This window comes from Panthera pardus, unplaced genomic scaffold (genome assembly GCF_024362965.1).
Source record: "Panthera pardus isolate Hobbes unplaced genomic scaffold, ASM2436296v1 HiC_scaffold_21, whole genome shotgun sequence".
NCBI lineage: Eukaryota > Metazoa > Chordata > Mammalia > Carnivora > Felidae > Panthera > Panthera pardus.
In genome coordinates, this window is record NW_026526777.1 from 67,823,727 (window position 1) to 67,884,674 (window position 60,948).

The window sequence follows — 60,948 nt, forward strand, 5'->3', positions numbered from 1 at the left end:
AGAGAAACCCCCGAGAGCCTCATTTGAGCAGCTGATTTAGCTGCGTCTAACGGGACAGCGACCCTGTTATATATACGAACGGAACTTCTATTTACAAGGCAGCTTGGGTTTTCTGTTCAACGCAGAAGACCCCTCTCTCTCTCTCTTTTAGAGTAATCTGTACACCCAATGTGGGGCTCGAACTCATGACCCCGGAGTCACATGTTCTTTCGACTGAGCCGGCCAGCAACCCCCACCCCCCACCCCCGGTGAAGTTCTGATCATTGTGTCTCTGTGCTATTGTTTCCATAGCGTTCTGACAGCTCAGGGCCCGGAGCCTGCTTCGGATTCCGGGTCTCCCTCTCTCTCTCTGCCCCTCCCCTGCTCGCGCTCTGTCTCTGTCTCTCAAAAAATGAATAAACTTAAAAAAAAAATTTTTTTTTAATGTCCTAGTGTTTCCCAGACAGAATTATTACCTACTAACGTATCAGTTGCCCCCTTGGCCAAGCAGGTCTGTGTAGTCAGACTGGAAGCAGGACATCCTTTTCGGGATGGGTCCACCCAGCACCTGTTATGATCTCCCAGAACCCAACACTGGCAGCTCACAACCTTGATCAGGATAATATTCCACGCTTACACTTACCTAGGTATTTTTAAAAAAAATTTTTTTATAAATGTTCTTATTTATTTTTGAGAGACAGAGAGACAGAGCACGAGTGGGGGAGGGGCAGAGAGAGAAGGAGACACAGAATCGGAAGCAGGCTCCGGGCTCCGAACCGTCTGCCCAGAGCCCGACGCGGGGCTCGAACTCGAGAACCGTGAGATCGTGGCCTGAGCCGAAGTTGGACGCTCAACCGACTGAGCCACCCAGGCGCAACCCCCCCCCCCCCAGGTATTTTAATGTAGGGTTTAGTTATTCAGTCCAGGAGATCTAATGTCCCCTGCTCTCCAGGGGTGATCAGGCCTTGGCCAACTGATTTAACTGAAATTCCAAAGGAATTATTTGAGGAACCAGAGGACTATTTATTAGTTTACAATGAGAGCTATAATATTTAACATTTAATTGACAAGAAGGTCAGACACATTGTCCACCCCGGCACACTGTCTTCCTGGGAAGAAAATCTACTTGAGGAATTGAATTACGAAAGCCAGCGGGTAGATACGAAACGGGTAGGTCACGTGGCTTCTTTCTCTCAAGCCGGAATCGCCAGATGACCGAGCTCGTGCGGTGGTCAGATGGTCATTTCCTCAGGTCAGAGCACCCGCTCCAACAGAGTCACAGAACGGTTCCCTTCTCCACCTCCTTCCCTGGGCTTTCGACTGTTCTCGTCATTCAAGGTCAGTTTCAGCAAGACCCGGAAGAGGGTAATCACGAATGAGAAGGATCTGGGGGCACCTGGGGGCACCAGCATTCGGAGTAGGTCCCATCCATCTCAGGATATTCTCACCTCCCTTGAGGTGGTTGGTTCTAGAAAGCGCATGTGACCTCATGGAAGCCAGCGAGGCATACAGCTTCTGCGAAATGAGCCTCACTTTCTTCCCGTGGGATGTTCTCTGGCCTGACCCCGAGACTGAATTGGGGCTACCCGGCCTGCACCGGCCTGAAGACGAAGCCAGCCCAGAGGAGGGTCGAGCGACAGAAACAGAGCCAGAGGCTGCGGATGGCGTCCACCCCGACACCCGCCCCACCCGGGGACCCAGGGACCAGAACGTGCGGGACGACAGCGGTCCTCGTGGTTCAAGCGAGTTGAGCCGTGTTTCCTATTCCACACAGCCGCGGGTACGCTGGCCGAAACCTCCTCTCCCTTGAGGAGTATCTGAGAACGCCGGACATTGTTAATCACCAGGGAAGTGCAGATTAAGTCCTCGATTCGATACCACTGGAGCCCCACCAGAGTGGCTCAAATGTAGAGTACAAAGCGTCGATGAAAACACAAAGCCGTTGGAAATCTGCTCCTCGCTCCGAGCGTGAGACAGAACGGCTCCTTTGGAAAGCGGTCGGCCGGCTCCTTATCAAGTGAAACAGCCACGTTTTATGTTTACTCCGAAATTCTACTTCTTGACAATTGCTAAAAAGAAATGGAAGCGTATGGGGGGGGGGAGGGGAGTGTCCCGGCACCACCCCCGGGAAACCACAGCCGGCGTGAACACCAGGCTCGCACAAAGAGAAGGGCTTGGGCCAGCCTTCTCCGGCTGGCCTTCCCCGGGCTGCGTGTCCAAGCGGTGGGGAGTCCTCCCTCCGGGAGGGCGCAGAGCTAGGAGAGAGGGTTGTGCGCTGTGCTCTCCCCCCGCACCCCACCCCAGGCGCCGTCGGATCCCTTTGGCAAGAGCCGAGCCCTGCTAGCTCGTCCTGTCCCATCTGTTAGGCTCAGACACCCGCCACCTACAGACATGCGTTACCTCTGCGGCTCCCCGGGGACCCGGCAGGCGTGCTCCGAACCTGTCCCAGCTGTCCTGTGCCAGCTGCCGCTCCTCTGTCTCCCGCTCTCCAGGAGAAGGCCCCTCCAGCCACCATGGCCCCGGGAGCCCTGTTGCTGCAGCCCGGACGGCCACCACTGGTGTGGCTGAGGCTCTGGACCCGACCCTCTTCTGACCCAGCAGCGGCCCCCCAGGGCACGGGCAGGTTGGCCCCGGCAGGTGGCCGTGGGCCATGACTTCACACTCGCGGGGACGTGGGGGGGCAAAGGTGGGGTTCTGACCGGCTCTCAAATCTCACGGCTGGTGTCCACACGTGGGCAGCGGACACAGCCCCCCACCACCGGCCCTGTCTTCAGCTCCTGCTTGCCCTTCCAGAAGGAAGACTTCCAGAGGCGTGAGACTCTGCCCCTGGGGTACAAAAGTCTCTGACCACCAGCACCACCACCCCCGGCACTCTCGGGCCCAGAGGAAGACGGGGGGCAGAGCTCACCCCCCACCCCCGAGCCCAGAGAGATGCCCCGCCCTGCCGGAGGTAAGCCAACAGCTCCAAAGCGAAGCCTGGATGTCCCTCTACAGGGTAACCTAATTTGAGGCCCGTCCTGGTCCAGCGCTGTCTCCAGTGCCTTCATTAGCGCGCGGGAGTCTGGAGCCCGCAGGCGCCGGCTAATTGAAAATTGATGACAGCCTCCGGGTGAGGGACAGGCAGGTCCTGCTGCAGGCCTGGGGCCTCGGGTCCTCACCCCAAGCTGTGTTCCCGCAGCCCCGCGCGGCTCCCGTGACGGACAACGTGTGTGTCCTTCCCAGCCATTCTAGTCCATTCCGTGGACACAGAAGTATTAGATTCTTTTTTATTTTTTTACTGATTTTAATGTTTATTTATTTTTGAAGGAGAGAGAGAGACAGAGCGTGAGGGGGGTTGGCAGAGAGAGAGGGAGACACAGACTCCGAAGCGGGCTCCAGGCTCCGAGCTGTCCGCACAGAGCCCGACGCGGGGCTCGAACTCACGAACTGCGAGATCGTGATCTGAGTCGAAGTCGGACGATCAACCAACTGAGCCACCCAGGCGCCCCGCGAGAGCTGTCTCTAGAGACTCGTCCCAGTAAGAGCACACGCACCACTGCCACCCTCCTGCTGTCCCTTTGCCCCACAGGGACGCCCACACCACGAGCCTCAGGCTCCACAAGTCTCCATCCGGCAGCACGGAGCCCCAGCCCGGCCACGGCCATGGCTTGGGCCCCCCCGCTGAGAAGCCAAGCCCTCCCCAGCACGACCCATCCTCTGCCCAAAGCCAGGGCCACTATTGGGGAATCATCATTCAGCAGCGCATGAATAAAAGCCTGATAGGGGCTCCCAGGAGCCCTGCCCGCAGAAGTCCCAGTGGTCTGTGTCCTTGGGGCTGGCAGGCCGGGGCCTCGGTCCTCAGGGAGGAAATTTCTGGCTGGGGCCCTAAAGGGCTGCTATGGACAGAGGCATTCTTTTGCCCCACTTGTGGGGGCTGAAAGCTCCCTTCCCACCCTGAGAGGCCTCGCCACCCAGTCGGCCCAACCTCTGGGCTGCCCACCTGCCTGCCTGTGGCCCCCACGGCCCCCTGCGGGTCTTCTGTCCCAGAGAGGGGACTCTTCTCTCGCTGCGGCCCAGCCCCCACACATGCTCTCTCCCTCTGCCTCTCGGTGCCCCCCTCACTGTCCCCTGTTTCAATGCACCCCCCTCACTGTCCCTTGTCTCTCTGCGCTACCCGCAAACCCCCAGTCCTTCTCTCCGGGGGCCAAGAGTCTCTCTGTGTGGCTCTTGGCCGAATGATTGAACGCTTCCATTTATCTGCCCAGGAGAGGTCTCCGGAACCCACAGAGCAGCAGGCCAGCCACAGGGACATGTAACGCAGCCCCCAGAGGGCTCTGGGACGTCCTGCGGGGAAGGAGGCTGGGGGAAGCAGCTCAGGGCTTCTCAGTGTCGCCAATCGCCAGGATCACACGATGCCCCCCAGCCCCACCCCAGGCCAATTAAATAAAGCATCCGAATTTTTGAAAAGCTTCCCTGGTGATCCTGAAGTTCACTCGGAGAAGAGAGCCACGGGCTCAGCGATGGCTGCCGCCAGGGGGCGGGGGCATCGTGGTGGCCCTGGCCACACGCCTCCCCTGCAAGGCCGTGCAAATGTCCAGAGAACCAGAAGACGGGGTGCAGAGCCCGGCCTAGGAGACCGCCTTGCAAAGCTCTTGGTTTCCGGAGCCAGAAGGGGTCCCTGTGGCTCAGATGCTCCAGGGAGTGATGGGGGAGGGGGTGGGAAGCAGCCTCTTGCCTCTGCTTCCTGTCTTCCTAATGAGTCTCCCCCTCCCCACACCCCGGCCATCCCCACCCTTCATTCCTCCCTGTTCACAAAGGCCCAGCTCGGACGGCACCTGCCGTTCCTTCAACAAGCAAACACAAGCACTGCTGTGCGCGGGGCCCTGGTTTCTAGAGCCAGAAGTGGAGACAGGGTTTCTGCCCAAAGGTAACCGCGGGCAGGGGCAGCGGGACGCTGGGAACCAGGGCTCTCGGTGCCAGGGGGGCTCTTAAGTCACCCAGGCTCTGCCCAAGGGGGCTGGAGGTTTCCCGGGACGACAGGACACTGAGCCGAGTTGTAAGGGGCAGCAGGTTCCCTGAATGTTTTCTCGGAGGTTCAGCTCCCTTCCCCGTGAGCACGGCGCACCTCACCTTTTCCACCCCAAGTGTGCCCAACGGATGTGGGTGTGCATCTGCGAGCCGAGGTGAGGCCCCGGGTGCCGGGACTCGGACCTCGCGGGTCCTTACACCGACGTCAGGCCGTCTGCGCGGCCCAGGACGCGCGTGCAGGGTGTGTGTGTGTGTGTGTGTGTGTGTGTGTGTGTGTGTGTGTGTGTGTGTGTATGAGTGACCTCAGGCCGTCTGTGCGGCCCCGGGATGTGCGTGCAGGGTGTGTGTGTCTGTGTGTGTGTGTGTGTGTGTGTGTGTGTGTGTGACGTCAAGCGGTCTGCGCAGCCTGGGACGCGCGTGCTGGAGATGTGTGCGTGGAGGGGACGTGTGTGCGTGACGTCAGCTCGTCTATACGCGCGCCCCCGGGACGCGCGTGCAGGGGACGAGTGCGCGTGTGTTGGACGCCACCTAGTGGTCAGTGGGTCCAACTTCTTTCCAGGCTAAGGCACCAACTCGCCAAGGTGTAGCGAGGCTTCCTTCGGAACACGGCCAGATTTTGTTTTATTTGTTTATAAACTTTATTTATTTTGAGAGGGGAAGAGCAGGGGAGGGGGCAGAGAGAGAGGGAGACACAGAATCCCAAGCAGGCTCCAGGCTCCAAGCTGTCAGCACAGAGCCCTACATGGGACTTGAACTCACAAACCGTAAGATCACGACCGGAGCCGAAGTCAGAGGCTTAAGTGACTGAGCCCCCCCCGGCACCCGTAGAACAAAGCCAGATTTTTGAAGCAAGGATGCTGTGACCCCACGGTAAGGTCAACGGGGCACCGCTGAGTGATGGCCTGCTGCAAAGTGGTGGGCCAGGGGAAGGGGGACGAGGAGGACGCCATGCCCAGCGTCACCTGGCTTCTGGGGCCTGGCCAGGAGCAGTCCCCCTCGTGTGCCCTGGGCCTCAGCTGCCTCATCCGTCACGACCGGCTCTAACCTCCGGGGCCCTATTAAACCCCGCTCCCCTGCCCAACCACAACTGTCCTAGGAATGACGCACCTGGTCCCCCAAGCCGGGCCACTTCCCTCCAAGGGAAACGCTAAGCCAGGAGCACAGGTCCGGGCAAGCCAGGATGAATGGCCGCCCACCTGTAAAGAGACAGCTTTGGAACCGTCAGTGACAGCCACACGCGCCCCACGCTTGTCCCAAGCGTAGGAAGGGTGACAGTCCCTTGTCCAGAGCACCTTACAGTTTTCTCCGGAAGCAGACCTGACAGAAGGATGCTCCTGGTGTCTACTGTGGACAGGAGGGGGGGGGGGGACAGTCACCACAAGGGCTGCTTCCTCAGGCCAGTTGCCTCCGAGGGCAGCTGAAGCTTAATCCTGATGGGAGACCCTGGAGATTCCAGAACAATCCCACCCCGGGGGTCGGGGGGCCGGGGGGGTTTACACATCCTCGGCCAGCATCGGTTTCGACTGCTGGGGGCTCGGAGGGCACAGGCTCCCGCTCAGGTGGGCGAGGCAGTGCTGAAGCTTCGAGAGAGGAGCAGAGTGGGGGGCCCTCCGGCAGGGAGCAGGTCCGGCTGCTGGGATGGGGGGGGCAGGACGTGCACTGAGAGGAGGACACAGGAGGGGGGGCTGCCCCCAGAGTCCGCGGCACTGGGCCTCGGGGAAGGTGTCATTGGACCACGTGGGCAATGTTTCCAGGGAAAAGAAGAAAAGAATGAGAGATGGCCTGGCCTGACGCACAACGAAAGATCGAGAGTTGTAAGCATAAGAGGAGCCCAGGAGGGCACCCCCCCCAAACGCACCACCGGTCATGTGATGGGGGCGGATTCTTCCCCACTGCCCACGGGAGAGACTTCTAATCCCAGGCCCGGCCTTCCTCCCCTCCCTGACTCACCTGTCCCCAGGAGATGGAGGTTCCCAGTCGTCCCTCTGTCCCCATCGCCCCCGGGGTGGTCCCAGACGCACCCCCAGAGTGGGCTTTCTCCTGCGGTCGGGTGTTCGCCACTGACCCAAAGCGCCGTCCTCCACGCTGGCCCGCATCCGTAAGAAAGGGCACGGTTTTCTTTCCTCCGGTTTTATTGCTTCATAGAGAAGGGGAGGCGTTTACAGGGGAACCCCTTGGACACCCAGACAGCAGGCCGAGGCCGAACGAGGGTTCTGTGGTTTCCTGCCTCTCCCCCCACGACCTGCACCTTGCCCCCCCCCCCCGTTGGCAGTCCCTCGAAACGGCCCTCAGTGCTCCTCTGGGTGTCTTTCCCCTACACGCAAAGAGAAATTTGGGAACTGACGGGAAAAGGTCAGCACAGCAGAGGATTTGGAGGTGCCGGCTAGGACAGTCCTGGCCACGGGGAACGCGCCGGCCCGGCCGCCCTGGGTCTCTGATCACAGGTCTGGGCCCTGCTGCGGTGCTCCCGGAGCTGGCTGTGGCCCCCACCCCTCCCAGGGCCCCCCCGTCCCTCTCAGGACCCCCCCCACCTCTGCTCCACCCCTGCCCTCTGTCCAGGGGGAGTCAGCGGCGAACGCAGGATCCCTGCCCACCTTTTGCAGGTGAGCTGCTGAGGCTCCAAACGTGGCCAGTGCACAGGGACGGTGCAGTGCCCCGGTGACCCCGGAGCGCAGGGCAGTCTGTGGCCCCACAGCCTGCGGACTTCGGCCCTGCAGACCCTCTGTCCGAGCCACAGACACAGGACCCTGCTCTCCCTTTGGATTCTCAAAGGGCACCCTACCTTCTTTCCTAAAAGGATAACAACCTTGCCCAGTCGATTCCAAGTTCAGGTTTACTGAACACCAGTTTCCCATGGTAAATTAATCAATTGCCATCCAGATGTTTCTTTGTTGTTAGGTTCATTCATTTTGAGAGAGCACGCAAGTCGGGAGGGGCAGGGAGAGGGGGAGAGAGAGAATCCCGAGCAGGCTCCACGCTGTCATCGCGGGAGCCCGACTCGGGGCTCGAGCCCACGAACCGTGAGATCGTGGCCTGAGCCGAAACCAAGAGTCAGGTGCTTAACCGACCGAGCCGCCCAGGCGCCCCTCACGTATAACCTTTTTCAAGAATCATAATGGTCATGTGCTCATTATCCGACTGAAACAGAATAACACCGATGACTTCGAATCTCCCTGAGATGTATTCCCTTCCGTTCCGCCTGAAATAACTACTATTGAAAACGTGCGTTAATCATTTCCTTGCTTTTCTTTAATGTATTACGACATACGTGAGGAACTTTAAGCAACACGTTGTTTAGTTTTTCCTCACTTTGAATTTTACATAAATGGATCTAGGCTCAATTAATTTTTCTCTGACTTAATTTTTTCACCGAGTACTGTCTTTGCGATTCATATACGTTAATGCATGGGCTGTAGTTCACTCGTTGACATTGTTGTATAGTATTCCACTGAATGGATATACCACAACACGTTTATCCTACCATTTGTGGGGATTTGGGTTGTTTCCATTTGGGGCTGTTGTGAACGATCCTGGTACAAGCATTTTTTTTTTTAATGTCTGGTCTTCTGACACCAAGGGGCAGGTGTTTCCTTAGTAGGTCGGAGGAGACGAGCAAGTTCAACTCTATCAGGCAATGGGCCGGCCGTGATTTTAGTCTGCTCCGGGATTGGCTCCAAATATGGCGGTTGTCATTTATTTTGCAAACATCTATGGAGTTATTTTCGTGCCAGTCGCTGTCCCAGGTACAGAGCTTCCAGGATGAGCCAGACACTCAGGGCGCCTGGGGGGCTCAGTCAGTTAAACACGTCTGACTCTTGGTTTCAGCTCAGGTCATGATCTCACAGTTCGTGGGTTCAAGCCCCACGTCGGGCTCTGCGCTAATAACGTGGAGCCTGCTTGGGATTCTCTCTCTCTCTCTCTCTCTCTCTCTCTCTCTCTCTCTCTGCCCTTCCCCTGCTTGTGCTATTTCTGTCTCTCTCAAAATAAAAAAAAATAAACTTAAAAAAAAAATGAGCCAGATAATGGCTCTGTCCTCGAGAGTTCACAGGTTAGATGGGAGAGTGCATGAGTTTATACTAGGTTCTGATCAGCTTGGAGAGAAGGATGCTTTGGTTGTGTCCCCAGACATAGTCCCTGGCTCTGGAGGGGGACGAGCTGTCCACGCCCTATCGGTGGTACAATCCCGGTAGACCTAGCCCGTCTCAGGCCGACCTGCTTCCTGAGCCTGAATCATCCCAGGCTCGCTCACCGATGCGTCCTTACACCATTGCCCAGTCTCTCAGTTGGAGACTGCCTCTTTCCAGAACAGGAGTCCTCAACTGGTCTAAGTTCACCGTGTTCCTGTCCGGGCAGCACGAGGGAGCAATGGCCAGAACAGCTCAGCCTCTCACCCTGCCGCGCTAGCCGGCTGCCCTTCGGGGAATCACCTCTGCCCCGCTGTGAATCCAGGAGACCAGACGCAGCTCAGAGATGCCTCCCTGTTTGAAGAGTCCCGGGTTTTGCTCCTTGTTGTTATATGCGGGGAATTAAATTTGACTCGATTATTTCTCAATAATTCAAATAAATCACGTCACGATGGGGTTCCGCCGTAATTCAAAACCTCCAGTCTTAGAACATCAGATCATGTGCGCGTATTTCGTTCTAACTAAATTTCCTGCCTTCTGACATTGCAGAGGAAGGAGAACCACCGAATTTTAATGCAATTTTCTTTCTTTTATTTTTTAATATATTTTTTTAAAGTTTTAATGTTTGTTTGTTTTTGAGAGAGAGAGACAGCATGGGAGCAGGGGAGGGGCAGAGAGAGAAGGAGACGCAGAACCCGAAGCAGCCTCCAGGCTCCGCACCGTCAGTGCAGAGCCCCTGGTGGGGCTCGAACTCACAAACCGTGAGATCATGACCTGAGCTGAAGTCGGGCGCTCAACCGACTGAGCCCCCCGGGCACCCTGAGAAGCTGTCTTTTCTAATCCCCTGCTGCAGGTGTCCTCTGGGAGGGGTCTGTTCAGGTGTTGCCCATGACTCAAAAAGTTCTGAGCCCCCTCTTTGTGAGGTGTGGCCTACACAGGGGCCCTGCCCGGTTCTCCTTGACATGAAGACCCCATACTGGGCAGGGGGATGGCGGAGGGGGGGGACCGGGGGAAACAGGCAAGACCCCAACCCCCCGCCCTCCCACCCCCTCCGCCTTCTCTGACTGCTATGGTTCCATAGGAGGTGACAAGGCCCCCGGGACACCAGCGCCCAGGCCACTGGAGAGGGGCTCCCTTCTGACACCACTTGTGGCCTGCGTTTCCAACCAAAGCACCAGGCTTTCCTGGCCGCTCCTGTCCCCCTGCCCTGAGCCCGCAAGGCCCGGTGCCCAGGGCGCCCCTGCAGCTCAAACCACACGTCTTTGTCTCGCATGAGGCAGAGGGGGCGGTCCGCCCAGGGAGGGGGACCCGTGGTCGCGTGTGTGCCCACACTTGCGCCCGGGCACTGCTCTGGCATTAGGGCCACCTGGCAAACAAGAGCCAAGCCTTGGAGCCCCGGCCTGGGGTGCCCGCCTACTGGGGTGGCCCCCAACCTCCCTCCCCATCCCCGGAGGAATGAGGCTGGGTGTTGTTTTTACAGGCTGCACGCAGGAATTACAGATCAGGAGGGAAAACAACAGGACCGTGGATGTTGTGGGTTTTTAGGAAAGGGGCCTCTCCCTCGCGAAGACACCCCCCCCCCCCCACCCCGGCCTCTCCCAGCGCCTCCCTCAGGCCACAGCTTTCTCCTCGGGCCGCCGCGTTAACGAACGGAGCGTGTAGGAAGGAGCACTTGGGACTTGGGAGCAAACGGGGAAATAAAGTCAAACATGTGTATGTCATTAAAAAAAAAAAAAGCAGGGGGCGCCTGGGTGGCTCAGTTGGTTAAGCGTCCGACTTCGGCTCAGGTCACGATCTCGCAGTCCGTGAGTTCGAGCCCGCGTCGGGCTCTGGGCTGATGGCTCAGAGCCTGGAGCCTGCTTCCGGTTCTGTGTCTCCCTCTATCTCTGCCCCTCCCCCATTCATGCTCTGTCTTTCTCTGTCTCAAAAATAAATAAAAATAAAAAATAAATAAAAAATAAACATTAATAAAAATTTTTAAAAAAGCAGGAAGCTTAGTATAAAGTACAACATGGGGGGATTTTTTTTAATGATAGTAGGGGAAATTCACAGAGGAAGAAATTGACATAGCTCATGCCATAAGAAGAGATACTTGGTCTCCTCGGCAATCAGACACTACATAAATAAAAATAACATTACAAACGGACAATACTAGGGTCGTGGGATCGAGCCCCACCTCGGGCTCTGAGCCGAGCTTGGAGCCCACTTGAGATTCTCTCTCTCCCTCTCTCTCTGCCCCTCCCCCCCCAATAATAATGATGATGATAATAGTAAATAAAAACCAAGGAAATTACCGGGAGATAGACTGAGTACATGTTGTTTCAAATACCTCATGTCATTTAAAATACTCATGTCAGTTAAAATACCAAGTCCCTGTGAAGTCAGAGAAGAAATGCAGTTTTTTAAGTTTATTTATTTTGAGAGAGAGAGAGAGAGAGAAGAAATCCCAAGCAGGCTCTGAGCTGTCAGCACAGAGACTGACACGCAGGGCAGCTGAGGTCGGCAACCCACACTCACCGCTGGGGAGGGCACACCGCCCGCCCTGAGGGGCCACCCGGGCTGCACCAGGGGGCAGGGTAGACAAGCAGGGGCCGGGGGGTGGGGGGGCAGGCTCCGTAGTGATAAGGTAGGGTGACGATGGGTTTGTTGAGTGATTTTTCAGGCTGGCAGGAAGGTGACACCGAGACTGAGGTCCAGGGGGCTGGGGTGCAGCGGGGCCAGCTGGTGGGGGACCCAGGCGGGGGAGGGGGGCCTTTCCTGCTGGGTCGGGGGTGGTCCCGGGAACTCACAGTTAGACCCTGTGAGGCCCCAAGATGTCCAGACAGCACCTGGGATCACAGCCCTTCCGATACTCCATACTCGGGGGACCAATACCCCAGAGAGTCTCCAAGGGCACACAGCAGGCAGGGCGGGCTGTGCGTGCAAAGCCCCACAAAACGCTTGGGAAGAAGTTCACCACGGAGGCGGGAGAGGGTTAGGGGAGCTGCACGCCCAGACACCACGGGGCGGGGGGTGTCTCCCGGGCCACAGTCAAGGTGACGAGGGCACATCCAGCGTGGGGGGCCCGGGAGCGACGGCAGCTCCCACGGGCAGAAGACAATCCACCAGGACCCCCATCACGGGAGCGCACGCCCACCCTTGCTTCCCCACGCACAATCCCCGGCCACCGGCTATGGAAGACAAAACCAGAGACAAATACATACGACCTCAAAGACACACGTGAGCAGACAACCCAGAGCCACCACGTTTGAAGACCACCCACACCGCGAGAGCCACATATGGTCAAACCCAGTGAGGGCTCGGGTTCTGTGTTCAGGTGATCGGGATGCCGCCCTTCCTTCCTCCTCCACACCTTGGTTTTTAAAACGACCCAAGATATGGGGCGCCTGGGTGGCTCGGTCGGTTAAGCGTCCGCCTTTGGCTCAGGTCATGATCTCGCGGTTCGTGAGTTTGAGCCCCATGTCGGGCTCTGTGCTGACAGTTCAGAGCCTGGATGGAGACTGCTTCCAATTCTGTGTCTCCCTCTCTCCCCACCCCTCCCCTGCTTGCGCTCTGTCGCTCTCTGTCTCAAAAATAAACACAAAAAATTTATTGAAATACATAATATTCATCTAGAAACTTGTATGAAGAATAATTATAAAGTGGGAAATAGTGTAAACCCTATCTTTTTTTTTTTTTTAAGTTTTTATTGAAATTCCAGTTAGGGAACAGACACGTTCTATTCACTTCGGCTAAAGTGATTCAACACTTCCCTACATCACCCCGTGCTCATCACGGCAAGTGGCCGCCTTAATCCCCATCATCTGGCCCACCCATCCCCCACCACCTCCCCTCTGGCGACCACCGTCAGTGTGCTCTCTAGAGTTAAGAGTCTGTTTCTTGGTTTGTGAGGACACAGTTATTTTTACCGCAAAGGCCACTTCCTGCTGAGGAAGAGCAACGACCCAAGATGGAAACGCAGCAGACACTGGCAGGTGTCCAGAGACATCTGTTCCGGACTTCTTCCCAGCCACGGGCCAGGCTGTGTCCCCACCCGCCTCGCGCCTGACCTGTCATGTGTCTTGTGCTCACCTGCTCGACAGGAAACCCCTCGGGGACCCCCTTTTCAGTCAAGACGTTGTTTGCACCTTCTTTTATCTTTTGGTCAATCCTGCCAGGTTGTCTGAGTTTTGTTTCAACAACTTTGGGCAGAGAAGAATAAAGTTACGGGTCTTACACTGCCTGGTCTCAAAACTTATTAGAGAGCTACAATAATCAAAACAGTGTGGTCCCAGCAGGAAGGCACACATATCGGCCAATGGAACAGAATAGAGAGTCCAGAAATCAAACCCTTGAGCCGGTGGCCAACGGCTCTTCAACAAGGGCGCCAGGACTATTCGACGGGAAAAGGACAGTCTCTTCGACAAATGGTGCTGGGGAAACTGGACATTCACATGCCAAAGAATGCAGCCGGACTCTTACTTATACCTGTATCTTACCTTTGTATTTTGTGTATACAGAAATTAACTCAAAACACATCAAAGACCTAAAAGTAACAGCAAAGACTATAAAAATTTAGAAGAAAACATAGCGGAATCGCTTCTCGGCCTTTTGGCTAAGATCGAGTGTAGTATTTGTTCTTATCGGTAGAAGAAAACACAGCGGAAAGCTTCCTGACGTTGGATTTGATGGCGACTGATTTCTTGGATATGACCCAAAAGCACAGGGGACAAAAGGAAAAACAGATAAACTGGACGACATCAAAGGTTAAAACTTCTGTGCGTCAAAGGACACAATCCACGGAGCCGGCAACCTACGGAATGGGAGAAAATATGTGCGAATCACACATTTGATAATGGGTTCAGTTAATATCCAGAAGGTAAATACAAAACTCCCACAACCCAACCACAAAGGAAGAAACCAAAGAACCCAACTATAAAACGGGCAAAGGACTTGACTAGACCTTTCTCCAAAGACATCTTGGTGGCCCAAAAGCCCATGAAAAGAGCCTCAACATCACTCATCGTTAGGGAAATGCAAACCAAAACCACAATGGGATACCACCTCACATCCATCAGGAGGACAACCATCAGAAAAAAACGGAGAACAAATGTTGGTAAAGACGTGGCTATAATGGAACCTTTGGGCATTGTGAAAATGGTGCCACTCCTGCGGAAAACGGTGCAGAGAATCATCAAAAATTTCAAAACAGAATCACCATATGATCCGCCTGTGGGTATTTACTCAAAAGAATCGGAAACAGGTCCTCAAATGGCTATTTGTACACCTATGCTCATAGGCCCATTATTCATGACAGCTGAAAGGTGGAAACAATCCATCGATGGATAAACAAAGAAAAGGTGATATATGTATGTACATATATATACATATACGCACACACACAAAACGGAATATCAGTCTTTTTTTTTAAAGCGTATTCGCATATTCTTTTTTTAAGTTTATTTATTTATTTGGGGGGTGGGGAGGAGCAGAGAGAGAGGGAGAGAATCCCAAGCAGGCTCCGCACGGTCAGCTCAGAGCCCCATGTGGGGCTTGAACTCACGAACTGTGAGATCATCAGTCTGGTGAGTTTTGGCAATGGTAAACATCCAAGTTACCGCGACCCAAAACAAGATCTAGAACGTTTCCGTCGCCCGAGAAAGTTGCGACATGCCCCTCCCAAGCCATCCTCCGTCTCCCTGCCTCATTCTAGCCTCTCCCACGGGGATCAGGGATCGTACAGTATGAACGTTTTGCATTTGGTTTCTTTTACTCAACACGGCTTAAGATTTACCCACAGTGTTGCATGTATCTGTAGGTCGTTGCTTTTTATGGCCTCGCGGAGCCCGTGGTGAGCCCACAGTACGGTTTCTCGGTTATCCTGCCGATGGGTAGGTGGCTTGTGTCCAGTGTCGGGCTGCCGTGAAGGAAGTCGCCGTGATTCTTCACGGTCTTTTCACGGAGTACGTCTTCCTGATTCCGGGGCACCTAGGAACGGAAGTCCTGGATCGTGGCGCAGATACGCACACGACTTTGTAGGCAAGCGCCACACGCTTCTCCGGAGGGGTTGCTCCGTTTCGTGATCCCACCGGCAGCGTGGAAAGCTCGATTTACTCCACGTCCTCATGGTCTTCTCCGGCGTAACCGCTCCAGCAGGGGTGAAATAGTAGCCCAGCTACTGGTTTTAACTCGTGTTTCCTGCTGACTCCCGGTGCTGAGCTCCTCCGATGTGCTTACTGGCCGAGCTGTCTGTTCAAGTCTTTCGCTCACTTTTCATTGGGTGGCTCGTTTGTTCGGTATCGATTTGTGGCGGGGTTTTGTAAGGTTTTATCGGTTCAAATTCTTTGTCAGATGCACCTGTTGCAAATACACTCACCCAGTCTACAGCTTGCTTCCTTTTTTTTTTTTTTTTTTTTTTGAGAGAGAGAGAGAGAGAGAGAGAAAGAGATAGCATGGGGAAGGGGCAGAGAGAGAGAATCCCAAGCAGGCTCTGTGCTGTCAGTGCAGAGCCAGATGCGGGGCTCGAACTTGCCCATCGTGAGATCATGACCTGAGCCAAAGTCAAGAGTTGGACACAACTGACTGAGCCACTCAGGTGCCCCACTTCTTTTTTGTTTTTTTGGTTTTTTTTTTAATATATGTTTATATATTTTTGGAAGATCGCAAGCGGGGGAGAGTCAGAGAGCGGGGGACAGAGGATCCAAAGCAAGCTTTGGGCTGACAGGCTGACAGCAGTGAGCCCAAGGCAGGGCACGAACTCACAAACTGTCTCTATTTTAACAACCAAACGATAATCATGTATTACTTGCATAATTACAAGCAATTTTATTTTGCAATTACAATGTTTATGGAAATAGAATAACTTTTTTTCAACCACCAAGTAGAATAGACCTACAAAATCTGAACAATGTGGTCAGAGCATAACTCAGGATCGTGGATGTAACTTTAAAATTTTTTTTTTTAACGTTTATTTATTTTTGAGACAGAGAGACAGAGCATGAACAGGGGAGGGGCAGAGAGAGAGAGGGAGACACAGAATCTGAAATAGGCTCCAGGCTCCGAGCTGTCAGCACAGAGCCCGACGCGGGGCTTGAACTCACGGACCATGAGATCATGACCTGAGCCGAAGTCGGACGCTTAACCGACCGAGCCACCCAGGCGCCCCATGGATGTAACTTTAAATATACACATTGGGGCGCCTGGGTGGCTCAGTCAGGTAAGCATCCGACTTCGGCTCAAGTCGTGATCTCGCGGTTCGTGGGTTCGAGCCCCAGGTCGGGCTCCGTGGTGACAGCTCGGAGCCTGGAGCAAACTAAAGAAATTACTAACGAGCTATTTCCCTTCTTTTTTTTTTTTTTTGTGCCAAGCCTTCAAAAATCCGATGTGCATTTACCCACTCACCATACACGTCCTCTCGGTCCTGTCACCCCGCCGGGCTCTGTAGTGGCCATTCCCATGGCTGCTGCATCGGACAGAGCAGATCCGAGCATTTCACGAAAAGGACGTGTCTGTGTATCACGTGTGAACTATGAACACCCTGTATGAATTACACGCATGCGGATAACATCCCATCCTTCCCAGCACACCAACAAACCAACCGAAGTGTGGTTCATCTGTGTTACGAATTTGCACGCGGCGTTAAAATGAACGACGTGTCCCCTATTTCCAACAGGAAGAGATGCCTCTGGGATATTAAAGCAAATTAGGGTACAGTGTGTCCATCATAGGATCTCAAACTCTGTGTGTGGGGGGTTGGGAAGGAAGAGACTCACAGGACACAGGTCAAACAATACGGTCACAGTGGTGACCTCTCGAATGTAGGAACGGGAAGGATGGACAGGAGGAAAGATTCTCACTCCTTATTCTGTTTATGTGCACATCACTTAATCTTTTCTGCTCGTTTCTGTTGTTTATACTGATCAAAGGAAAATCACGGTAAATTCCTTAAGGTCATCCAGACTCTGTCTCTCGCGCCCCCTCCCCCTGCAAGACAGCAGGTTCCGTGGGCCTGGCTGGGACAGTGGACAGCCAAGCTCGTGGGGACAGGTTCCCGGTCTCCTGCTCAGCCATCCCCCACCCCCCTCCCCACACCACCCCAGGAATCGGGTTCCTTTTGGAGCCAGACAGACAACTGAGAGCCACAGACACCTAAAAAATTCAGATAATTCTTCTCTGAGGGTCACCTAAATATCAGGCACCAAGCCGGCGTAGAGAAAGAAAAGTTGGGTGATACAGTTCCTGCCGAGGGGAGCCAGCTCTGGACACGGTACAGGAGGGGCGCGGAAGACCCCCGTTTTCGCACAGACGGTGGGGAGGACGAGGGAGAGCGAGACCCGGGGGGAGGGGTTCTGTGATCTGCAGAGAAAGGCTGGGCTCAGTGCTCCAGGCTCCATACTGGGTGACCTTGGGCGTGTCCCCCCCCCCCCAGGTCTCCGTTCTCTCCTCTGAAAATGAGAACAGCTCCTGGAAAGGATGGGGCTGAAGGGAAGGAAGAAGGCAGAGCACGGGGCACAGCGACGGAGTCTGTCCTGAGGCCGCCAGGAGAAGCCACCTGTCCGGGGCCAGCGGCAGCCCCCACAGGAAGAAGACTCGGACAGGACTCCAACCCCCCTGCGACTGCAGCCCCCCAGAGCCTGAGTGACAGGCACCTGGTTGAGCCCAGCCAGCCCCCAGAAAGGATTTTTGTTGTCTTTCACCCCATCGTTTTGGATGGTTGATTACAGGATAAGGGATGTAGCTTTAAATACACACTGGAAAGAAATAAAATGTGACAACGCAGAGATGTAAGTAGGGGTGGGGGACAGCAGCGGACAATTACAACAGGGACGTAGGGAGAGGTGGGGGGGGGTGCTGAGGACCCGGTTGTTAATGAGCAGCCCCCGTTGGGCTCCAGCCACGTTCCCGTGTGAGAACACAGGGCCCAATGTTCCCACAGTTCGACATTTTTCAGGTGAAAACAGAAACGCAGGGGTGCCTGGGTGACTCAGTCCATTGAGCGTCCGACTTCAGCTCAGGTCACGATCTCACAGTTTGTGGGTTCGAGCCCCGTGTCGGGCTCTGTGCGGACAGCTCAGAGCCTGGAGCCTGCTTTGGATTCTGTGTCTCCCTCTCTCTCTGCCCCTCCCTTGCTCTCTCTCTTACTCTCTATCTCAAAAATAAACATTAAAAAAAACCACAGAAATCCAGACATTTATGAAAAATATCCACATTTTGAAATGTTAACAAATGGTTTCAAACCATTCTAAACCTGATCGGGACAATACTGCGTGTTTGAATTTGGCCTTCAGGCCACCAGCTGTCGGTCTCTCGTGAGGCAAACTGGAATGACTACTGTCTGCCTGGCACCTTCTTTTCTGGGGGACCCCCCTCGCCCCACCCACATGGCCGTAGTACAGCTCCCGGACCTCTCGGTCACTGTTGGTGGGTCCAGGAGGGGGCCTCTGACCCACGATGGTTTCATCAGGGTTCTTACCTGGGATGTCTTAAGCAAAACTGAGAAGATCCTTCGTCCCCACCGTGGAAGAAAACACAAGAAAGGCAGGTCGGGAAACACTGTAGTGGTGACCTCCGTGTGCCAGAAGTCACTTTCCTACGACAAAGATGTCCCAAACAGAAGCAGAGAGAGTCCGAAGGGCAGCTGAGTCCTGCCCGGGGTTGGGGGCTGATTCTTCTCCTTGTTGGGGAGAAACCCCCATACGTGGGGGAGGAGACCCTACGTAGCCCACAGGAGAATGTCATCCCAGGTGCTCTGTCCAAACTTGCCGGAAGGAGCAAGCCAGGCGCCCCCCAGAGTGTTCTTTTTGTCTGTTTGTTTAATGTCGATTTATATTTGAGAGAGAGAGAGAGAGACAGAGAATGCGCAAGCAGGGGAGGGGCAGAGAGGGAGACACAGAATCCGAAGCGGGCTCCAGGCTCTGAGCTGTCAGCGCAGAGCCCGACGCGGGGCTCGAACTCACAGACCGCGAGATCATGACCTGAGCGGAAGTCGGACGCTTAACCGACCGAGCCACCCAGGCGCCCCCCGGTGGTATTTTCGATAGCCGCCAACCTTACGGGGCATAGCGTTCGGGCTGTGAATCAGCATCGGCCCTCAAGGCAGGTTCTTACTGGTGCAAATTAGCTATACCTGGTATGTTATACCTGACCGCACGGCAGCTTCCAACTTTCTTCTCCTGAAGCTTATAGGAAATAATTGTTGTTCTGTTTACTGATTGGGGGAGGGGGAGTGGCAGCTATTTTGTGGACAGACTGAATGCTTCCAAGTAAATACGATCCGTTATTAGGGTTTTTTAAACCTAGCTTTATGGAGCATTATAGTAAGGAGGAGACAATGTTTATGAAAGCCTTTTGTAAAGAATGAAAATCTATTTAAGCGTGAAGGAATGTTATTATGAAACAGTCTGTGTGGAGGACGTGCCAAGTGAGGGATTCATTCATTCACTCACTCACTCATTCATTCATTCAACAAATATTTGTGAGTGCGTGGCACCATTCAGCAAAATAGGGGCGCCTGGGTGGCTCAGTAGGTTAAGCGTCCGACTTCGGCTCAGGTCATGATCTCATGGTCCATGAGTCCGACGAGGCGCCGGGAAGTGACCCTGCGACACCACCCCCCCTCAGAGCCAGGGGGTGGCAGCGGAGAGGCCAGGAGGCCAGAGCCTCCCCTCTCCCTATGCAGCTGAGAAGGTAGAGAGCGGGAGGCAGCAGGGGCATGGGTAGCGGAACATTAAAAATAGAAGAAACCACTGGAGTCAGAAGTTAGAATTTGGTGACGGGTTGGGTGTGGGACAGAAGAGAAGGGTCAAGGTGTCTGGCGTAAGCAGCGGGAGAACCGGGGCCTCATCCTGAGTGGGCTGCTCACGGGGAGGTTTTGGACATCACTGGAGAAGCACGTTAAGACATCCAAGCCAAAACGCTGAGCAAGCAGTCGGATATGGCTCGCTCTCCTTTGGGCCCCAGGACAGGAATTCCTGACCTTGGAGTGCGCCCAGGAGCCCTACACCGTCCAGCGAAGTCCACAGGCCTCCGACGCAGGGCTAGCGCCCGCAGACACCACTATCGGGCGAGCTATCCCGGAAGTCGCGGGAGAGAAAGCCACACAGACCAAATTAAGACGCTTGAGCTACGGGGTTCCTTGAATCAACTTGAAACGCCTGATTTAACCTTCCTGCAGAAAGAGCCTCAAGACCGGGTAGATCACACACACAGAGTCCAGCAAGGCAGGAGAGCACGCCATCTGAACCTGGGTCATGCAGTGTGGGTATGTTTCTCTTCCCGCTGCATCAGCCAGCCAGGCAGTGGGGTTACGAACCCCGGGGCTGAGAATGCTCAAAGCCCCTCCACGGAGAGCCTGGAGCCCACTCACAGAGACACGGACAAGCGCGGCGGGTCACAAGTAGCCTGCTGAACAGACAAGCGTTTTACCTGCAGTTCTTGGGCAGCGCGGATGGGGCCACAACGGGAGCATGTGAGCACCAAGGGGCGAACCCGGAAGTGGAACGATCACGTCTTTTGATTTGGTTACTCTCTAATTATTTGATTTGTTGCATCACAGATCCCAATTATTCTATTTACCTTCGCCATACCTAAGATTCTTCCCTATGCCTCGCAACCTACCTGCCTGCTCGACGTCAAGTGTCTTAAGCTACTAGCTTGCTTCTTCTCCATGCAGACCACGCTTCATGAGTTTCATCGGTCCTGTTCATTTTTCGCGTCCGCCCTAGCAGAACTGGGTATTCTCAGATACAGCACGTAGGACTACAATGTTTTATTTTTATTATTTATGTTTTTAAGTAGGCTCCACGCCCACGTGGGGCTCGAACTCACGACCCTGAGGTCAAGCGTCCCACGCTCTTCCAATCCAGCCAGCCAGGTGCCCCAGCTACTGTGATGTTTTATATGGCTACAATAAAATGCATAGGATTATAATAAAATAAAATGAAATTAAAATATAAAATAAGATAAAATACAAAGTAAAATAAAATCACAAAATAGGATTGAAACAGAAACGTAAAAACAGTTCTATAGCAGCAGGTCCTCTAATGACGGCAACTTCGAGGGGCGAGGAGCCTACTTGCCAGGTGCGCGAAAACACCTGCGAGGTGAATCCGTGCACCCGATTCGCGATGCGGTGCTGGCGCCGGTCAGGCTTGGGCCCCGGCGCTCGAGGACGGTCCCCAGGGCACTGGGGAGCTCTTACTAGCAGGGAGACCCGGGCAGAGCTCGCGGCGGAAGCAGGCCAGCCCCTCCACCCCGGGGACTGACGGGCTGGAAGGCGGAGCGAGCTCCACGCCCCGCCCCTTGCCCGCAGCCTCCGCCCGCCGGGCAGGCGCAGCCGCCGGCACCGGGGAAACACCACCCCTCCGGCCGGCAGAGGGCGCGCGCGGCGGGGGGGGGGGGGGGGGGGGGGGGGGGGGGGAGGGGGGGAGGGGGGAAGGGGGAGGTGTGCCCCGAAGACGCGTGCGCGGCGGCCCCGCCCCGAGGACGCGTGCGCGGAGAGGCGTGCCCGAGGATACGCGCGCGTTGGCCCCGCCCCGAGGACGCGTGCGCGGGGGGCGTGCCCGTGGCGCGGCGTCAGCAGTCCGGCGGGGAGCGGCGGAGGCGGCGTGGTCGGCGGCGGCTCGGGGCGCTCGGGCGCCTGCGGGGAGCGGGGAGCAGGCGGCGGCGGGTGTAGGTCGCGGCGCGGGGCTCCCGGAGCGGCGGCGGCGGCGCGCGGGGACGATGGCGGCGTCCTCGGACAAGCTCTACCGGGTCGAGTACGCCAAGAGCGGGCGCGCGTCCTGCAAGAAATGCAGCGAGAGCATCCCCAAGGACTCGCTGCGCATGGCCATCATGGTGCAGGTGCGCGCGGCGCTTTGTGCGCGCCGTTGGGGGGGGTCCGGAGGGGGAGGGGGACCCGAGGGGGAGGGGCTGTCCGCAGGGGCCCGCCCGCCCGCGAAAGCCTGCCCCGGGGCGGGGCAGGCGGTGCCCTCCGCTCTGCAGAGCTGGGGGCCGCGGTAGCTCTGCTTCGGGGGCGGGGGGGGGGCGGGGGGGGGGTCCTCGTCTCCCTGCCATCCGCCGGGGGAATGCACGCGTGGGCTTTTGGAGCCGGTCCGGTTCTGACCCACCTCGTGCTGTTAGGTTTTTGTCCTCCGTTGGTGATGGCGACTGGCGTGTAAGGATTCGTTTAATCTGGTTTTCGGTGTCGTTTCAACACTCGCTCACTCTCGGTTTTTTCTTAATTGTGCAAAACTATGCGAGTCCGTGTCCTTTCCGGAAACTGCATTCACTTTTGGCCTCATTCGTGGTTTGAAACCGTATTTCCCCCAAACTTTCCACGTTCACGGGCGCGCTCTCTTCCTGAGGCCTTTCCAGCTGTCTCGTTTGAGTAAGAGTGGCTGCAGGGGTGCCCCTTGCCCCTCGAGGCTTCTGGGCACGTGGGGGATGCCCCCGGGGTGTATGACCTAAGGCCCCTGCCACGGCGTGGTGGGGGGGGGGGGGGGAGCTCCCAAATCCCCCGGCCCCCAGTATGCTGGTTGTCCCTGCCCTCCTCCCCGCCAACATGAACCTTCTGGTAGCTGTGTTCAGTGCTCACGGTCCAGGTAACTTGATTTTCCGTCCCTGCAGGGAGGCAGCAGCGTGTTTTAGGAACAACCAGATAGTCTTCGCTGGGTTTTCAGTACTTAACCAGTTGGAGAAGGGTGGGTACGTCCAGATAGAGGCTGTGTTGTCATCGTACCCTCAGGGCCTGCCGCCCCAGACGTAAGCATTCATCGAACAAGGAGCATCACCGGGTTAGGTCCTAAGGGCAAAGGGAGAGACCACCACCCCACCCCCTGCCTTGGCAGTAACCAGTTTGGTTAAGCGAAAGACGACTGGTAAACAAACCGTGCCGTACTGGGGCGCGTACCACCCCGGAGGGCTGTGCACTAGCATGGAGTGCCTGGGTGGGAGCTTGGTCAGCATTTGTTACGTACAGAAGGGGCAGGAAGTCGAGACTGGAAAAGCAGAGGAGGCCTGCCGTTTGGAAAGCGTTACCTCCCACGGAGGCTCTCTGATCTTAAACCTGAATGTAGGGGCTGCCTGATCTTAAGCTTCCTCCCTTAACGTTGTTAACTACGTGGGAATTAACATTTTACAAACAGTTAAAAGAAGCAGCTCCCTCACAGCAGAAGGGGCTCTTGGGAGATCTGGGGGTTTGAAGAAGAAATTTACATCTCTGGAAGAAATTTACATCTCTAGCAGTTACTAAGGCTAGATAAGATTCCTATTTCCTAATTGTGTATATAAGCAGCAAAGTAAAAGTAAAATCTGTACCTGTGGATTTTTGTCACCAGCAGTAATACTAATATAGATATTTTTATATCACTTTACGTTTGTTGGGGATTTCTCAAAATAACCCGTTATGCTCATCAGTATTCAAAGTTACTGCAGTTGGGAGAGTAGGTGCTAAATCTTGTTATTTAATGCTTTAAAGCTCACTGTATCCCACTGAATTTCGGTGTTTTGATGATTATTTCAGCCTAATCGGTTTCTCTTGTGAGCCCGTGTTTAAATTTCATTCCGAGAAAAGGACGTTGGTAGGCTTCTCTACTCAGCCAGAGAGGACCCTGTCCAATAGGGAAGGACAGACCGAAGACCTTAGGACAGCCAGTGTAAAGCTTGAGCAACGCTGTTGGATACAAAGGAGGGGTCCTGCGTCTGGGGGAGTGGGGGATGGCCCTACGGAGGAACTGATTCCTGGAGCAAATAAAATTTAGCATTCTGGGCCCTTGATGGCAAAAGAAATAATTATTAAACGTAAGTGGTTTTCTGGGACTGTAACTGGGGGTGGAGTTTTAATTCAGAATGGAAAGTCTGGTCTTGTAGGCCGAGCTGGTGGAGGTCAGAAAGAAAGAAGTCATTCTTCTCCCACTTGGATTTCAATACTTTGCTTTTCCATTTGTATGGGAGGATTGTTATCAGATACCCGATACCTTAGGTGGTGGGCCCCGAGACAAGCTCCAGGGATCCACTGGGCCTCTCAGCCTTCGGGGAGGTGGGGGGGGGTGCTTTGGGCAGGGAAAGGGTTGTGCCGGGCTCCTCGTCCTGCGTTGGGCTGGAGCAAACCGCGGGTCCCACACGCTGTGTCGTTCTGTGCTGTGTGCGGGGTGGCAGGCAGCGCTCTGGCCTGCAACGTGCAGATGGAAGCAGAGGGGCCCGGTGAGGACCTTGGTACTCGGGAGGTGCTCAGTGTTTTCTGGGTACACAGATGCTGCCTCTCACGGCCGCCAAGTGGAAGCACCGTCTGGTGACCTTGTTCTGGTTCCCTTCCTGCCGTGTCCTCGTCAGTCCCAAGTTCTAGGGTGAAGCCTTGCTTTGATTAGGGGTCCTTCCTCTCAAGGGAGGATGGGAGCCCCCACAAACCCCCCCTCCCCTCAAGCTAGTGCTGTGAGCACACCCTTGGGCTGCACCTCTAGGTCACTCCACGCTGCGTCGGTGGTTGGGACACGGCCCCCAGACCAAGGTTTAGGGGGCAGGTGTGGGGCCCCACCAGAGCCGGGGAAAAAATGCCACGCGTGTTCCGGTGCGGGGCGAAGGCACTGGGCCACCTGCCTCCTTTGCGTGAATGTGACCCAGCATTGCAGAGGAGGATAGACAAGGGGCACCGGGGCCCGAGGAGCCACGTGGAAGCCACTGCGATGTGCAAGCACGGTGGCCAGACGCTTCTAGGCGTGTCGGCTACTTTGGTGGAGCCTTGAGACCCAGAACACAACACAAGTCCGTTCTCCAGGGCCTTTTGTTGGTTTTGGAGGCCGTCTCTTCCTTAGCAGGAATTCTCCCTGCCCTCCTCGGTCTCCCCTCCGGACGTGAGGTGTTCCTACCTGGTGCAGGACAGGGGCATTGACCTAATACTCACCCTGACCTGTGGGGAGCTGGGGAAAAGCCTTCTGGGGGCCTGAGGAGGTGGGGACCTACCGAGTAGGGCCGTGGGGCATCTGGGCCCAGAGGACAGCGATGTGCTGCACACAAGGCTGCTTACTCAAGAGCCCTTGGCGTGCCCTGGTGAGAACCTTCTGTCTGAGTCTGTGACACTGTGAGGCCACTCCCCCCGGGTGGGGGGTGGGGGGCTGCTTGGGAGAACTTGTCTCTGCTTTTCCAGAATATTTTCCCTGTCCGACAGCTTCATCCAAAAATTTCTACGTGGTATTTATTTTTGATGCTGTTTTATTTTTATTTTTTTCCACCCGCATGGCATTTGGCTTTATCTTCTATAAGAGCAGGTGGTTGGGGCCTCCCTCACTTTGGTCAGAACCGTTTGTGCGTTTTTAGGTAGCTCTTCCTGCCGAGCGAATGGCGTGGCGGAAGGACCTTAGTGTCAGGTTCGAGCGGGGCTGAGGCACTTGCCACCTGTGTGCCACTCCCCCCAAGACATCTGCGAGACGGGGGTGCCGCTTCTACCCAGAGGACGGCCTGTGCACGGCGCCAGGGACCCAGTAAATGCCAGCGTTAGTCCCGCTCTGCCTGGCCCCCGTCCACACCCGCTCCATCAGGCCGGACAGCTCGGGCTCCGGGGCCGGGGGCCTGATGCTGTCGCGTCGCTCTGGGACGCCCGGAGCCCGAAGCATCGGGAAGCCACCACGAGCAGGGAAGCAGCTTCCCCGTGACCGGATCTGCAGTTCCCGCATACTGAAGGCCGGGGGGTGAGGGGCAGGGGCTTCTGTCCCCTGACCCCCCCCCCCCATCCTCCCTCAGAGAAGTCCGTTCATTCCACTCCCCTCACTGCGCCTGCTGCCAGCCTGACACTGTTTCCTGACACATTTTGCCTGCTTTGCACACGATCTGCGACTTGTTCTCATTATTCCAACTGCAGAGGTGCTAGAAGAGCCCTTTCTGGGCCACACGGGCCCTTTGAGTCCAGCCCTGAGTGGGGTGGCAGCTGGCTTCCCCGGCAGGCACGGAGAGGTGGGGTCAGGTCGCAGAGCGGGGTCCCTCCTCCAGAGAGCACAGCCTCAGCACCGAAAGGCAGCAGTCTTCCAGGCGGTTCGGGAGGATCTCCAGAGATGCCGCGTTTCCCACTTTGTGTGTGATGTGGAGAACATGGCACGGCTGGCCTCCTTTTTACGAACGGGAACCTCGGCTGCTGAGGCCTGGGCGTCGGCGGGGTCGGGGTCGGCTGCTGGCTCACCTCTCTCTCTGCTTCTCTCCTAGTCGCCCATGTTCGATGGAAAAGTCCCACACTGGTACCACTTCTCCTGCTTCTGGAAGGTCGGCCACTCCATCCGGCACCCTGACGTAGAGGTGGATGGGTTCTCCGAGCTCAGGTGGGACGACCAGCAGAAAGTCAAGAAGACCGCAGAGGCTGGAGGGGTGACAGGTGCGTACGGACCAGGAAGGCAGCGGGTCTAGTCCCCCAGCCCCAACTCAGGAGCTTCCCCGGGACCTTTTCTGAGAAAGCAAAGAATTGAGCCTTTAGCCGCTCCCCGCCCCACCCCCCCTCCTTTTCAGACATGCGTGTGTGGAGAACATGATGCCAGTGTGTTATTTCAGGGCACTTGGGTGACGTGGGATTGTCCTGTGGCGAGGTATTTGACTTTTCACAATGCTGGAAATGGAGCTTTTCTTTTTGGGGTGTGTGTGTGTGTGTGTGTGTGTGTGTTTAAGATTTTAAGTAATCTGTATATCCGTCATGGGTCCCGAACCCACCCACAACCTCGAGGTCAAGAGTCACACGCTTGGTGACTGAGCCAGCCAGCCTCCCGGGAAAGGTAGCTTTTTGTTTTCTCGTTGCCGTTTTGTTTCTCATCGGCCTTTTTTTTTTAGCGCGGGTTTAGGTTTGCAGCAAAGTTACGCAGGGGTGCAGAGCGTTCCCGTTGACCTCTTGCGCCCGCGTGTTGGCCGCAGCCTCTCCCTCTGTCTCCTCCAGAGCGGTGCTTCCGTTACAACTGGTGACCCTATGTTGACACCTCGCTATCACCCAAAGTCCATGGTCTACATCAAGAGCTCACTCGCTGGTGAGGTGCATTTTATGGGTCTGGACGGTGTACAGTTGGCCCTTAACATGGGTTTGAACCGTGCAGGCCCACTTGTACGTGGATCTTTCTCGATAAATTTAGTATGGTACCATAAACGTTTTTCCTTTTCCATAACGTTTTCCTTTTTTTTTTTTTTTTTTTTTTTTTTTAATTATTTATTTTTGAGAGAGAATTCATGAGCCGGGGAGGGGCAGAGAGAGATGGGGAGAGAGAATCCCAAGCAGGCTCCGCCCTGTCAGCCCCGGGCTCCTCCGTCGCTATGAAATCACGACAGGAGCCGAAATCAAGAGTCGAATCTCAACCGACTGAGCCGCCCAGGCACCCCCTGTATGGTTTTCTTAATAACGTGTTCTCGTGTGTGGTTTACTTTATTGTGAGGACGGTATTTAACATGCACAAATCCGCGGAAGACTAGGTGTTGATCAACTGTCGGTTAGGAGCAGTAGGCTGTTGGTAGTTACCTTTTGGGGAGAATCAAAAGTTACAGGTTTTCAGTGCACGAGGAGGTCCGCGCCCCAACTCCCGCGTTGTTCAAGTGCCAAGTGTTGGAATCGCACCGTATGTAGTCTTTTCAGGTTGGCCTCTTTCACTCTGAAACGTGCATTTCAGGGGTGCCTGGGTGGCTCAGTGGTTAAACGCCTGCCTTTGGCTCAGGTCGTGATCTCACGGTTCGTGGGTTCGATGCCCACCTCGGGCTCTGTGCTGACAGCTGGGAGCCCGGAGCCCGCTTCAGACTCTGTGTCTCCCTCTCTCTCTGCCCCGCCCCTGCTCACGCTTTGTCTCTGTGTCTCAAAAATAAATAAACGTTTTTAAAAAAAGAAAAAAAATGTACGTTTCAGGGGCACCTGGGTGGCCCGGTCGTTAAGCATCAAGCACTTGATTTTGGCTCGTGTGCCCACGTGGGCGCACGCTTTCTCTAAGTAAATAAACATTAAAAAACGCGTTTCAGGTTCTGCCGTGTCTCTTCATGGCTTGATAGCTCATTTCTTCTTAGCACTGGATAATACTCCGTTGTCTGCACGGACCGTGGGTTGTCCGCTCGCCTGCAGAAGGACATCTTGGTTGTTTCCAGGTTTGGGAAACCACAAAACCACTGTAAACGTCCACGTGCAGTTGTCTGTGCGGACGTGTCTTCAGCTCGTTTGGGTAAATAACCAGGGAGCGTGATTCCTGCATCATACAGTGAAAGTCTGTTTACTTTTCTAAGAAGCCAGCAAACCCTCCCGGGGCGGCTGCACCATTCTGCATGCCACCGGCAGCGAGGGGGTGACTCCTCCCCAGTCCTCGAGGGTGTCCCTGCTGTGGGTCAGGCCCATCCTGATGGGCGCAGAGGGGTGTCCTGTTTTAATTTGCGGCCCCCTGGCGCCGTGACGCAGAGCATGTCATCCTGAGCTCCTTGCCGTCTGCAGCTCTGCTCCCGTGAGGACGCTGGATATTTCCCCCTTTGTCATCTGTCCTGTGATCATTGGGTTTTAGAGTTCTTCGTAGATCCAGGAGAGCCGTCATCTATCAGGGGTCTTCTGCAGACCTCTCGTCCTGGCTTGCCTTCTCTCATCCTCTTGGTTGTCCCAGGGCAGAAGTTCCCAGTTTTAGGAAGTCCGGCTAATTAACGGATTCTTTCTTTTCTGGGTCGTGTTACGGTGTTGCATGGGAACGCCATCGCCATGCCAAGGTCAGCTAGATTTCTCTCCCGTGTCCTGTGCTGGGACAGAACAATCCTACCCTGATTCGTGTCTGTTCTCCGGGTACGTCTTTTACACTTAAGTCTGTGGTCCATTTTAGGTTAAGTTTTGTAAAGGGTGCAGAGTGCCTGCATTGATTTTTGTGTGCTGCTGTCCGTTATTCCAGCACCACTCGTTGAAAATTCTTCTTTTGTTTTGTTTTGTGTTTTTTTATTTTGAGGTGGGGGAGGGGAGGGTGCGAGAGGGAGAGAGAGATCCAAGCAGGCTGTCGCCGACGGCGCAGGTGCGGGGCTTGAACTCATGAGCCGCGAGGTGATGACCTGAGCCGAAATCAAGAGCCAGACGCTTCGCCAACTGAGCCACCCAGGCGCCCTGAGGATTGGTTTTTCTCCCGTATGTCACCTTTGCCCCTTTGTCAGACATCAGTCGACGGCGGATGTGTCTCCGATCCGTGTGCTGCTCTGTTTAGCGGTCTGTCCTGCCAGCCCCACGCCGTCTCCATGGCCGTAGCTGGACCCTAAGTCCTGAGGTCAGATGCTGTCTGTCCTCTGACTTTTTCACCTCCAGGATCGTGTGGGCCGTTCCGGGTCTTCGCTTCCGCGTAAACTCGAGTCCGCTTGTTGATACCACAAGCCTAACTGGCTTCAGACGCCTTTGAACCTGAAATCGTTCCCCGTCGCTTGTCGGAAGTCTCCCCCGACTGCGCTCTTCTGTCTCTGCTTTCCTAACCCGGCCCTTCTCCGTTGAACCCGGTCTTGTGACTCTGGGCCTCGGCGGGCGCCGGCCACCTTCCGCCCCCCGCGCCGGTGCTGGGCTCTCCCGTCCTTCCCGCGGCGCGGCCCGTGTGTCTCCAGTTGCCACTGGTCCGCGGGGAGCCGGGAGGCCCGGGACCCGGCTCAGACTCCAGAACGAGAGTAACGGCAAGTTTACGTGATTTGGTAATAGGAGAAGGCACAGTAAGTTTGTTATAAATGTGTTTCGCTTGTGAAGTCATCAGGCCCCACGTTGGGCTCTGCTCTGACAGCACGGAGCCTGCTTGGGATTCTCTCTCAAAATAAACTTAAGAAAAGAAAGACCAAAAAGACGAGCCTACAGTCTGACAAAATATCTTTAAAAAGGAGGTAAGAAAAAGTTTCTGTTCAAATGTCGATTCACGTGTGTTAACGTTATTTCTTCCCTGCAGAAATGGGATTCTCCCCCAAGTGCATCTGTATTAAATGCTTAGTTTGGTGTGTGTGGTGAAACACACGGCACAATATCTACATCTTAGCGACCTGTAAGCGTCCGTTTCGGCAACGTCGGTATTTTCACGCTGTGGTTCGGTCATCACCCCCCGTGGCCTCCAGAACCGATTTATCTTCCCAAACTGGAACTCCGTACCCACCTGCGGCACCTGCCGTGCCCCCCCCCCCCCCCCCAGCCTCTGGTAACCGCGGTTCTTTCCGTCCGAATTTGGCCACTCCGGCGCCTCGCGGGAGTGGAACCACACGCTTGGCGCGTGTCGTCAGAGTCCACGTTGCGGCAGGGCTCAGAACTGCCCGCCTTCTTAAGGCCGTATCCGTACTATGGACGGACCGCGTTTTGTGAATCCGTTCACCCGCCGGTTGACATTTCGGTCGTTTCACCCTTTGGCGGTCATGACTCACGTTGAGGCAAACGTCGGCGTACAAATACCTGTTCCAGACCCCGCTTTCTGTTCTCCCGGGTACGTGCCCAGAAGTGGATTTGCGGGGTCACACGGGAACTCTGTGTTAGATTTTTGTGTAACTGCCATACTGTCTTCCACACGGGCCGCGTGATTCTACATCCTTGCCAGCAGCACACGGGTTTCCAATTCCCTGACACCCTCACCAGCACTTTGTTGTCTGGGGTTTTGTGTCTGTGTGTGTGGTTTTTGTTTCTCCCGATCGTCCTGAGGCATGAAGTGTTATCTCCTGTGGTTTTGATCTGCATTTTCCTAGTGATTAGTGATGACCTACGTTTTATTTATTTAAAAAAAAATTTTTTTAATGTTTATCCTTGAGAGAGCGCGCGCGCAAGTGGGGGAGGGCGGGGGGGGGGTGGTCACAGAGATTTCGAAGCAGGCTCCAGGTTCCGAGCGTCAGCACAGAGCCAGTCACGGGCCTCGAACCCACAAACCGTGAGATCATGACCTGAGCCGAAGTCGGACGCTTAACCGACTGAGCCACCCAGGCGTCCCTAATGACCTACATTTTATAATTCATCATTCATTTTCCATGTTGAGAGTCGTAAGGTTCCATCGTTATTTTGTGAAGGCGTGCGGTATTTGTTTATTGAAGGTTTGCTAAATTTTGTGCACCGTTCAAGACCCTTGACGCGTTGATGTCATGGCACCCTCACAGCAGCCCCGAGTCAGTTTTCATAGACGAGGCAGAGGGGTGAGGTAACCGGGCTAAGGTCATGCCAAGGGTGCAAGAACCAGGTTCAGGTCCAGCCACGGGTTTTCAGCCGTCGCGCTGCATTGCGGATTGAGCCGCTGCGAGTTCTCGTACAGCCGGGGCACCTGTCCGGTTCTTTGATTCTGACAAGTGGGATTCCCGCTGGAAGCAATGACCTGATCTGAGGCCTTGGATGCCCGCATCGCTTAGACATCGCTTAGACACGTGCATTCACGTGCCTGCCTCCACCTCCTCGCCCTCGAGGATTTGCATTGCTTTGTGCTCCTGGTAGGGGTGGGACACCTCATTGTGTTTATCAGCAGTTTCCTTAATTTGGTGTTTGTGTCCTTGCCTCATCTTTTAGGCCATTTTGTCTTTTTTTAAGTGAAACAGAATGTACTAATTCTTTATCAAGATCTTTTTAATACAAAGATTTCCTTTTTTAGTTTATTTATTTTGAGAGAGAGCACGTCACGACTGGGGGAGGGGCAGAGAGGGCAAAGAGAATCCCAAGCAGGCTCTGGGCTATCAGCCCAAAGCCCAGGGTGGGGCTCAAACTCATGAACCGTAGGATCGTGACCTGAGCCAAAACCAAGAGCCAGATGCTTAACTGACTGCGCCCCCCCCCCCCCGCCAGGTGCCCCAATACAAAGATTTTTTTTTAAGTACGCTCTACCCCTGACGTGGGGCTCGAACTCATGACCCTGTGATCGAGCCAGCTGGGTGCTCCTGGACGTTTCTCTTTGAAGCATATTTCTGTGTTTTGCCACATGGAAGCCTTGTCCTGTTTGAAATGTCCTGTAGCCCTGTCTGCTCAGTCTCTGGTTTTGGTCTTATTCTTAACTTATTCACCTGGAATTTTTAAAATAATTTACACGCAGTTCAGGGAGTTTTGACAAATGCGTGCCCTTTGTGACATACACCCCATCGAGGTCGGGAGCATTTCTGTTCCCCCAGAAAGTTCCCCTGTGCCCTCTCTCTTACCCTCCCCACCTGGGTAACCACTGCTCTGATCTCGGTCCCCGCGGATGAAGTTTGTGTGACTTAGGATGTCCGAAGAAGAGGGAGAGAACGTGCTCCCAGAAGCCCCTTCCCCACAGCATGGCACCTGTGAGCCTCCTCAGGTTGGCCGTGTGGTCAGTTCGTGCCCTGGATTGCCGAGGGGTGCTCCCGGGAAGGAGCACCGTCTGTTCCGCATTCTTTTGTTGCCGGCTTTGGGCTGTTGCAGGTACAGCTGCCGTTAACGTTTGTGTCCAGGTGTCTATGTAACACGAGCTTCTCTTTCTCCGGGTGATGACCTGCGAGTGGAGCGGGGGTTCACTCGGTAGGTGTGGGCGACTGTCCTCCCGAGTTGTGTCTCCTCCCCCCCGCCCGAGGGATGTGAGCGTTTTGGCTCGTCCACGGCCTCGCCCACACTTGGCCCCGTCATTCTCTGGGGTCTTAGCCACTGACGGGTGTGTAGTGAGACCTTGTGGTTTTAACTCGCCTTTGTCTTTTTACTGAGTTGTAAGAGTTCTTACAATATTCTAGAGGCAGATCTTTTATTAGACGGAAACAACATGTGAATACCTTTTTCCATTCTGGGGCCTGCCTTTTTGTTTAGTCACTGACGTTTTATGAAGAGCGGTCATTGATTTTCTTCTTTTTTGGTTTGTGCTTTTGCCTCCTGAGACACGTTTGCCTGTTCACGGATCGCGAAGATAACTCCCTTAGGTTTCTTTGGAAATTCTGTAGCTCTGGCGTTCACACTTGGTTTCTTGATCCGTGCGAACCGAACGTTCGTGTCGGGTGTGAGGAAGGGGTGGTTTTGTGTGTGTTCCGTGTGGATACTGTTTTGTGCCCACACCAGCTGTGAAAAGACTTCTTTGTTAAAATCAGCTGACTGCGTGACTGTAGGTCTGTCTGGACTCGGGCCCCTCGGCGGGGTGTCTTCACTCCGCAGCCTCAATTCCTAGTTTCACGGGACGTCGTGAAATCGCAAAGTGAGTCCTGCAGCTTTGTCCTTTTTCTTTTAAATTTTTTTTTTTTTTCAACGTTTTTTATTTATTTTTGGGACAGAGAGAGACAGAGCATGAACGGGGGAGGGTCAGAGAGAGAGGGAGACACAGAATCGGAAACAGGCTCCAGGCTCCGAGCCATCAGCCCAGAGCCTGACGCGGGGCTCGAACTCACGGACCGCGAGATCGTGACCTGGCTGAAGTCGGACGCTTAACCGACTGCGCCACCCAGGCGCCCCTGTCCTTTTTCAATACTGTGCTCACCTCTCCGGGTCCTTTGTAGTTCCTTACAAATTTTGTGGCAAACATCGATTTCTTGCCCGAAGACACTTGCTAGGATTTTGATTAGCATCACCTGGAATCTGGATCAAACTGGATTGACGTACTGATATATTAATAAATTGAGCCAGTCCATAAACGTGAGGTATCTCTCCGTTTACTTGAGTCCTCGTTAATTTCGGCAACCTCCTAACGCTTTCCGTGTAGAAGGTTTAGGTGTCTTGTAAATCCGTGATTAAGCATTTTATGTGTTTAGATGCCACTTAAACAGACGCGTGGCTTACTTTTCTTCTCTAATAGGTTTATGTGTATTTAGAAATGTTTTATATACTGACCTTCGGTTTTGCAAATTTGCTCAATCCACTTAATGGTAGGAGTCATTTTTTTGTATGTTCCCAAGGATATCGTGCACGTGCAATCACGTCACGTACAGGTAGAGATGGCTTTACCGGTACACCTTCTGGCTCTTTCTTTTGCACGAACGCACTCGCTAGAGCCTCTGGTTCAATGCTGCTTAGACGTGGTGGGAGAAGACAGCCCGTCTTGTTCTCGGTCTTAGGAGAGAAACATCCAGTCTTGGAATTCCTCTTATGGAAGAATCTGCCTTGGTCCCGCATCCCTGGCCGTTTATCCCCGAGACTTCTTACTGCGCGATGGCAGCTTGCCCCGCGGACTCCGAAATGCCGCCTTCGCTGTGTTTCTTACGTGTCCTTGTGTCCTTCTGTGTCGAGAGACTCCCTTTAATTCCAGCACGTAATTCTGATAAGCAGAAGTGTAACGGAAACCGGAAGGTGGGCCCGGAATTTAGCACGCCGTGTGGCTTTCCTAATAAGCGCGGAGGAGGCGCTTTGCCGCGGGAGGGAGGGCCCAGAGGCGGCAGAGCCGGGAGGTGAGCCGGCACCAGCCGGAGAGCCCGTCCGGGGAAGGGCTGTGTCTCGTTGCCAGAAAAGCCGCTCTGTTCGCCAGCCGCCGCTGGAAGCAGACGTGGGTGAGGGGGGCCGGTCGTCCCGCCTGAAGCCCGAGGTGGCCCGTGGACGAGGCCCCTCTGAGGCTGACGGGAGCGTGGCTGTGTTCCATCCTTCAGGCAAAGGCCAGGATGCAGGTGGCGGCAAGGCGGAGAAGACGCTGGCCGACTTCGCGGCAGAATACGCCAAGTCCAGCAGAAGCACGTGCAAGGGCTGCTTGGAGAAGATCGAGAAGGTGGGCGCCGGGGCTGGGGCCACCCGGGTTGTGGCGTCGGCGTGGCGTGGGGCTCGAGGAAGTTTCGAGAAAGCGTGGGTTTCGGCGCAAGCTCGGCCCTGGCGGTCAGACGTGCCGCGGAGACCGCACGGGCGTGGGCTCGTGAGCCTGGCCCGCGCGGCCACGTGGCATCCCGGCTCGTGGGTTTACTGCCAGTCCCGCGGGCCCTTCCTGCGTACGGACGCGGTCCGGGGTGGGCGGAATTGCTGGGAGGCGCTGCTGGCCGTGGGGCTGCCGGGTAGCGTCCTGGGTGGCGCTCCGAGGCCTGCTCTGCTTGTGTCTGCTCCGGGCCGGGAGGACCTTCTCGGCGTCAGCGTGTCCTCCGGTGCCCGGGTGGGTGGGCAGGGAGACGGCCGGTGGGAGCCGGCCCCATTTAAGACGGGACTGCTGAGGGGCGCCTGGGCGGCTCCGTCGGGTGAGCGCCTGACTTCGGCTCAGGTCGTGACCTAGCAGTTTGAAAGTTGAGTCCTGCGTCGGGCTCTGTGCTGACAGCTGGAGCCTGGAGCCTGCCTCAGATTCTCTCTCTCTCTCTCTCTCTCTCTCTCTCTGTCTCTCTCTCTCTTTCTCTCTCTCTTTCTCTCTGCCCCTTCTTTGCTCACACTTGTCTCCTTTCCTCTTTGAAAAATAAATAAACATTAAAAAAAATTTTTTTTAATAAAAATAAAATGGGGCCGCTGAGGCTCGGGGTAACGCACAGTCCTCGGTGGCAGAAAACATTCAGACCTCACAGCGCCCCTGGCGTGGACCCGAGGCCCCGCCGGCCCTCGTCACCCCAGGCCCCTGGGTGGCCGGCCCTCTTCTTGGTACCACGTGCGTTTTTTCCTGCAGGGCCAGATTCGCTTGTCCAAGAAGATGCTGGACCCGGAGAAGCCCCAGCTGGGCATGATCGACCGCTGGTACCACCCAGACTGCTTTGTCAAGAACAGGGAGGAGCTGGGCTTCCGGCCCGAGTTCAGTGCCAGCCAGCTGAAAGGCTTCGGCCTCCTCACCCCGGAGGATAAAGAGACCCTGAAGAAGCAGCTCCCGGGAGTGAAGAATGAAGGGTGGGTGTGGGGCCGTGGGAGGCGCAGGGGAGGGGGGCTCGGGGAGACCGCGCGGATTCCAGGCCACTCCCGTGCCTCCCTTTGCTGACGGTCGGCACGCCAGGGGTACGGGATGATGGGCGGGGGCAGAGGACATGGGGACGTGCAGGGCGATACCCGCACGGGTCTGCTCCACAGACACCTGGGACCCTCTAGCCCTCCACCCCCACCCTGGCCCAAGAGAGGAAGGCTCTCCCGCCTAGGCCAGCCACCACGTTTCCTGTGACCCTTGCACAGCCCGCTCCCCGTCCCCGCAGCATCTGCGCCTGTGGACGTGGCCCAGTGTGTCTGGGTCTGATGATGGTGCCGGGAGGGGGGAGCAGATGGCACGTCCCCTGGTTCCGTGCCGGGAGCGGCGTGGGCTTCCCGTGGTGCTAATGTCGGGACGGTAAGCCTGTCCCTGCCGATCCTGGGTGGCGCTCGTTCTTGCCTGTTCCCTCTGCTGGTCCCTGCGCCCCAGGCACAGCGAGGGAGGCGTGGAGGAGCTACGCGTGGTGTGCGCCCTGCTCCCTGGACTGTGGCTGTGGCTGTGAGGATGGGGGTGACCCTGACCTCCCTGTCACCGAGCTGCTGTCCTGCGCCGTCTGGGGTCATAACACACAAGTTCGTTGTGCAGCACACGCAGCCGTGGAGTATGTGAGAAAGGTGGGAAATCAGGGGTCAATAGTCCTCAGGACAGGGGCGCCTGGGGGGCTCGGTCAGTTGAGCATCTGACTTCAGCTCAGGTCACGATCTCACAGTTCGTGGGTTTGAGCCCAGCGTCAGGCTCTGTGCTGACAGCTCGGAGCCTGGAGCCTGCTTCGGATTCTGTGTCTCCCTCCCTCTCTGCCCTCCCCCCTCTTGTGCTCTGCCTTTCTCTGAAAAATAAAGAAACATAAAAAAAAAAAAAAGTTAAAGGACAGAATACCCACCTTGAAAGCTTTCCTACTAAAAAAGTCTGGTACAGGGGCGCCTGGGTGGCTCAGTCAGTTAAGCGTCCGACTTTGGCTCAGGTCATGATCTCACAGTTCGTGGGTTCGAGCTCCTCAGGTCACGATCTCCCAGTTCAGAGGTTCGAGCCCCGCGTCAGGCTGTGTGCTGACAGCTCAGAGCCTGGAGGCTGCTTCGGATTCTGTGTCTCCCTCTCTCTCTGCCCTGCCCCTGCTCACACTCTGTCTCTCTCCCTCAAAAACGAACAAAACAAAAATTAAAAAAGTTCTCAGGACAGTGCAGCTCGTGCTGTGGGCAGGGATGCTAAGCTCACATTGACGCTGTATCGCCACCCGGCCTCGACCGAGCCCTTGTGGTTCATCAGGCACTGTGCTGGGGGGGCGGGGGGGGGGCGTGTAGCCATCAGCACAGCCCCGGGAGTGGGTGGTGTCCCCTGCTTCGTGGATGACAGAAAATGCAAGGCTTTGAACTCAGGTCTGTGACAGCTGAAACTTAGCCACTGGGACTGCTCTGTTTTAGGGGGCTGATGGCGACCCCCCGTGCCTCCTTCAAGTCCGGTGACTGGTGACCAGCCACGATGGACCAGTTAGCAGTGCCGAGACCCCATTTGGGGTTTGAATGGCAGTGCATTCCCACCTCTGAGAACAACCTGATGGCCTTAGGAGCAGCCCTCAGGCTCAGCCCCTTGGCCATCTGGCCCGTCGGTCCCTGCCAGAACTTGCCAGGCTGCTTCGTTTGTGCCAAGAGATACATGGGTTTTCGACATCAGATGGGGCCTGAGCCCTGGGTCCTTTACCAGCTGTTCCAAGGCCCTGGGGTACCTGCAGCAGCAGAGTTCACCGTAAGGTGCATGAGGCCAGTTGCCAGTACCCCCTGGGCCTCCTGCGAGCGCCCGAGGGCAGTGAGTGAGCTGTGCTGTGATCGCGGCCGGCACGTGGCGTTACAGGGACGTGGAGGTCTTGCGTCCCCCGAGTCACTGGGTTCCAGGGCTCTGATGGCTCTCCTTCGTCCCGTGTCTCTTTCAGAAAGAGGAAAGGCGACGAGGTCGATGGGATGGATGAAGTGGCCAAGAAGAAATCTAAAAAGGAAAAGGACAAAGATAGTAAGCTCGAGAAGGCCCTCAAGGTGAGCTCCGAGCGGGGCGCCCGCACTCCTCATTCTCCGTTCTCTTCCCTCGTTCCAGGGATATGTGCGTACCGCTTCACGAGACCTCCAGGGTTCCCCCACCCCTCACAGTTGTTAATAGCACGGCTTCCCCCCGGGGTCTCTTCCCTCCCCGCACGGGACACAGCGCTGTGCGCACTGGACCCGGGGGCCGCTGGCGAACGTTGCAGGTCGAGTGCCCGGCCCGGACAAGTGGCTGGAAGAGACACTCGCTCCCTGTTTCTCGAATGAACACCTCTTGTTTACAAGAGGGGTGGAAGGCGTGCCGTGAAAGGGGCAGGAACCACCTGTTAACTCCATAGCCGTTGGCAGATTTAGCTCTGTGTTGATGACGCGTGTGTTGAATCAGAGTAAAAATTATTGATGAGAAAATGCTGGGTGTTCGGGAAAACCAGGGAGAACTGTCAGTCCCGTTTTGGGAACGTGATTTGCATGAGCTGTCCACTCGGCTCTGCTCTGAGCGTTTTTCCGTCCTGCCGGTGCGAGAAAGATGAGAAGCAGCATCTGATCTGGTTCCAGCCGCTTGATGAAAATCACCGGTTCGGTGCGATTGTCGATCGGTGAAACGATGTCTGTCGTGCGTGAATCCGGACGCGGTAGAGTTGGTTTTATTTCGCATTTGCCCCCAGTGGGTTTGGCGTTTTCTTGAGTGCGGTCAGAGGGAAATCCGAATGTTCCCCAGCAGCCCCAGCCTCCGCGTCCTGGGCCAAGGAGGTGATGCAGTTCCTGCTTCCTCTGATGACGCTCATGCCCTCGTGTCCGTGGCTGGAGACACCGTTCTGGTGGCGCAGGGAGGGCAGGGACGGGAAAGCTGAGAGCAGGCGCTGATGTGTGTGGGAACACTTTGTTGGTGGAATTAAAGTCTTCCTCGCTTGGGGGGGCGCCCGGCTGGCTCGGGGGAGCATGTGATCTCGGGGTCGTGAGTTTGAGCCCCCGGTTGGATGGAGAGATTGCTTAAAGATAAAATCTTAAAAGGGAAAAAAGAAAGACAGTTAAAGTCCTCACTTGGTGCAGAGAGCGTCCCCATGGGGCGGCAGGGGCCGGCATTTTCACCTCTGGTCTGCAGGGGTGTGGTCTGCGGCCAAGAGGTGAACAGTTTGCCCGTGGCCCTAGCAGGGAGGAGGCTCGCCCCGCGCGCCCTGATGTGGGGAGGCTGGTGCCATCCTGGGCAGGGTGGTGGTGAGGATAAGCGAGACGTGGAGCGTAGGCACTGCGTGAATACGGCCCTGAGACTGAAAACTCCATTTCCCGAGTGTAGGTCTGTTCTGTGCGATCCGCTCGCCATCAAGGTGAGCGGGGGTGCTCGTCCCTACTCGCCTCCAGGTGGGAGAACACCCACCCCCGTCGTCCCTGAGGCGCGAATGTCGGGGCGGGGGGTGAGCCTGCCGCGCCCCGGCTCTTCCCCAAGGGAGTCGGTCCACGGGGGGCTGGTTCCAGGAACGGCTCCGGGTAGAAGCGGGATTCTCGGAGCGGGGCCGGGGCACTTCCCTGTCGCTGACGCCAGCTTGGAGGCGCGGCTCGGCTGATGCGCCAGGACGCCGCCGAGACCGAGCAGGGTGGGGGCCCCCGGTTGGGTCTCTGGACGGAGCCGGTCGCTCAGCCGCCTGGCCTTCGTCCGCAGGCCCAGAACGAGCTGATCTGGAACATCAAGGACGAGCTAAAGAAAGCGTGTTCGACAAATGACTTAAAAGAGCTGCTCATCTTCAACAAGCAGCAAGTGCCCTCCGGGGAGTCGGCGGTGAGCTGCCCTCTGCTCAGTGACCTCGGGGCGGGGGGGAGGGTCCACCGTCCACATGGCCGCCGTTTCCAGGGCTGCGAAGACTTTTCTATACGTCACTCTGCGTCTAGGGTTTTGGGGAGACTGGAGTGGGCCGTGTGTCTGTCTGCCTTGTGCGTTCACACCACACACTTTGGCCCAGGTGCCCGGGGCCTCCAGGTGTTGGGGGAGTGGAGCCGCCTCGTTTCCCCTGGTTTCCCCGCGGGCTCTGGGGACGCCCTGGCCCTCCCTTTACTCCTCAGCCACCCAGGGGTGGGGGCTGCGGCGTGTCACGTGGACACAGCAGTCCAAGCTCCCCCGGGAGCCCAGCGGCCGGGGGTCCGGAGGCGGGGGGGGGGGGGGGCGAGCCCTCCTCTCTGACCCGCTTCTTACCGGCTTCAGATCTTGGACCGAGTGGCCGACGGCATGGTGTTCGGGGCCCTCCTTCCCTGCGAGGAATGCTCGGGCCAGCTGGTCTTCAAGAGCGACGCCTACTACTGTACCGGGGACGTCACTGCCTGGACCAAGTGTATGGTCAAGACACAGACACCCAGCCGGAAGGAGTGGGTGACTCCAAAGGTAAGGGGGGTGGTTCCCGAGCTTAGCCAGAAAAACAACCTCACCCCCGTCTGGGCTTGTCCACACCACACGTCCCCACGACTGGAGTACAGCGTTCCCCAGGCTCCTTCACAGCGAGGTTGTCCTCGCGGTCTGAGCGCAAGATGGCGTTGTCAGGTCCGTACGTTTGCACACCCCCAAGTCTTCTAACGGGAGGACAGTTCTGTCCGATTGTGTAAAACCCTCCTGCCAAGATACCTGCTGATGCGGTGCGGCCTCTGTGCTGGGCGCTGTTCTGGACGGGGGTGGGGCGGGGGACGGCAGATGCGTGGACGAGAGTTCCTTTTCCCGAGGCCACGTTCTTCTCTTAGTGCTGGGGGGGGGGGGGGGGGGGAGGGGGTTGGGTCCAGAGTTCAAGTATCTCCTCTCGGTCTTGGTTGGTTGTTTGTTCTAATGGAGCTGCATATTCTCAACGCAAAAAACTCATCTGGGGCCCTCGGCTGGGACTCCCCATACCCGCAGACCCGCGCGAGCTGGCGCCCGGCCGCTGGGGCAGAGCAGTGGCGCCGCCACTGCCGGGGACCGGGCTTCGAGCCACGTCGGGTCATCTCGCTGCTGTGTGCACAGAGGTCCATGGGTGGACTCCGGAACCGTCCCCCGCACCCACGGCCCCCGAGCGCCGCTCACCCCTCCCCGGCCGTGGTTACAGCCCTGCCCCGCTCTGTCCTGTGTACTCGCTCTTGAGCGATTGCTCGAAATCAACTCTGATCTCGTTTCTCGCACCCTTAAAATCTTCTGGTGATTCCACAGGTCACGTGAAGCATTTTCCCGGTTTTTTGAGTGTGCAAGTACTGCACACCCCCCTGTGGTATTCGTGCTCCTTTTACTATCTTTGAGGAAACAATAAGGCCGTAAGGACAGGAACTAGTTTGTGTTTTATATGCCAGTTGCGCGGCATTTGTTCATTTCTTTTAAGTTTATTTAACTCGGGAGAGACAGAGACCCCCTGAGTGGAGGAGGGGCAGAGAGAGAGAATCCCAGGCAGACTCCACACTGTCAGCTCAGAGCCACTGCAGGACCCGAACTTGGAGCCGTGAGGTCACGACCGGAGCCGAAATCCAGTGTCTTACTCTTAACTAACGGAACCACGGAGGCGCCCCTCTGTCTCTATTTTTGGAGGATTAGTTTTCGAAGCCACCTGCACGTGTAAGACGTGTTTTCAGGCCGACGGTACTTGCCGCCTGTGCGGAGTCACGGAGTCACGGAGCCGAGCGAGACCGCAGCCCGAGGGCCGCGGCCAGAGTCGAGGGCGCCTCCGTAGCTCGGCCCTCCGGGGTTGCCCAGGACCCGCCTGGCTCCGTGGGCCTTCTGCGGCCTCTCCGCTGCCCTTGTCCCCCTCGAGTACCGTTCCCCCCGCCCCCCGCACGCACACGCGCTTCCACGAAGTCTTCAGCCCCCGGCAGTAGGGAAGCGAGCACGCCACGTTCCCCGAGCCCCACAGCGCGCCAGCCACGAGGCTTTGCGTGCGCCCTGCTTTCTCGGCCCTGGCTGCCTAAGCGGGTCACCGCCTCCGAGGAGCCCGCCTTCCCAGAGCTCCCGTGTGGGTCACGTTGGCCTCGGTGGTAGAGCTCAGCTCCCGTGTTAAAGTTCCCCTTCAGGCATCTGGCCCGGTCAAGACCGACCTTCTTGCTCGGCGGGAGAAACGGTCTTTAGAACGTCGCTGTGAGACGTGGCATGCCGGGTGCCCGGTGTGTGGGAGGCGGTCTGCGTCCTCTCTTGTCCGCGGGCGTTCACTGAACCCGGGGGTAGCAGGGACAGGCCCTTGAGCGAGTGACGCAGGAGCGCGGCCGCTGTAAGTCGCCCGGGATGGAGACGGACCGTGCTTGGGACAGGGTCCGTGGGGACACCGTCATCGGGCTCTCTGTGCCCACGGTCCCTTCTCTTGTTGTTTTTTAGTATGTATTTTGAGAGAGTGCGCAGGGGAGGGGCACAGAGAGAGTCCCAAGCAGGCTCCGTACTGTCAGCTCGGCGCCCGACTCAGAGCTCGATACCGCGAACCGTGAGATAGATCATGACCTGAGCCAACGTCAAAAGTCCGATGTTCAACCCCCGAGCCCCCCCTCCCCGGGTGCCCCGGCCTCGTTCCTTCCTAGGAAGGGAGGGGAATTGCCTGATTTCCTCTCAGGAAGTAATCTCTTTCCCAGTGTGGACGGTCCCCGTAGGCTTTCCGTCGGGAGAGGGGCATGTGACCCTTGAGGGGCCACCTTGAGGGGCCACTTGAGGGTGAGGCTCCAGCAGTGGGCCCCCCCACCACACGGTCAGCTGATGGGGGAGGGGTTCGCGTTTCGTGTTTTATTTAAGGAAACCGCTTACGGCATCCGCGTGGAAGCGCCAGAAGCCAGTGCCGTATTTGCGATAACTGTGTACTTCGTGCCGGAAGCCTCACGTCTCCTAGGTCGCTCCTTGCTGCGAGAGGGGAAAAAAAAATTTGCTTCGTTTAGACGAACCGAATCCCCTTTGTTCTGTCGGGTGGTTGTTTCGAGGGAGAACCGGTTTCTTAGCTGAACCTTACGTGATTTCAGGAATTCCGAGAAATCGCTTATCTCAAAAAACTGAAGATCAAAAAACAGGACCGAATATTTCCACCCGAGACCGGAGCCCCGGCGCCGGCACCCCCACCCTCCACGGCCTCGGCGCCCACCGGCGTGAACAGCTCCGCCCCGTCAGGTACAGCCGGGGCGGCCTCGGGGAGGGTCCCCGGGTCCCCTGGGTGCTCTGCCGGCCTGCTCCCCTCCGCACAAGGGGGACGCTCGGGAGGGGCGCCCTAGGGAAGGCCGGGCCGGCACCGCCTCGCACAACCGCCCCAGCCCTGTCTGGGGCTTCCCATTCTGGGGTCTGTGCCGGACACCCGAAGCGTGGGAGGGTTACTTCCCTCGGTGTCGCGCGGGCCGAGCTTTGAGTGACCATCCTTGACGGGGCTGCTTTGTCCCATGGGGTTAATGAGTGTCGTGTAAGAAGCTGCGGTTTCAGACGTGAAGTGGGAGAAGCAGAAAAGTAGTTGGGGGCCCGTGTGGTCCCACCGCCAGCCTCCTGGGCCCTTGTCCCCGCACAGTCTCGCCGGTCTGCCCCGGGGGCAGTGCGGGGGGAGGGGCAGCGTCCTGTGGCTGCCCCCCTCGCCTCGTGTTCTGTCCTCCGCTTCCCTGCCGGCCCTGGGCCTCTGCCTTCACGGACCCTGCCCTTGGGGGATGCTGACCAGGGGGGAGCCCGGGCTGTCCGGTCCCCCCGCCCCCGGGACCTTGCCACCTGACGACAGCGCCGCTTCCAGATAAGCCGCTGTCCAACATGAAGATCCTGACTCTGGGGAAGCTGTCCCGGAACAAGGATGAGATGAAGGCCACGATCGAGAAACTCGGGGGAAAGCTGACAGGCACGGCCAGCAAGGCATCCCTGTGCATCAGCACCAAAAGTGAGTTCGATCCTGATGTGGGGCGGGTGTGCACGCACCTCCTGAGGCTTCGGGAACGGTGGTGAGGCGGTGCGGGGAGCAGGGAGGGGTGAGGTGCAGGGCCGCACGGGGCACTCCGAGTTGGCTCTCTTTGCTCAGCACTGTTGTCGAGGTGGAGGGAAGCCAGCGTGGGTGCTTGGCGAAGCTGGCGTGGGGTCATGTGCGTGTTTGCGGGCCTTCTGTCCCGGCCGTGGGCTGCCGGCTGCCCTTTGCCGGCCTGGGACCCTCCCCCAGGGGACTCCGATGGCCTCGGTGCAGCCCCGGCCGCTGGCAGCTCCTAGTAACGACCGCTCAGAGAGGCTCGCATTTGAGAGCGAGGCTGGGACGGCACTGAACGACGGGGGCCGCCCCTCGAGAGCAGGAGAGGTTCTTGTCCGTCCACCGGCTGGAAGCCCAGGGAGGCAAGGGGAAGAAATGGGGTGTCCTGAGTGAAAGAACGAGGTAAAGCCTCGGAGGAAGTCTCGACGAAAGGGAGGTGAGCAATTCGCCTGGTCAGCGGTTCAAGATTAGGGTCTAAGGTGCTCGCTGAACTGGGAGAAGAGTGGGTGAAGCAGGGATAACGCTCGAAAGTACTGAACGGAAGTCACCGAACTGCAGGAGGCCGTATCTGAACAGAAAGGTAGCTCGCGGGCTCGGCGTCTGAGTCTGTGAAGCAGACGGGACCGTGGAGCTCAGAGCGGCGGAAAGAAAGGAAAACCAGGAAAGATGGCGTGAGGGACGGCAGAGTGTCATCGGAAGGACTCAGGGCGCATTAGAGGCTCCCAGAAGGAGACCGAGAGAAAGGGACAGAGATCTTTTTGTGAGTAGGCTTCTTGCCCGGCGCGGAGCCCAACGTGGGGCTTGGATTCGAGAGCCGGACGCGTCACTGGCTAATTCACCCAGATGCCCCGAAAGAGGCGGAAATCTTTCTTGAAGAAATAATGGCTGAAAACTTCTCCGATCAGGGGAAGGAAACCGACATCCAGACCAGAGGGTCCAGAGACGAACCCAGAGAGACCCACACCGAGACTCATTCTAGTTAACGTGGCAGAAGTTAAAGACAGGACGCGAGAAGCTTCCAGAGAGAGCATTTTGTGTGCAGGGGAGCCCTGTGGGATCCTCAGCTCCTACCCAGGGCAGTACAGACGCACGGGTTCCCTGTCAAAACCCGAGGGGTGTTTTTCACAGAAATGGAGCAGACGGTCCTAAAATTTGTGTGGAACCGCCAAGGACCCCAGAGAGCCAGAGCAGTCTTGAGAGAAGGACGAGACTGGAGGCATCACGCTCCTCGCTTTCAGGCTGTCCCGCGTGGTACGGAGCTGGAGGAAGCAAGACCATGCAGGGCCGGCCTGAAACCTCACAGAGGTCAGTCAGCGGAGCAGACCTGGGAGCCCAGCGGTAAACCTGGCGTAAAGGGTCGATCCACCTACAACAGGGGAGCCGAGACGACCCCACTCACAAAAATCTCCGAGTGGATCACAGACCTGGCTTCCCTCACCTCCGTCTTGTTCGATGGCTCGTCTCCTCCACTTCTCTGTTCGAGTCGGGAGAAACAGCAGAGGCGTTAGCGGGACGCAGACGACCGCGCGTGTTACGGTGTCGTGAGGCCCGAGGCCATACGAGTCTTCGAAGAAAACCCAGGCGGTGAGCTCGGGTCTTGGCGTCGGCCTTGGTGACGGTTCTCTTCCTCCTGACGCCAGACGCAGAAACGAACCAGCGGGACTAGTGGAACTAAAAAGCCTCTGTGCGTACGGGAAACCGGGACGGAATGCGGGGGCCCCCGCAGAACAGGGGAAGTGACCCGAGTCCCGCGCGTCGCCCGGTGCGTGGCGGTGCGCTGGGTGATGCGCTGGGGGAGGGCGGCCCGGCAGAGGCGGGCTCGGGGTTCCTTGCCCGGTTGTGGCGCTGCCGACCGCGGCCCTGAGCGCTAGGCGACGAGGACGGGGCCGCGGTGCCCGCGTCGGAGGCTCGGGCTCCGTCGACCGTGGCGTCGTGCGTGTCCCCGCTGACGCCTCGGCTGTTTCTCCCCCGACTTGAACAGAGGAGGTGGAGAAGATGAGCAAGAAGATGGAGGAGGTGAGGGAAGCCGGCGTCCGCGTGGTGTCTGAGGACTTCCTCCAGGACGCGTCCGCCTCCGCCAGCAGCCTGCAGGATTTGCTCTCGGCCCACGTCCTGGCCCCCTGGGGGGCCGACGTGAAGGCGGAGCCCGTGGAGGCCGCGGCCCCCAAAGGGAAGTCGGGGGCCGCACTGCCCAAGAAGAGCAAGGGCCCCGCCAAGGAGGAAGGTGAGGCTTCCCGGGCCCCTGGGTGCCCTCGCCCCCATCCCCGCCCCCATGGCCCCATCTCCTTCCCGCCCTCGCCCCGCCCTGCCCTGCCCCTGCCGCCTCCCAGGCAGTTTTTATTTGTGCTTGAACTTTTATGTCCCTTTCCAAGGCGTCAACAAATCTGAGAAGAGAATGAAGTTAACCCTTAAAGGTGGCGCCGCCGTCGATCCCGATTCTGGTGAGCGTGAGCGGGCGGGAGGGCGGGAGGCCGGGCTGGGCCACGTGGCGCCTGGGCCCTGTCTCCTCGGGCTCCCCCGATCCTGAGGACACCTGTGTTTCATGGGGAGCCTCCTGAAGGCGGTGGGTGTGAACCCCACACCCGCAGACCCTCTTCTCCCCGCGCGCTTCAGCCCCTCGGAGAGAAAAGCAGGCGCCTCTCCTCCATGACAGGTCTGGAACATTCTGCGCACGTCCTGGAGAAAGGCGGGAAGGTGTTCAGCGCCACCCTCGGCCTGGTGGACATCGTGAAGGGAACCAACTCCTATTACAAGCTGCAGCTGTTGGAGGACGACAAGGAAAGCAGGTGTGTCCTGGGGACGGGACAGAGGCCCTGTGGGGACCGCGGAGCCGGCCTGCTCGCCGAGAGCACTGGTGTGGCGAGGCCTTCGGTGGGAGGGAAGCCACCGTCGCCCCAGACGGCCTGGCCCCCCAGCGTCCGGCCCCCGACTTCAGGGGACGAGCTGGCACTCCCATCTCCCAAGACTTCTCACGGCCCCTCAAAGATTCCCGAGTCCTGATCCCTTTACATGCACTTGAAAGTTTCTTGAAGCAGGTAAAGTTGGGCAAGAACTGAACTCGCTCCTTTTTTTTTTTCTTAAGATTCATTTATTTTGAGAGAAAGAGCGGGTGCGCGCAGGGGAGGGGCAGAGAGGGACAGAGAGAGTCCCAGGCAGCGTCCTTGCCGTCCACGCAGAACCTGACAAGGGGCTCGAACTCGCGAACTGTGAGATCGCGACCCGAGCCAAAACGAAGGTTCGGACGTGCAACCGGCTGAGCCCCCAGGCGCCCCACGAACTTCCTTGTATCGTGCTCCTTAAAACCCCTGGTTCCTCTCGGGGGTCAGCTTCACTGTCCTTACTAGCACATGGACGCCGTTGACCCCCGGCGCTCCAGGGGGCCTGGAAGCTTTGCTGGTTGGGAGGCAGGCCCTGTGATCACAGCGACCCCGGGCCAGTTCAGCCAGCCCCTAGTGCATCTTGGCCGGCGTCTGTCTGGCGGCCCGAGGGCTCGGCGTCTCCCCGTCGTTCCCGCTTTCATCAGAGCTCTCACCCACCAAGTGAATCCCAAAGTGACCCTGAGAGAGACCAGTGGGCTCCTTAGATTTTCTGAAGAAATGAGCCCCACGTCACGTGGCTTCCCACCTCCCCTGGTGGACGTGTTTTTCTGGTGGCCCAGATTCACTGGGGCTCACAGTGAAGGGGCCACGTGGGCTGTTGGGTCGGGACGGCTTTTCAGGACAGCTCAGTATAGCGCCTCCCAAGCGTTTCCAGGGAAAGAAACGGAGCAGAGGATGAATTTCTCTGCCTTTGGGCCACAGCCCAGAAAACTGCCAGGAAGCCCCAAGTTTTCTTTGAATTCTTTGGTTTTGTTTTGAAAGCGCGTACGAATCTTGTGTTCGGGGTTCTGATTACGTCTTTGTATGTCGTGATGTAAAAGTTAGGTCACGTGTTCTTTCCCCTGAGGATAGTTAAGTCTCCCAGAGGTAAGCGGCGCACCTAGGGGACCCAGTGCCGTGTACCCCGGTTGACGTGGAAACGGAGAGGGGTGTCAGGTCTGTAGGCTCGGCCGGCTTGCCCCCGTCATCCCCCACGTGCCGTCCCATCCGAGCCCAGCGGTCCCAGTATCTTCGGGCGCGTCGGCAGCGGTTGCGTCTGTCGAGCCGCAGGACTCCCCGCCAAAGCTTGTTGTGTTTCTCTGAGGAGCAAAACCGGGCGTTTTATGTAAAAGTTGGTAAAGCCCGGGGTTTGCTCCACAAGCTTGGCTGCCAGATGCAAGTGTTTAAACTTCTAATTCTCAGTTGCATAAAACGTAAAGGTGCTTTGTTGTAATAGTTCCCTTTACTTCTCCGTGTCGTTTCCCGCCCAAGCAGGACGGCAGGGAAGGGGAGACCCCTGAGTGTGAGTGGCTGACCCACAGGTCTGTCTGATCCCCCCCCCCCCCCCCCCGCCCCAGGTACTGGATATTCAGGTCCTGGGGCCGCGTGGGCACTGTGATTGGCAGCAACAAGCTGGAGCAGGTGCCGTCCAAGGATGGTGCCATCGAGCACTTTATGAAATTATACGAGGAGAAGACCGGCAACGCCTGGCAGGCCAAAACCTTCACGAAGTTTCCCAAAAAGTTCTACCCTCTGGAGATCGACTACGGCCAGGTAATCGCGGAAGGTCCGGCGCCGTCTGGTTGTAGCGAGAGGGAGGGACGCCCCGGGCGGGTGGCATCGTCACTGGGGAGTGCTGCCGGACGCTCAGAGTGAACACAGGCCCTTCCCAAACGATCAAGAGGGGGGAGCGCTCCCCAACGGAGCGACGCGGCCAGCGTCACATGGAGAGCAGAACAGACGAAGACGTCGCCAGGAAACGCCAAAAGCCCTGCGAGCGTGAGCGCAGCACGCTCACCGGCGCGGGAGGGCTTGTGCGGCACCCCGAGTGGGACCGGCCCCCGGGAACGGGAGGTCGGGGCAGCGCGCCCAGACGGCGGACCGCAGAGGGATCAGACTGGTCGGGGCATGCAGTCGCGTTAGTAGTCACAGAAGAAGCATCTGCTAAAACCCAGCAGCCGTTCACAGGTGAAATGCACGTCCTCGAGGGTGAGGTGGAGCTTAGGTGAGGACAGCGTGGCCTTCGAGATTGCGGGTGTGGCTTCTGTCGCATGACCTGGCTTAGGTTCCAGGTAGAATTACAGTGACTTGGGCTCTGCTGGGTCATGGTTTGGGCCCCACGTTGTCTCCTGACGGTTTCTGTCGTGTGTTGGTAGCTCACCTGTTGGTCACCGGAGAGTCTTCCGTTATGCCTTGCTTGGTAGTTTGTGGACATCTGGACCTTCGTTCTGGGAAAATGCCTTACCCTGTTTTTTATGCAGAAATCTGTTACGCTTGATCCTTGGCCAGCATGGGGGTCTCGGGGCACAGCGCAGTCTGCCAGTGCGGTCACGATCCACGTGAAGTTTGTTTGTGTTTATTTTGAGAGAGAGAGAGAGAGAGCCTGCCCTCGCACGCGGGGGAGGGGTAGAGGGGGGAGACAATCCCAAGCAGGCTCCGCTCTGTCAGCGCAGAGCCCAGTGTGGGGTCCGAACCCACGAACTGTGAGATCATGACCCGAGCTGAGATCAGGCGTCAGACGCTTGACCGACTTGAGCACCCAGGCACCCCAAGGGTCAGCTGCACTTTTAAAGGAAAGACGTTTGTTTTCACAGAAGGAAAGACTTATGGATAAGTAGAGATTTTGATTCCCAGCCTTTGAGGCCTGAAGTGTCTCAAATGGGAGCTCTCTAGCTTAGAGAGTGCCATGAGCTCTCACCATTAAAAATAGAATTTAGCGGAGCCTGGCAGGCTCAGTCTGTGGGGCGTGACTCTTGATCTTGGGGTTATGAGTTCGAGCCTCACGTTGAGTGTGGAGATTACAATCAAATATCTTTATTAGAATTAAACTGGTGTGTCGCGTTGAGGTTCAGATCGCAGAGATCGTCTGACTCGGCAGTGCCCCCTACTGGTTGATTTTCCTGGTTTCAAAAATACACTTTAGAAATTTTTGAGAATGACGAAGATACAAAAAAGTCACGATCGCCCAGAATTAAGTGCAGTTAAGGTCACGGTGTCTGTCTCCCGTGCTCCCCTCCCTCCATGGGCACTCGTCCCCACCAGAAAATTGGAGCCTTGCCTTGCCAGCTGTGCTGAGACCACCCGCTCCTTCCCTGGACAGACCTGGAGCGTTTCCCCGCTGTCCAGAGGCACGACCACGTTGTACCTGTCTCAGTAGCTGCGTTTTGTTTGTTTCATTTAGAGAGAAAGAGAAGCTCGCATGGGGGGAGGGGGGAGGGGGGCAGGGAGAGAAAGCGGGGGAGGACAAAGAGAGAGAGGGGATACCAAGAGAGAGAGTCCCAAGCAGGCTCCAGGCTGGCAGCGTAGAGCCGGTGTGGGGCTCGATCCCACGACCTTGAGACCATGACCTGAGCAGAGATCAAGAGTCAGACGCTTAACCGACTGAGCCACCCAGGCACACTGCCCCCCCCCCCCCCATAGCGATGTTTTAAAAAGCAAAAAGAAACTGTAAAACTAATTTTAGTACTTTATTTTCCTTTTCTTTTTCTTCCTTTTTCCTCTTGAAACGAAAGCTCTGAAATTCGCTGTGTTTTTAGCCCTTGCAGCCTGTCTCTGCCCCGACTGAGTACATTTCAGAGCCAGCAGCTGCTGAACGAGGCCGCGCTGATCTAGAGCAGCGTCTGTTGAGGCCGCGCAGGTGGTCAGAGGTCACAGTTTATAGGCTGCGAATCGCCTATGACTACGCGAACGTTTACGTAAACGTTTCTGTGGTTCCGTCGGTGGCGGAGGCACAGGGTTACAGAGTAAATGCAGAGAGATAAGGCTTCTAACGCGTTGCCGGTTTGCTTTCTGGTGAAGTTACGAGTGCAGGAAGTGTGGATCCGCCGTGTGTGGACAGCAGCGGCCAGGAGCAGGAACACAACGCGGATGACGCGGATTCCAGGACCGGTGTCCGGTGCCAGTTAGGCTCACTCAGATACTAGGGACACCGTGACGGACAGGGCGCAGTCCCTGCCCTCATTCGAAAGCGACGAGCGTTCGGGCGCTCTCCGTGCAGCGTGGTGTTGCCTTAGCCCGGGTTCTCCAGGCTTTGTGCGGGAGTAAAGCTTTGTGCCCTTAGCTTCTCGGGAAGTGCGACCCCGGGGAGCGGGGGTGAGGCGGGGAGGGCGGAGGGTTCATGCAGGAGTGGGTCTGCGAGTGTGATCCTCGGGGACTGTGTGGGAGGCTGTAGGCGCTCAGCCCTGGGGTTCGGCAGCGTAACGGGGGGGGAGCACTGGTCCGGTGTCCCCTTGGCCTGTGGCGGGCCCCGGGCAGGTTCCCGGGTGGGAGGTGACGAGTAGGAAGGGGTGAGGGCACCAGGGGGGGCGCGTGTGCCTGCGGGTCAGGCTGCGCGGAGCTGGGTGCCGCCGCGGTGGTCGGAGGAAGGGTCTAGAGCGGCCGTAGGGACTTAGGGGCGCGTGGGGGGCGTCCGATCCCGGTGCTCCCGCCGCGGCCCTCCCCACGCCGTGGTTTCCACGCCCTTGGTGCTCGGATCCCGCCACCTCTGTCTGCGGCTCGGACGCCACCGCCGCTCCTCTTGGCTTGTCGCCTGGGGTCTCTCACCGGTCCTCTTGCCTCCAGGACGAAGAGGCGGTAAAGAAGCTGACGGTGAACCCCGGCACCAAGTCCAAGCTCCCCAAGCCGGTGCAGGACCTCATTACGATGATCTTCGACGTGGAGAGCATGAAGAAAGCCATGGTGGAGTACGAGGTGACCGCGCCTTTCTTTGATCTGCCTTTGCCCCTGGCGCCGGGAGTCTGACGCCGGGTCGGAGCTCGCAGGCTGGTACGCAGGGGCTGGCGCGGGGCTCCGGGGCATTCGTGTCGGGAGCCCGGCCCTCAGCCCGAGGCCGACCCGGGGCCGCTGGTGCTCCTGAGATGGTTGACTTGCTGTGAGGCCTGTGGTATGTAGGGAGCCGGCGCTGGGCCCCGTGCCCTCGCGCCAGGCCCCTCGATGCCGAGCACACTTGTCCTGCGAGCCCAGGGTGCGTCTGCTTACGGCGAAAGAATCGGGCAGTACTGAGGAGGCTGGAGAACTTTCCGCGGGTGCCACTGGACAGAACAACTCCTGTTTCTAAGAAGAGGGCAGGGGTGGGTCTGCCGTGTTCCCGCTGCCCGGGGCAGGGCCGGGGGCTCTGGGGGTGCGGCCCGGTGTCCCCGTTCGTTCTCCAGCCTGGCTCCGCTTTGCCCCGGGGGTGAGCGCGGATCCCCTTGTGGGGCTCGGCCCAGCGGCTGTTCGAGAACGCGTCTCGTTCTCCTGGAGGTTCCTCGGTGGGTTTGCCAGCGGCCAGGCTGTGCTGTCCTGTTCCCGGAGATCCCCGAGCCGCCTTCTGTCAGGATGGCCAGCCAGCGTGGCGGCTTGGGGACAGGCTCACGGGGTCAGGGGTGCATGAGGAGGAGCGAGGAGGCGCCCAGGGAAGAGGGTCTTGTCTCCGTTTGTTTAATGTTTTAAAAGAAGCGCCCCGTGGGTCATTTCTGGCTCCCTGTGCTCTGGTTCGTGGGATTTCTCGACTCCGGGCAGAACAGGCATCTCCCTGGGAAAAGCCGGTTTGGGGCTGGCTTTCTCTCACACGGGAGACTCAGCTTCTCAGGAAGGACAGGGCCCCTGGTGGGGAGAGAGCCCGTGGGGAGCGTGTGGGGAGTGGGGGGCCCCCCGCATGGGACAGGGTCCCAGGTAGATGGGAAAACGTGGCGGCCTGGGAGCTCTGTCCCGGGGGGCCCGCCTTCGTGTCCCCTGTGGCTCGCTGTCCTGGCCGGGTCGGTAGGGCTGGGCCCCCGGTTTCTCTCGTCCCCACGGCCGGGGTGTAGGTTTTGAGGGGTGCAGGCCAGGAGACCGGTCTCTTCAGATGAGCACCAGGGCCCCGTGGTCGGGGTGCCGCTCACTTCAGAGAACCGGCCCCCCTCAGAGCCACTTTCCCTCAGCGGCTTCCAGCCCCCGTTTCTGGTCGGACCGGAGATGCTGCGCTCAGTCCCGTGCCCTGTGCTGGCCTCGGGGTGGATCGCCCACCTTCTCCCCCAGACCCAGCTCCGGCTGCTCAACTTCCCGGAAAATGGCCCCCGCCCCCACCAGGGTGGAGGGGAGAGAAGCGTGTGCCACGGGGGAAGGCCATTACTGGCCGCCGTGGCCGCCGCCCCACTTGCGCCTGGCACCTCCTCGTACCCCGTTAGTCACCGCGGGGGCTCCGTTCCTGGGATGCCCGCTCGGCCCCGCGGGCACAGGTGGGCCCTGGGGACTCGGAAGGGTTCGGGACGCGGGAGCAAGGAGCACAGGCTGAGTGTCTCACGGGGGGGGCGGGTGCCCTCTGAGGAGCGTGGTCCCTCATACAGACGCGAGAGCGGGGCCGAGGGCAGGTGCGTCCCTAGGTGTGGGCCCTGTGGAGCCGCGTCCCCGGTCCTCCCGCGACAGCTCAACACCTGTGTTGGTGGTCATTCCCAAGGCGGTGAGCGGGAGTGGTGTCGCTGGAAAAACGTGTGACCTTTCGGGGTAACTGACGAAAAGGGACGGCGTTAATTCGAACATAAACGCGTCTGCTCAGAAGCATGTGCTTTGGGAAAAACATTTTCCGCCGCTGTACGTTCCCACTCAGCTGGGAGCAGCCTTAGCCGTGCGGGGGGACCTCATCCTCCCGACGGGGATTGGTGGGAGTCGTGGGGGCTGGGGGGACCTCATCCGGGCCCTGCCTGCAGCGAGCGAGATCCTTCTCGCGCGCAGACCCCGGGTTGCGGGCGGGGCCGCGAGCTGTAGCGCTGGGTCCCCGATCTCCCGGGAAGACGGGGCGCTTGCCCACCGTCCCGTCTCCACCGCTGAGCAGCTTTCGGAGGGAAAACGCCCCCTGTGTCCTCAGATTGACCTTCAGAAGATGCCCTTGGGGAAGCTGAGCAAGAGGCAGATCCAGGCGGCCTATTCCATCCTCGGCGAGGGTCCAGCAGGTAGGCAGGGCCTCCAGGCCTCTGCACCCCGGCTAGCAACGTCCCACGCCGCGGCGCACGGGGCTTAGGTTTCTTCAGATAAGCGTCACAAGCGTCTGCTACGTGCCAGAGGTGGGTGCGAGACTAATGAGTTAGCCGTGTTTTCAGCGATGGCATACGTAAGTCTAGAAACCGGATTAGGTGTTTGGTTCTCCCGCCTCATAAAAACGACCTGATTTTGTGTGCGCTTCGGAGTCAGGCTGAAATTGGGGGCGCCTGGCTGGCTCAGTCGTGGAGCGTGCGACTCTTGATCTCGGGGTCGTGAGTAGAGGCGCCAGGTTGGTTATAGAGGTCACGAGATCACTGAAAATCCTAAAAAAAATCGAGAAGTTGAAATTGTTTTGCGTTGCTGGGAAACCATCAGCCAGAGAGCGAAATGTTTTCTCCGTTTTGTTTGTGCTCATTGGACGTCACCCTCCTGGTCCCCGGTCCCTCCCTGTGTGCCCTGGTGGGCAGGGTGCAGGCCTGGCCTGTGAGGGAAGAGCACCGGGAAGCTAAAGTGGGACCCCGAGAGCGGAAAGTGCTGGAGAGGAGCCCTTGAACCGGAGCCCTTCAGTCCAGCTAGCAGCTGCGCCTAAGCCCTGGCCCCTTGGCTTGTCGCCCGCCGGCTGGGACGTGGAAGCGTTTGCTATTCCAGAACCCCCGGTGGAAAGGCTGGGATGCCCTGCCCCCCCACCAAGCAGAGCGAACTACACACAGAAACGTTAGCAATCGGGGAAGCCTGTGTCCCGGTGAGAAGCACACGTGCGGCCTGGGGCCTTGCGGGGGCCGCATCGTCGCCCCTTTGCCACCCGTACCCCCCCTGCCGTGTCTGCCAAGTGTCCCAGTGGTCCGGCTCCTCCGTGTCTGCATTTATCGAGCACTTCCTGCATACGGGGCTCTAGTTGGCATCGCGGCAGTAGGGGAGCTAAGCCTTTCTGCATCTGGACCTCCAGGTGTGATAGAAACGAGTCCCTGCCTTAAAGCTGAACGTTGGTGGGTAAGGGGGGTTTGCCAAAGTTCATAGCGGTGGGGTCTTGCCCTTCAACGTTTTATAGTATAAAAAATCCCAGGCGTTTCAGAAAGAGGAGTGTCTCGGGGGTGCCCGTGAGGTCGTCACCTGGCCGCTCCCGTTGACATCTCACGTGGCGGTGGGGTGTGACAGGTCCACAGGTGCACAGTTCTTCCTAGAAACGGAAATTCACGTGGGTGGGGGTCCTGTGCTCAGGGTGGAATGGCACCAACTCTAGCTGGTCTTGGAAATTTCCGGGCCACTCCGGAGCCGGCTCGGACCTGCCGCATGCGGGGCCCTCCCAGCTGCCGCCTCATTCCGTGTCCCCTCTGTTCCCTCCCCTGAAGGCGGTGTCCCAGGGCAGCAGTGATTCCCAGATCCTGGATCTCTCCAATCGCTTCTACACCCTGATCCCCCACGACTTTGGGATGAAGAAGCCTCCGCTCCTGAACAACGCGGACAGCGTGCAGGTAGCTCGCGGGTCCCGGGCGGGGGCCCCGGGTCCGCTGGGCGCGGATGCGCCTGGGTGTCACTCCCTGCCGCCGCTCCTCCGTGTCGTGACCCCTGAGGGCCGGGGGCAATGCCGGGAGGACCTCGGGGCCCTCGCTTCAAAGTGGGATTTCTTCCCACGTCAGTGGAGACAGACCCCAGGCAAAACAGATGGGCTTTCTGCCCTGGCTGCGCCACGCGGAGCTGGCGGAAGGAGCCGCGGGGCAGGACGGCCTCCCCTGACAGCATCGCTCCCCTGCTTTCCCTCCCTGCCTCAGGGAGCTGGCCCCCCGGTCCCCACCTGTCCCCACCTGTCCCCACCTGTCCGTGTGCGCTGATGGAAATGCGTTCTCACGCCGCAGGCTTGTAGCTCCCGGGCCGTCCCCCCCCCCCCCCCCCGGGGAGCAAGCCGCCCCCACCCCACCCCCGGCATCCCGGAGAGTCCTCGGTAGTGTTCACTGAGCGGCGGGTGGGCGACAGGCTGTCCCCCCCCCACACACACCCAGCTGGAAGGTCCCCCCCACCCTGGTGCCAGCCCGAGGCGTGCCTTCTGTTCCTCCAGGCCAAGGTGGAGATGCTGGACAACCTGCTGGACATCGAAGTGGCCTACAGCCTGCTCAGGGGTGGCTCGGACGATAGCAGCAAGGACCCCATCGACGTCAACTACGAGAAGCTCAAGACTGACATCAGGTAACAGCCCCCCCTCTGGCGCACCTGAGCGCTGTCCCCGGGGAGCGGCGGGCCCTGAAACAGATTGCTGGTGGCCCGTGCGGAACCGTGGGGCAGCTCACCTGTAAACAGGCACCTTGGTGGCCGGGCAGCCTTCTAGGCCAGGGCCTCTGCTATAGGATCTTGAGGGACCTTCCAGAAAGTTCCTTCTTCCTCAGTCTAGAGAAGATCTGTTTTGGACGTTTGCGTGGTGTGAACCCTAGAAGGTGCAGAAGGTGACGGCAGCCGTGACAAACGTACGGTGCCGGGTCCGTGCTCTGGGGCCGAGGGACTGTGCTGCAGGCCTCTCAACTTCCGGGGGGCCGGGGCTTGGGCAGAAGACCCCCTGCCTCGGGCCCGGCAGGGGTTGTAAGTGTGAGCCTGGAATGGGGTGTTTACGTCCCTGAAAAGAGCGTTTGCTTCCTGCTTGGGACAAAACACGTCTGTAGGGCCAGGTAGAATAAGCCACCAAACGCCCCTTGATGGGTCCCGGGGGCACCTTCTTGACCGTAATGCTGTGGGCCTGGTTCTTGGTGCGGGACTCGTTCTTTTTATTTTATTTTATTTTATTTATTTATTTATTTTTTATTTATTTTTTTTTAACATTTATTTTTGAGACAGAGAGAGCCAGAGCATGAATGGGGGAGGGTCAGAGAGAGGGAGGAGACACAGAATCTGAAACAGGCTCCAGGCTCTGAGCTGTCAGCACAGAGCCCAACGTGGGGCTCGAACTCACGAACCATGAGATCATGACCTGAACCGAAGTCGGAGGCTTAACTGACTAAGCCACTCAGGCGCCCCTCGTTCTCTATTTTAATTAAGCGGAGGGAACCAGAGTTCCTAGAACACCCAGCCTTCCCCACGGCGCGCATTTGAAGCCGTGTGTGGCGCCTCGTATGTGGCCGTTACTCCGTCGGGGGCCCTCCGGGGTCTCCCTCGCTCTGATTCCAAGACACGACGTTCTAGGTGGTGGACAGAGACTCCGAGGAAGCGGAGACCATCAGGAAGTACGTGAAGAACACTCACGCGACCACGCACAACGCCTATGACCTGGAAGTTGTTGACGTAAGAACCTCTCCCTCCCCCGCCCGCTCCCTCCAGCGTGGGCCTGGGTGGGAAAGAATCGTTGACTTCGCCTCGAGTAACGGGAGGAAGCGACTCGTTTGTCGAGCAGGGACAGTAGTGGTCTCACGGTTGAGGGTGGCTTCTTACTCTTTTCCTGTTTTGTTTCTTTTTTATTCGTTTTCTGGCCCAAAGCCAAGTTTGGGAATCGGGAAGTCATATCAGACACGCATGAGGGTCCGCGATGGGATCCCGCCCTGTGCGGCCCTTCCCCACCCCACCTGTCCTACCAGAAGGGGCCGCGCCCTCCGGCGGGGCGGGGGGGGGGGGGGGGGGGGGGGGGGGCGGGGACGGTGGCCAGTAGATGTGTGTTAGGCGGAGTAACAAGTGGCGTCCGTCTCCTCGGGCAGATTTTTAAGATCGAGCGTGAAGGCGAGAGCCAGCGCTATAAGCCGTTCAAGCAGCTGCGGAACCGGCGGCTGCTGTGGCACGGATCCAGGACCACCAACTTCGCCGGGATCCTGTCCCAGGGGCTCCGCATCGCCCCGCCTGAAGCGCCCGTGGTACGTGCCTGGTGCGGGGCGCGGGGGCGGGGCCTCGTTTAAGGGTGGGCTTGGGCTCCGCCACGGCCGACAGGTGGCCACTGCCAGACCCTGAGCCCCACGTTTGACTCTCGGGAGGAGGGGAGAGTAACGGCCAACGTTATGAGGCGTTGACACCCGCCAGGCACTGAGCTGAACGCGCACAGACTCGTTGAATTTTCACAAGAGCCCCGTGAGGTTCTTGCCCGGTTCAGAGGAGAGGAGAGCGGGGTCCGGAGGATACGTAGCGGCCCCGCGTCCCTGGTGCCTGGCCCCGGTCGGCGGTGCTCCGGATGTCGGCTGGAAGGTTTCAGTGTCCCTTTTCCAACCCTCCAGACCGGCTACATGTTTGGTAAAGGGATCTACTTCGCCGACATGGTGTCCAAGAGTGCCAACTACTGCCACACGTCCCAGGGAGACCCCATAGGCCTGATCCTGCTGGGGGAAGTTGCCCTTGGAAACATGTGAGTGAGCCTGGCCTCGGGCGGGTCTCAGAACTCCCTTGGCCACCACGACGGGGGAACCAGTTCTGGCCGAGTGAACTAGGGAGGCCCAGGAGCGCCTCACAAAACCCAGGATCGGGGATCCAGCCCGGCCTCGGGAACCGGCAGCGCCCATCTTCTTCCTGTGCACCGAGAAGCCGGGCTGGCTCGTGCAGACGATGGTCACCCCGTAGCGCGCACACCCTACGGGTGTTTAGATTTTCCGTCCAAGTCTATCCCAGTTTCAAGCTCCCCGCAGAGAAAACCTGGTGGGTCCCGTGTGGGTCGGGCGTCAGCCTTGATCCTGTGGATGTCACACGGAAAGCAGGGTTCGGTAATGAGCTGGGGGCCTGGGGATCGTGGCCCGGGCAGAGAAGCCTCGAGAGCGGCCGGCCGCGGCTCTAGACAGACCCTCTCCTTCGTAGTGGCCCCGGAGCCGTGGTCGAGGACGCAGTCGATGCACAAAGAGCACACCCTCGCTTTCTGAAGCCGGGCCGTGAGGGAGGTCTGGCAGCAAGGGCGCGCTGGGTTCTCGGGGCGCTTGTCGGTTCTCACGTGGCTTCCTGCCGGTCAGACTGTTGGGGTGGGAGCCCTCGGGCCGTGGAGGCCGCTGACACTGACCTCTCCTGAATAGGTACGAGCTGAAGCATGCTGCGCATATCAGCAAGTTACCCAAGGGCAAGCACAGCGTCAAAGGTAGGGTGGCTCAGAAACTGCCCCAGGCGCCTGGGACACCACCGGGAGGGCGCTTTCTCCCCCCAGAAGGCTGTGTTCCCGTAGCTTGTCGTAGAAACTCCGCTCCCGCTCTGTGGCTAGCGTCGCAGACGGCAAAGGAGGGTCTTGGCGCGGGCGGCAGCAGGCAGGGGCGTTGGGTTCTGACCTGACTCCGCTGCGGCTCGAGGGCCTCTCGTGACCTCTCACGACGCAGTGGGGCCCGGGGCGTCTTGGATCGCGTGGCTCGTGGCACCTGATGCTTTGGGGCCTCCACCTGCCAGGCGGAAGTGACTGCGGTTCTGCTGCTGAGTTCTGCTCAGCGAAAGAGGATCCCGGGGGCGGGGGAGGGGCGCTGTTCTTGAACTCAGTAAGGCTCGTGCCCCGGGAACGTGGCGTGTCACCTACAGGTTTCTCTATCCTGAAGAAGGACAGGGCGCAGAATTCGCGTGTGGCTTTAAAACGAGCGCATAGACCCAACATAACGTGGACCGCCTCTCCTGAAACATCTTCCGCCTCTGTCCCCACAATTCATATCACTCCGGCCTTCTCTGCAGGTTTGGGCAAGACGACCCCCGACCCTTCAGCTAGCATCACCATGGATGGCGTAGAAGTTCCCCTTGGGACGGGGATCCCGTCGGGCGTTAACGATACCTGTCTGCTGTATAACGAGTATCCTTTTCCGCGTGGGCCGTGGGCCACGCTGTCCGCGCGGGGCGCAGGGGGCAGCGGTCCCTTACGCGCCCAGCGTCCCGGGCGCTGCCTGACCGGAGACCCTCCGGCCGACATGCCCTCGGCGGCCTGCCCTGGGGGAGAGAGCGGGTGCTCCGCCTCCGGGGGGCCTGGTCTGCGGGGTGTGACCTTGGCAGCCGCGGGTGCTCCCTCCGTCGTGAGACCGTGTGCTCCTTGACGCGCCCCCTCCAGGTACATTGTGTACGACGTCGCTCAGGTAAATCTGAAGTACCTGCTGAAGCTCAAGTTCAACTTCAAGACGTCCCTGTGGTGAGCCCGGGGACGTGTGGCCGAGGCGCAGCCGGGGGCGGGGGCCGGTGCGCCCCCGCTCGGCGGCCGAGAGCGCAAACCTTCCTAAATCCCCTCAGAAAGGATTCTCTGTGAGCGTTTGGTCACGTGTGAAACGATGTTCCTAGCTTTTCAAACCCCTTGTTTGTGTGGGTCTGGGGGTGGGACGGGCGGTGGGGTCCTGCCAGCCAGAAGCCGGGTGGCGACAGCTGACGATACACGAGAGGCTGGGGCCAGGTATTCGTCCAGACTAGTCCCGCGGGAAGAGCCAGGCCCGGTCAGAACGTCTGCCTTACTGGTTTCCCCAGGGGAGGAAAGAATAATCTTCCGCCACTTCTAAGCATCTGCCTTTAGTTCAGGTTTTGGAAAAATGTTAAGCGTTTATTTTGAGGTAAAAATAAAAACTAATTTCATACTACTTAGATTTTCTTTATTTTGCATCAATTGCCTTTTTTTTAGACCTTTCTTCCCCCTTCCCCGCCCCGCCGTGTGTGAGTTCTGTGGGAGACCAGGAGGAGGGAGATCAACAATTTCTTCTCATACTTAGACCAAAAAAAAAAAGTGCTTTCCTTTTCTAGAGACACGGCGGACAGGGAAGCTCTTGGAATCTGTAGCATAGAGGGGCCTGGGGGGCTCGGTCGGTGAAGCGTCCGCCTTCAGCTCAGGTCGTGATCTCACCGTTCGTGAGTTCGAGCCCCACGTGGGGCTCTATGCGGACAGCTCGGAGCCTGGAACCTGCTTCGGATTCTGCGTCTCCTCCTCTCTCAGTCCTCCCCTGTTCATGCTCTCTCTCTCTCTCTCAAAAATAAACATTAAAAATAGAGCGTAGCGACTTAACAGCTGCATTTGAAATTCCCGAACCTCCTGCAAGCAGCCCGTCTGGCGAGTGGAGACTGTCGCTGACACCCCAAGGGCTCCTCGTAACTCTCAAAGCGGGACCGGCTTCTGCGTTTGTGTCCGCGCGTTTGGTCTCATTCTGGCCACAGTCTGGTTACTGTTCACGGTACAAGGTCCGCGAAGACCGGAGGGGACTTGGTGCCTGTGTCCGTGGGACCCCAGAGCGCCCAGGGCGGTGCCCCGTCCAAGTGGCCGAAGAGCAAACCCCAGACGTCGGAAGGCGGCTTGCTTTCTCCTTTCTCTGGCGGTGGACCCGTCGCGGGGCGGGACG

General features: G+C 57.8%; 1 protein-coding gene, 1 long non-coding RNA gene and 1 pseudogene across 2 annotated transcripts; 2 read left to right on the forward strand and 1 right to left on the reverse strand.

The window, feature by feature from the left end:
* Positions 1 to 13,684: 13,684 nt before the first annotated feature.
* LOC128778947 (U2 spliceosomal RNA) lies at positions 13,685 to 13,836 on the forward strand (annotated as a pseudogene).
* Positions 13,837 to 20,832: 6,996 nt separating this feature from the next.
* Positions 20,833 to 21,442, reverse strand: LOC109250919 (uncharacterized). The gene is made up of 2 exons (XR_002073250.2): positions 21,163 to 21,442; positions 20,833 to 20,991 (listed from the first exon to the last, which is right to left on the reverse strand). It is a non-coding gene; the product is annotated as an uncharacterized LOC109250919 (long non-coding RNA).
* A 224-nt stretch (positions 21,443 to 21,666) lies between these two features.
* On the forward strand, positions 21,667 to 60,198 carry PARP1 (poly(ADP-ribose) polymerase 1). Its single transcript, XM_053909499.1, has 23 exons — positions 21,667 to 21,929; positions 26,259 to 26,424; positions 34,524 to 34,639; positions 35,507 to 35,721; positions 37,716 to 37,815; positions 39,476 to 39,592; positions 40,013 to 40,189; positions 42,751 to 42,895; positions 43,494 to 43,634; positions 45,694 to 45,936; positions 46,085 to 46,153; positions 46,366 to 46,498; positions 48,148 to 48,343; positions 51,350 to 51,478; positions 53,613 to 53,762; positions 55,075 to 55,197; positions 55,779 to 55,905; positions 56,889 to 56,989; positions 57,397 to 57,549; positions 57,904 to 58,031; positions 58,684 to 58,745; positions 59,318 to 59,432; positions 59,685 to 60,198. The coding sequence occupies exons 1-23, from the start codon at positions 21,810 to 21,812 to the stop codon at positions 59,764 to 59,766; spliced, it is 3,108 nt and encodes a 1,035-aa protein (XP_053765474.1). The 5' UTR covers positions 21,667 to 21,809; the 3' UTR covers positions 59,767 to 60,198.
* Positions 60,199 to 60,948: the final 750 nt, after the last annotated feature.

Coding starts and splice junctions, on each gene's coding strand:
- PARP1 (XM_053909499.1), top strand. CDS start 21,810: ATGGCGGCGTCCTCGGACAAGCTCTACCGGGTCGAGTACGCCAAGAGC. Junction 37,816..39,475: donor AGCTCGAGAAGGCCCTCAAG/GTGAGCTCCGAG, acceptor CTTCGTCCGCAG/GCCCAGAACGAGCTGATCTG. Junction 58,746..59,317: donor GGGCAAGCACAGCGTCAAAG/GTAGGGTGGCTC, acceptor CCTTCTCTGCAG/GTTTGGGCAAGACGACCCCC.